The sequence below is a fragment of the Diaporthe batatas genome, assembly GCF_019321695.1.
Source record: "Diaporthe batatas strain CRI 302-4 chromosome Unknown Contig00019, whole genome shotgun sequence".
NCBI lineage: Eukaryota > Fungi > Ascomycota > Sordariomycetes > Diaporthales > Diaporthaceae > Diaporthe > Diaporthe batatas.
Genome location: NW_025408566.1, coordinates 1 through 51838, shown reverse-complemented (window position 1 = coordinate 51838; position 51838 = coordinate 1). Strand labels below are relative to the sequence as shown.

General features: G+C 43.7%; 13 protein-coding genes across 13 annotated transcripts; 6 read left to right on the top strand and 7 right to left on the bottom strand.

Moving 5' to 3' along the window:
- The first annotated feature begins 425 nt into the window (after positions 1–425).
- On the top strand, positions 426–8609 carry KVR01_012377 (uncharacterized protein). Its single transcript, XM_044792982.1, has 2 exons — positions 426–2003; positions 2239–8609. Exons 1-2 carry the CDS (start codon positions 1990–1992, stop codon positions 5174–5176), a joined length of 2952 nt encoding a protein of 983 aa, XP_044638565.1. The 5' UTR covers positions 426–1989; the 3' UTR covers positions 5177–8609.
- A 690-nt stretch (positions 8610–9299) lies between these two features.
- On the bottom strand, positions 9300–9815 carry KVR01_012513 (uncharacterized protein; the record flags this gene model as incomplete). Its single annotated transcript, XM_044781798.1, has 2 exons — positions 9300–9674; positions 9744–9815. The coding sequence occupies 2 exons, from the start codon at positions 9813–9815 to the stop codon at positions 9300–9302; spliced, it is 447 nt and encodes a 148-aa protein (XP_044638701.1).
- Positions 9816–9970: 155 nt separating this feature from the next.
- KVR01_012381 (uncharacterized protein) lies at positions 9971–12073 on the top strand (the record flags this gene model as incomplete). Its single annotated transcript, XM_044790846.1, has 6 exons — positions 9971–10032; positions 10102–10358; positions 10431–10808; positions 11046–11183; positions 11265–11792; positions 11841–12073. 6 exons carry the CDS (start codon positions 9971–9973, stop codon positions 12071–12073), a joined length of 1596 nt encoding a protein of 531 aa, XP_044638569.1.
- A 159-nt stretch (positions 12074–12232) lies between these two features.
- Positions 12233–15195, bottom strand: KVR01_012442 (uncharacterized protein; the record flags this gene model as incomplete). The annotated part of the gene is made up of 11 exons (XM_044789232.1): positions 12233–12355; positions 12406–12504; positions 12570–12639; positions 12703–12993; positions 13144–13205; positions 13260–13352; positions 13673–13732; positions 13829–14008; positions 14098–14134; positions 14184–15000; positions 15060–15195. The coding sequence occupies 11 exons, from the start codon at positions 15193–15195 to the stop codon at positions 12233–12235; spliced, it is 1968 nt and encodes a 655-aa protein (XP_044638630.1).
- Positions 15196–17250: 2055 nt separating this feature from the next.
- On the bottom strand, positions 17251–17831 carry KVR01_012427 (uncharacterized protein; the record flags this gene model as incomplete). The annotated part of the gene is made up of 4 exons (XM_044782749.1): positions 17251–17368; positions 17491–17530; positions 17594–17674; positions 17741–17831. 4 exons carry the CDS (start codon positions 17829–17831, stop codon positions 17251–17253), a joined length of 330 nt encoding a protein of 109 aa, XP_044638615.1.
- A 551-nt stretch (positions 17832–18382) lies between these two features.
- Positions 18383–19480, top strand: KVR01_012388 (uncharacterized protein; the record flags this gene model as incomplete). Its single annotated transcript, XM_044794473.1, has 3 exons — positions 18383–18456; positions 18546–18739; positions 18816–19480. The coding sequence occupies 3 exons, from the start codon at positions 18383–18385 to the stop codon at positions 19478–19480; spliced, it is 933 nt and encodes a 310-aa protein (XP_044638576.1).
- Positions 19481–19759: 279 nt separating this feature from the next.
- Positions 19760–20712, bottom strand: KVR01_012376 (uncharacterized protein; the record flags this gene model as incomplete). The annotated part of the gene is made up of 2 exons (XM_044791111.1): positions 19760–20134; positions 20206–20712. The coding sequence occupies 2 exons, from the start codon at positions 20710–20712 to the stop codon at positions 19760–19762; spliced, it is 882 nt and encodes a 293-aa protein (XP_044638564.1).
- Positions 20713–21017: 305 nt separating this feature from the next.
- On the top strand, positions 21018–23400 carry KVR01_012373 (uncharacterized protein). The gene is made up of 2 exons (XM_044786290.1): positions 21018–21882; positions 21993–23400. The coding sequence occupies exons 1-2, from the start codon at positions 21209–21211 to the stop codon at positions 22060–22062; spliced, it is 744 nt and encodes a 247-aa protein (XP_044638561.1). The 5' UTR covers positions 21018–21208; the 3' UTR covers positions 22063–23400.
- KVR01_012464 (SKI complex subunit tetratricopeptide repeat protein SKI3) lies at positions 22175–26786 on the bottom strand (the record flags this gene model as incomplete). Its single annotated transcript, XM_044783738.1, has 2 exons — positions 26393–26786; positions 22175–26327 (listed from the first exon to the last, which is right to left on the bottom strand). The coding sequence occupies exons 1-2, from the start codon at positions 26509–26511 to the stop codon at positions 22175–22177; spliced, it is 4272 nt and encodes a 1423-aa protein (XP_044638652.1). The 5' UTR covers positions 26512–26786.
- Positions 26787–26991: 205 nt separating this feature from the next.
- Positions 26992–30661, top strand: KVR01_012434 (rRNA-processing protein UTP22). The gene is made up of 2 exons (XM_044784440.1): positions 26992–27407; positions 27468–30661. The coding sequence occupies exons 1-2, from the start codon at positions 27156–27158 to the stop codon at positions 30477–30479; spliced, it is 3264 nt and encodes a 1087-aa protein (XP_044638622.1). The 5' UTR covers positions 26992–27155; the 3' UTR covers positions 30480–30661.
- On the bottom strand, positions 30638–32759 carry KVR01_012515 (thiamine thiazole synthase). The gene is made up of 6 exons (XM_044792854.1): positions 32491–32759; positions 32418–32433; positions 31773–32136; positions 31621–31653; positions 31019–31511; positions 30638–30963 (listed from the first exon to the last, which is right to left on the bottom strand). The coding sequence occupies exons 3-6, from the start codon at positions 32127–32129 to the stop codon at positions 30869–30871; spliced, it is 978 nt and encodes a 325-aa protein (XP_044638703.1). The 5' UTR covers positions 32130–32136; positions 32418–32433; positions 32491–32759; the 3' UTR covers positions 30638–30868.
- A 4395-nt stretch (positions 32760–37154) lies between these two features.
- On the bottom strand, positions 37155–39026 carry KVR01_012357 (uncharacterized protein; the record flags this gene model as incomplete). The annotated part of the gene is made up of 5 exons (XM_044785447.1): positions 37155–37374; positions 37452–37614; positions 37681–37977; positions 38077–38565; positions 38624–39026. The coding sequence occupies 5 exons, from the start codon at positions 39024–39026 to the stop codon at positions 37155–37157; spliced, it is 1572 nt and encodes a 523-aa protein (XP_044638545.1).
- A 768-nt stretch (positions 39027–39794) lies between these two features.
- KVR01_012359 (uncharacterized protein) lies at positions 39795–41018 on the top strand (the record flags this gene model as incomplete). Its single annotated transcript, XM_044788133.1, has 3 exons — positions 39795–40162; positions 40237–40825; positions 40896–41018. The coding sequence occupies 3 exons, from the start codon at positions 39795–39797 to the stop codon at positions 41016–41018; spliced, it is 1080 nt and encodes a 359-aa protein (XP_044638547.1).
- Between the last annotated feature and the right edge of the window lie 10820 nt (positions 41019–51838).

Genomic DNA, 51838 nt, shown 5'->3' with positions numbered 1-51838 from the left:
ACCTGTCTGGTAGCCGGTACCCACGCAGCAGCAGGTGGGCGCAACACAGCCGTTGCCGTTATTGCTTGCTGGCCCTCCTTGTAGCTGCTCCCTCCTCCTCCTTGGTCCCCCTGGCCCTGGGTAACTGGTACTCGGTGGCCTGTCTACCGCCCTGCCGCTCCTGCGCTCCAGGGTCGAGGACCCAAACTTCTCAGGTTCAGAGTCCCAAGCTCAGTGTCGATCGCGCGCACACTGGTCTTTTTATGTCTGTTCTGCTGTCACTTGCAAAGCACTAAAGGACTGGCTGGACAGCATCGGTCTGGACAGGCTTGTGCCTCCCGTTCTCGTCGACTTATTAGATAGACCTCACGCTGTGGGGAGCAGTCACTTTGTCGACAACCACCCGCACACCTCGTGCTCGTGCTTACACCTCCTGCCACAGCAATCTGCTGCTGCTGCTGCTGCTGCTGCTGCGTACTTCTACCTCTCTGCACCCCTCCCCCCTCCGACCCGGCTAAGCCTGACCTTTTCTGTCCTGCCTGTTTATCTACCTGTCTTGCTGGCTGTTGCTGTTCTCCTCCGTACCTACCTAGGCCGCCTACCTATATCTGAGGACGGCTCCACCTTCCCGCCTGTCGGTATTGGCCGGTCCTTCTATCCTATATTTCGCGCCACGCTTCGTCCACCTTGAGATTCCCACTTGCAAGCCCGACTTGGCTCGAACTACCTGGCTGGGCTTATATACCACTCACACATCCACACACACTCTTGCACAGGCGCGCGCGCGTGCAGTACATATGGTGCCTTGCTTCCCGCCGCCTGCTCTCATCCCTTCCAGCTCCCCCTCTGGCTTCATTTGGTCTTGCCATTTTCTTTCGGGCCTTTTTTTTTTTGCGAAGAGCCAGCCTGCCTGTTCGAACCTTTTCCCTCCTGGCCAACCTACCCTTGTCCGGCCTGCGCCCAACCTGGTGCCCTGCCCTTCCCTGCCCTGGCCCTGTTAGTCTGGCGCATCTTCTCTCTGCGTCCTCCTGCCTTTTCCACCTCTTCTGTCTCCTGCTCCCACACCTGCACCGGATCTGTCTCTACACTTGCATTTGTATCGACGGCCGCATCCACGCGCGTCTGTGCCCTTCCCTCGCGCCTCCGCGCCGCAGGCCTGCGAATACTTTGTCCCCAGTACCGAGGACTTCGATTGGGAACCTGCCTGCCACCCAACGCTCGCTCGCTCGCTCGCTCGATCAATCATTCAATCAATCAATCAATCACCAACCAGCTCGCTCGCTTGATTGCTTGCTCCCTCAGTCCAAGCTTACGGGCGCTGTCTCTCGTTTTTATCGCACACCCGCGACCCGCAGGCAAAGACAACTCCCGAGAAGGAACAACACGAAGGGGGAACCCCTTGCAAGGAAAAGAAGAAAACCAGAAGAAGAGAGTTGTCAACCTGTCCAGGCTCACCGTCGCCGACCGCCTCAGTCACCTTCAACAAGACGTGCTTGCTTGCTGGTTTTATTCGACCCCGTGCAGAGTGGACTGCAATACAAGGCACACCCGCAGCTCAAGTACTCCAGAGGTCCGAGGCCAAGGTCATCGACCGGAGACCAGCACGACACTACTGAGGCTCACCAACTGCGATCAAGTCCACCCGGCCAGGCTCGAATGCGATTCGACCCAACGGCTCGTTCCAAGCTAAGGGGCGCATGACCCTTCACCATACCTCTCACATCACTCAGTCCTGCTTAACGCGCGACCCCGCGTGCTCTATGAAGTCGCAGCCTCGCCATCTCCCCAGGCAGCCTTCCCCACACGAGACCGAGACACTACCGTCACCGCCACCATTACCACCTGGCCGCCTCTCTTCCCAGCCTCCTTGGTCTGAATCTGCAACCTGTTTAGCGGTCCCGCTGATCCTGCCATTGCGATTTCCTCTCCGCGATCCCCATCCGCGATAGCCCACCTACGCTTTAGCTGGGAACCATCCCTGGCACCGCGTCGACCGTGGTCACAAGCCAAATGTTCCGTCAACGGTAAGTAAAGAACAACATTTTTTGGCTCCTGATTCGTATTTTCTTACCTAACTGCCCGCCCATCTCTTGCGTCTTGCTGTTGCGCTGGGCGACGGTTAGCGCGTACAAGCGCCCTTCGTGCCTAATCGGCGAGAGTGCCTGTGCGAGCCGAGCACGAGGCTGGATACGAGCTGGCGTCGTCTGTTGAGGTCAGGCTCGAAAGTGTACGCTAACGGTTGCTCTCCGCCACCTACAGGACAAGCTCACAAAAACCGGGCGACGACCTGATCGCCAACTTCAGGCAGCATTTCCCTGAGGTGGCAGCAGGCTCGTCTGCCGCCCCCTCGTCATCCCAGACAACTACAGCCGGAGTTCCAGGAGCCGCACATAATGCGCAAGACAGGTACGTGTGTTCGGGGCCTCTACGTGTTATGCTTGTTTGGTTTTGCATGGTGTGGATACATGTGCGCGCCCGCGCGCCCGAGAAGGGGAGTGAGAGAAAGCATTTCTCCTGTTGGAGCTATATAATGCACGGGGTGCAGGCCGACGAGAAAGGAGCAATTACTTTCTTAACGACCTCAGCGATCATCTCACGTTACGCCGGGCCCGGCTTGGCAAGATTTCTCCAAATCTCTCAGTGTGTTGCCGCGGGATTGCGAGGAAGGCGGGGTACAGGCGGGCGCAGCACCTCAGTTGTCGAGGCTCCTGTGGCTCTTGGGGATTTGGGGGAATCGGGGCTTCCGAGTCGTGCCCTGAGGGGCATCTTGGACCACCTAAACCCAGCCTTTTTGGTCCTCTTGTTTCTGTTTTGTCACGGGTTTAGCCTTCGTGCACACTTTTCTGTCGTCCCTGGATTGCTGTGGACAGTCGTGTGGACCAGACTTCGACTTACTGACTGCCAACTTTGTCTTTATAGATCGCACGGTTTGGGTCATGATGCCTTCCATGACCAGGATCCCACCCCCAGGGCCTCCAATGAGCCCTGGAGGTTCACGCCGTCACTGATGGATCCCAACTCATTCGCCTTCGCCAGCTTCGCCAACGCCCCGCCAGGCTACTATACTCCAACGCCTGGCGGCACGAACACTCTGTATCATCCCCAGGCCGGCGACCTGCACACCCCTACCCTATTTGGCATGGGCCTGGGCACACCGCTTTCGATGCCCACGACAGAAGCTGCCATGCAGTCTGGCCCCGCCCCGGTCCCAGGTCCTAATCCTGGTCCTGCGATGATGGATATCTCTGGCTTCCATCACGGCCCTACGAACCTGCATGCGGCCCAGTTCCACCAGCAACCGCAATTCAACCCGTTCGTCCAGCCTCACCCACAGCAGCAGTCCTTCGCGCCCTCGACTTTTGTCCACCAAGACACTGGATACGAGACGATGGACCAGGATGGCTCCCCCATGGGTTCTGACCAAGGTGACGAGCGCATGGGTTCAATTGATAGCGCCTTCCATGGCCAGTCACCTATGATGGGCTTCCAGACCAGGCAGCAGTATGGCATGTCCATGCCCATGCCCATGCACCCTTCGGCTGAGAAATACCGGTTCCACGTCACCCTCAACGCGCCGACCGCAATGATTAAGCACGCAGATGAGATTCCGGTCACCTACCTCAACAAGGGTCAGGCTTACTCTCTGTCCATAGTGGACACACGGCCCACCCTACCTATCGCACCAGGGACTCGCCTCAGGACCTTTGTCCGTGTTTCGTTCGAGGATGAGCAACAGCGCCAAAAGCCTGGGGTGTGTTGGAGCCTGTGGAAAGAGGGCCGGGGCACGAATGAGGCCCACCAGCGTGGTGGGAAACTGCAGGCCGTTGAGTACGTCGAGGCCGGCCAGCCAGCGGAGGGGGACGACAAGCGCACGAGGGTGGAGCTGGAAAGCGCTTCATTTGATGGCTTCTCTGTGATTTGGACACCTGGCATAAATGGTGCCGTCGAGTGTAATGTCGCCGTACGCTTCAATTTCCTCTCCACCGACTTCAGCCACTCGAAGGGTGTCAAGGGCATACCAGTGCGGCTCTGCGCAAAAACTAGCACCTTGGAATCCGAGGGTCAACCTTCAACCGACACCACCCCGGAGATTTGCTACTGCAAGGTCAAACTCTTCCGCGACCATGGCGCTGAGCGAAAGCTGTCCAATGATGTCGCTCACGTCAAGAAGACGATCGACAAGCTCAAACAACAAATCGCGCAAGCCGAGAGCGGCCTCAAGGACTTTGGCAAGCGCAAGCGGGCTGGAGGGTCACAGATGAAGGGCACCGACGGCAGCCAGAGGCCTGGCAAGGTCCAGAAGCACAAGCGCACTTGGTCAATGTCGTCAGCCAGCTCGGCTGGCGGCGGCGGCGGCAGCGCTCGGAACGCGCTCGAGGACGATCTTCACTTCAAGCTGCAGACCTTGCAAGATATGTTTACGAGCACCCGGCCGGTGAGCGTTCTCTACCTGAAGGGCGACGACCTCGATGACCCGGACGCGCATCCAGTGTCGCTGCCGGGCGATGCTTCCCTCGACCTGGTCAAGGTCGAGTCCCGGGACAGCACCGCCTGGAGAGACCGCAGCACGCACAGCTCCGTAACGGGGTCGCTTGTCTCGCCGTCTCCTAGCTCACTATCGCTGCACTCGGCAGCGTCTGTCACCGTGCCGGGCGTGCCATGGCAGGAACGTGCGGCTGTGGGGTCCGACCCGTCGTCGCGACAGGGTTCCCTCCAGCCCACCCGGGTCCCGAAGTCAGCGGACGCGGGAGGCCTTAGCGGTTGGATCGAGGCGTTGGGTGTTGATCCATCCTACCGGCCACCGCCCGAGCGATCGGCCAAGCCGATCGCGTGCTTCTACGTGCTAAAGAAGAACGGTGCCGAAAGTGACGCGCGCGAGTACCACAGGGCCATCTACCTGATGCAGCGCACGCTGGCCGAATTTGTAGCACGGATCGCGTCGAAATGGAACATTGACGTCAAGCGAGTATCCCGGGTCGTGCATACCCTGCAGAGCGGGCTGGAGGTCGAAATGGATGACGACGTCATCAAAGAGCTCTCAGAGGGGCAGGACATGATCCTGGACATTATCGAGCAGAAACAGCCAGTCAAACGCGAGTGGGAAATGTCACTGGACGACGCTCCCGGAGAAGAAGACGACGCTTCAGGGACACAAACACTTCAACAACCTAATTACGAGTTCCGGCTTGCCTTCTGAAACACGACTTCTGGGAGCGGAGAGGTCGGGGAGGGGAGTGGAGGATAAAGAGAGGACTTTTTTCTGTGGTTTTCATGGGGCCAAGAGGCACCTAGACTCTTGGGCCTTGTAATCATTAGCAGGTCGGCTCCTCAAAAAGAGTGCATCAGCGAACACGAACACGGCCACAACTAACTATACATTGGGTTGGGTGAAGATGTGTTTTTACGGCGTTGGCAAAACACTTCTCGAGATACCAAGCCCCTCATAAGGGGGGCAGTTTTTTGTTGTTCTTCTTGGGATGCGCTTCCCCCGGCTCAGTAATCTGGCGCGAACATTTACATCATTTTTGTCCACGGGTGTGGTATGCCGGTGTTGCAGCCCGCGTGTGAGGATCAATTATTGGGGTAGGGGTAAGGACAAGGACGGGATGCGTGGTGGACCATCATAGGCGCACATAGGTTGGAAATATTCTGGCCGAGAAAGACCAGACCAATATAGGAGCGATGAAGTTGGTGTCATGGTAGTAGCTGAGCCCACACAGGATCGTGAAACCTGTCCATGCCACCCGGTAGATTGGATTTGGGTGCTGCACACAAGGGCGAGGAGCTCTCGCCCCCCCCCCCCCGGCCGGCCTCCCCTCGGCGTAACGCTCTTCAAGATGCCGGGAGCTGCCCGGGGAAGGGTGAGAGTGACTGAATGAATGATGCCTGGCTGCAGCAGGTGTTGATTGTGGTACAAGGGGCAGATAGATGGTGGCGCCCAAAGGGTATGCTCATCTCCGGCAACGCCATGTCGTCTCGTCAGGTGCAGCCGTTGTTCCTGGCGGCATACCTCAATCTGCACCTCAGGGGGGCTATAATGTTGTGGACTGTACATCTTATCCACCGTGGGCCAGAGTCACAGGTCTGGCGCGTGGTGCAACTCGGTTGTGCTGACGGGCTGCTGATTCAACCAGAGCCCTGGTTATTCACTCACGGGTTGACGCATACCAGTCTACCCAAGTACCTAGATATGTACTTGAGTACTTAGGAACGCCATCTTAGTGCCCACAACTGGCTACTACACAGTACTACTACCTATTACTGCCATCACCACCACCAGTGCCACCATTTGCTTGTGCACTGCCGGGGCACATGTAGTCCTTTCTTCCTTGAGTGGCGCCATCAACGGCCATCGGGACCTAAGGAAGAAACAGACAGCGAGGAGGGGGCTGTCTACATTCTCTGGCCTTGAAGTGTACACAAGCAACAGATCTCTCACCTCTATCACCTCTCTCGCGCTCTGCACTCTACACTCTCACACTCTACACCTACACACACGCACGCGCGCACACACAAACCTAGATAGAGACAAAGGTTGAGAGCGAGCTGATCAACCTACACAGTACCTCCCCGGGGCGGGGTTGCCATTCTCGCTCGGAGATTCCATGCCGGGCGGACGGACTATTTGAAGTTTGATGAGGCCGGGCGGACCAGCCTAGCCAAGATGGCTGGATGCCTGCTCTGGGCCGTGTGCGAGTGGTGATTGGGAGGAAAGCCACGAGGCGCTAGGCACGGGTAATTTCGCCTGTCAGTCTCCTTATTTCATTCTAGGGTGGTGTTTTAGTGGCCCAGCAGCCCCGGGCGCTGGACTGACAGACTGACTGATGTCGTCGGCGCGGCAGCGTGAAACTAGACTAATATAGCTGCACACCGTCACCGGCTGTCACGACTGACCGGGGTAAGCCGGCCGGCGGGTGTTCCTGACGATGCTAAAGTGCACTGAAAGGTGACCTATAAAATAAGCTCATATATGGTGCGTGTTGCTTGCAGGACAGGGCTGTCGGACGAGACGCTTTGGGACAAAGTCCCGCGCCAAGTTGAGGCCAGGTCGCTGTGATGGCCCGCCGTACTGTGAGATACAAGGTTGCGGCCGTCCCTGGGGATCCTTGCGAGCAATGTTGTGAAGCAGACACCCAACACTCAGACACATTGACGTTTATGTGAGCCCCCAACCGCCACCCGCAGGCAACAAACAGTGGAGTGCTTGAAGGTCGGCACTGCTTGTCTCTCGGTTCGTCGGCACAGAGTAGCATCGATGGGCCAGGGCGGCAAGGCGGATGGACACGTCGGCCACGTACCAATCACCTGCCCGAAGGGTCGCCCCAAAACGACAAACACCAGCCAGCAGCGCCTTTGCTCTCACGGACTGAGGCCGCCGGTCATGGCCCGTCATTTCGAACACCCGAGCTGCCGAGCAAACTGGCCACACGGCACTACGGAAGCGAAGCAACAGCGAGGACCGGCGCGTCTGGACCCGGACGGATTGTGGGAAAGGAACGTGCAGAGGGCCTGGCAGTATGACGGGCCTGCGGGCCATGACGGGGTGACGTCGAATGGCCGGTCAAGCCACAGTGATCGACACTCTGGGCTCCCGTCCCCAGATGTGGCGAAGGTTGCGCGTCCAGGGAAAAGGATCTGGCTGCCATGCTGCCATGGTCGGTCGGTTGATATCTGTATGGCTCTCGCGTGGCCACACACCGCCAGCGACTGGGCGACCGGGTGACAAGGTGAGTGAGACAGGACCCCCAATGACGGCCCGTCGACGTGGACGTGTGTTTGGGGGACTCGCAAAGCTCACGTGTGGCAGACTAGACTGCTGGGAGACTGCTGGGTACTCGGTACTCGGTACATGGCAGCACCGGGTGCGGGCACTCGCCACACTCGCTCTGGACCACCAGTGGCTTGCACCCAGACAGCCAGACAGCCAGACAGCCAGACAGCCCAGATTGGAGGGGGCGTGTAGGGCAGCGGGTCAAGGAGAGGCTCGAGAGGGTGCGAGCGCAGTGAACCGACAGGATCGCCCTGATCGCCCTCAACCACAGGCCGCGAACCGGTGGTAGCAGCAGATTGGCGGCAGACGGGCAGACGGCTGGACGGGTCTGCTGGTACGCCAGTTGGCCAGCTAGCTTGCCTGCTTGCTAGCAGGCCAGCCAGTCACGCTTCAGGCCCCCCCGGCTCCCGTCACGTCGGGGCAGCATGACGCTCCCAGATGTGGGTGGCCGTCTGCCGATCAGAGGAGGCACATGGGCCCGGCCGAGGGCAGCAGGACCGGGGGCAGCAGCACCGGGGGGCCCTCAGCCACAGCAAGCATCGAGCATGCCACAGACAGGTACTTGGATCCCTCGTACCCGACCAGCCAGGCCAGCCCGACGTGCCAGGTGCTCAGGGTTGTCAGGCTGCCTGGCTGCTCGACGCAAGGCCGTGGCAGCGTGGGCGTGGGACGACATGTCTTGGCGTCACCAGCCACACTTGTGGTCTCCTCGTTGGGGATCGTCAGTACTAGGCGAAATACGGAGTACAGCTCTGTCCATCTGCATCTGCAGCCGCGCAGCCCATGCCGAAGCCTATGCTGCATGTTTCAGCTGCCCATGCCGTGGCCTTGTCCTCTCCGGTCGTGCAGATACGCTGCCCACTGCCACACAGTCAGAAAGTTCCCTCTTTGCCACATGCGCAAACACGGCGCCGTCAAGCCACAACAAGGGGCCCCATCTGGGAGGCCAATGGCGGCGTCGCCTTGGGCCTCTGCCGTTTCCCCAACGGGTAATCGTTCAACGTGCGGCAGACTACTTCTGACTACCCAGGTACCTAGATACCTAGGTACCTAGCACAAAGCACTCTAGTGCTCTAGTACTCCGTACCTCCCTCCCACCTTGTTCGCCACAGTTGGGGCTGGAGGCCGCCCATCCTTCGTGTCCTCGGCGTGGACATCTCACAGCTGCACAGACAAGACAGGTCAGGTGACAGTGAGCAACGACCGTCAGCAGTTGCGACGGTTTCCGGCCTGCGTCCATGAACCGAGCCCTCCCAGGATAACCTTGGACGCATGGCCTGTTGGTGCAGCGTCTTGAGACAATTTCTTCTTTTCGTTCCTTTTTGCCCCCTCTTTTCTTTTCGGCGGGGTGGTTTCATGAGTGAAATTGATGATTTAATACAGCTAGTCTTACCGGATGGGCAATGAGAACTAAATGAGCAACAACAAACAGTATTATAGGACGGCAATGAAATAGACAATTCATGCTCGCACCAAGAAACCCGATTGGACCGTCATCTAAAATGGACCAGGTTAAATCTGCGCAACGACAAGACCCTGCCATCGGCTATCACGCAACCAGCATTAGGCCGGCCAGCACTCCGACCACCCCGGCCTGTACAGTGTTCCGAGACGCCCCTGCAGTGAGGTATGTCGGCGACGCAGACGGCGGGGCCAGCGGCGTGTTCTCTGCTGGCGTTGAGCCACCACCCCCCGCCACCTCGTCCAGGGCAGGCCCCCCCACAAGGGATATCGTCTCGTGCTCCTGGTTCCCCACCGTCATGCTGGCCACGCCGGCATCCTCTGTGCCCGACGGCTGGCACCCGTGGCAACGCGCACCCGGTGTGAACCCGAGAACAGACGTCTTGAACACCGACGTCTCGCAGGTAGAACATGCCTGGACAGTGACGGCGGGCGTGGGGTCTGGGGACGCCGTGTTGGACGTCTGTCTCGCTGTCAGCATGTCTTGTCCGTCGGGTGGGAGCCAGCGGTGGACGCGTGGGTCTGCTCTTACCGTTGAGACCGTCATCAGGTGCACGCCCGTCGGCAGCCCAAATTCGCACACGTAGCACGGTAGGCTCGGCATGGATGTGTGACAGATGGATCGCGTCATGACCTCGTACGTCTCGGTGGACGTCGTCGTTGCTGTGCGGGGCTGGTCAGCATGCATCTGTGCATCCGCTCGGATGGCTGCGTCACTCACAAGTCTGTCCATCCGGGCAGATCTCTACAACGTCAACCATGACGATCACCTCGACTCCAACCCATTTGCCGCAGTCGTCTGTCGGCGATGGCCCGCCAGGGTAGGACTGGATCAAGGTGTTGGACGTCGGTGCTGTCAGAGACCCTGGCCAACTGTACCCACCAGGCAGAGATTCTGTGCTGACGGTCACCGAGACCGTGCTTGTTGATACCGTACTTACCGACACAGTCTCACTGGTCACCGGCGAGAAAGACCCCGACCAAGATCCCGAGGATCTCACACTCGACGGGTTCGCACTGTCTGAGGCGGATGAAGTCTGCATCGACAGGGTGCTCGAGCTGGCTGATGGCGACGGTACAACAGAAGGCCCGGAAGGCCCGGAAGGCCCGGGGCTCGTGGGAGCCCAGGAGATCAGTGTGCTACCAGGTGAGCTCGTCGACCCCGAGGGGACGGGATTGCTCGCTGGAGGGGCGCCGTAGCTTGGGAATGCGACAGAAGACGATGCCGTCGGTACCGGTTCCGGTTCCGATAAGCTGCTCGCACTGCTAGATGAAGGCACGCTAGAGATCTCAGTCGTAGCTGACGATGGCGTCCCCGTAGAGCCACTCAAGACCGGCCCAGAAGGCGAAGAGGAGCTGAGGTCTGAGGTGCCACTTGGAACTGGAATTGAAGACTCCACCGAGCTGCTTGGGCCGCCTCCAGATGTCGTTACAGAGCTGGAGGCCAGTGGGGTTGTCACGCTGCTCGGGGGCCCAGTGCTGTTCGAACTTGTCAGTCCGGGGGGGCTGGGTGCTGGCGGTGATGCGGTGCCCAATGTTGAGCTCGGACTGGTTGTGCCCGAGGGTGAAGGATTCGTGGTGGTTGGCTGTGCGTTGGGTCAGTCTGGAACAAGTGGTTACCAATAGTGGCGCAGAATACTCACAGACACCGATGTTAGCTCAGAGAAGGGGGATGACGCTGGATTTGACGTGCTAGGGGCACCATTCGAATCCCCTGGCACGGTTGACACACCGGATGACGAAGCACCCTCGGTGGAGACCTCGGAGGATGTAGAAGCGGTGATGGAAGGAGAGAAGCTCGAACTTGTCATGTCTCCAGCGGATGAGCTCGAAGCTCCCTCACTGCCCCCACTCGAGGCGGAACTGGCTGGCGGACTGCCGATGTTACTACTTGGTGCTGAGCTCGGCGGCTCGGTCATGGGGACGCTCGGGCTTTCGCTGTTCGATGGGTTGGAGGGTCTAGGCGAGGAGTGTGACCCCGTACCCTCGGGTGAAGTCGGCAAGGTCGGGGTAGTCGTGCCAGACATTGAGCTTCCGGATGCTGTGATGGAAGCATTTGGGCTGATACTTGTGCTTGAGCCCGGCATGCTCGCGGACCCGGACGTCGGAACAGTTCCCGACAGTGAGGTTGATGCTGTATTAGCATCGGAGGATAGAGACTCGGTCCTACTCTCGCTTCTGGAGGCGCTCGTCTCGACGGCGGAGCTGACCGTGCCACTCACCGATCCCGAAGACTCGGAGGACGTCCCACTAGATGCTGGATTTGAACTTGCAAGAGAAGATGGTGCAGAGGTATCAGTTGGCCCTGAGGGCGGCCCTGTGCTGGGAGCTGGGGGGCTTGACACGGCAGCACTCGAGGTTGGACCGCTCGGCGACGAAGACTCGGTGTATGGCCCCCCGGTCGACGACCCACTTGACACCGTGGGCAGTGAGCTGACTGTCCATGTCTCGACCTCTGTCGTGGTGAGGTCCGTGATCTGGGAGGTTGACGCATTTGTTGCGATTGTGGTGGCACGGCCCGTTGTGATCGTTATGGGCAGACTCGAGGACCAACTCACAGTTTCCGAACTCTCAACCGACAGTGATGAGCTCGGGTTAGAGGGTGAGGGCAGCACTGGACTCGTGTGAGAGGACGATGGTGACGCCGAGCCTTCTGGTGTCGAAGGCGCCGACTCGGACGACGATGTCTGGGCGGTGGAGGCACTGGAGGAACTTTCTGATGTTTCCGCCGAGGATGGAACAGTCGACAGCGCTGTTCCTGAAGATGAAACCGCGGAGGAAGAGGTCTCGCTTGAGCTATGGCAAAAATTATCAGCAGGATGCCATTTGAGGGGGAGGGGGGAAGCGTTTAGTCCTACCTGAGACTGGGAACTGAAGTATCCATTGATGTAAGTGGCGGTGGGAATGTCCTTCAGAAGTCAGCGCCATATCCTCCCATGGATATCGATTTATCACTAATCTTGAAGCCGCCGACGTGCTTCGGAAGATACATACATCGTCGTAGTTTCAGTGGTAACTAGGTCAGTTATTTGTGAGGTGGACGAGTTTGTGGCGATGGTAGTGACAAAGCTGCTTGTTACCGTTGTCGAGATCACCGGTTCTGATACGGAAGCCGATGGCGCCGTTGTGGGTACCGAAGACGACCTTGGATAACATCAGCACTCCTCCTGTTCCATGAGGTCCCAGCTACCTACACAGAGCCTGCACTCGTCGCTGGTGGTTCCCCTATGCTTGACGGCAGCAAAGACGAAGACACAGATGACACCATCGTAGTGGCCGAATCCGTGACGCCGCTTTGGATTGTCAGCTGCCACTCGACGGAGGCACGAAGCTATGGGGTTCCCTACCTAGAGCTCACTGACGGTGGAGGTGGGACAGCAGTAGAGACACCCGTGTAGGTGCTGTTGGTTGATGCGGCGGTTTCCGAGCTAAGGCATGAATGCTGAGCTAGGCGCAGGTAACGCCGGGGCAACAATACGATGAAGACTCACCTCGGAGGCACAGGCGATGATGATTCTGTGGTTGGAGTAACCCCAATGCTGGACGCTGGAGCAGAAGCTGTCGCCGATGACACATTGAATGCGGACGAGGGAGACACCTCAGTGGAAACTGTCGATACTGCCACAGAACTTGAAATGAGTACCGGGGACGATAGTGTAGTCACTGCGGTGGTGGCTCCTGCTCCCGCAGGCGTAGACGAACTCGGACCTGGAGATATCGTCCCGGTAGGCACCGAGACCGTGGGGAACACCGGTGGAAGTTCTGATGTGGCGGCAGTGGTACTGAGTATTCCAAACCATAAGCATGTCGCCGTCATTTCTTTACAATATCCAAGAATAACACGCACCTGGAATTCGCATACGGGACCGACGAGGATGCCGACGATCCCGGAATAGAAGTCCCGTTGATCGCCGAACTGCTGGTACCGGAACTTCCAGCAGACAGGCTGCTCGGCGATGGCACAGGTGGCGTGGACGTCACCAACAGCGTTGACCTATCGCCCGTTTAGCCAGCAAATCAGTGAGCCAACCTATATCTTGCAACATACTCTGAGCTTGCCGCCGAGGAAGAACCGACCCCCCCAGTGCCAGAAGTCAACACGCTCGAAGACGGAGCAGTTGGCGTTCCAGATGCAGAAAGACTGCCAGCGAGTTAGCAAAGAATTGTAAGCGCAGATAATTGGCCTCGTCACCTCGGGCTTGCTGTGGTCGACGGCGCTTCGCCAGTAGGCGCCACACTCCTGGCAGCATTAGCACAAAGAAATGGGAGTTTGACTTGCGTAGCTTACGTCGAATTGCCCAGTATGAAGGAAGAGGACGGCCCAGATGACCCTGTACTGCCTGAAGCGGCAGATGCCGAGCTATTCAGGCCTGGCACGGTTGGCATGGACGATAATGTCGTGGGGAGACTACCTTTAGAGTCAGCCCTTTAGCTGCCAGAGTTTGTAGGATGGATACTCACCTCGTGCTTCCCGGAGCCGTGGGAGCAGAGCCCGTCGGAATAGGGACGACAGGGCTGCACCTGTGTCAAATTTGTACCGCAGAACCGCAAGGAGGGCAGAGTATTTCTTACGTCTCAGCCATGGATGTAGACGCGGCCTCACTGGATAGGACAGACGAGGTCCAAGCAATGCCGGAAGGCGAAGAAGCTACCGTTGGTGTGGGAAAGGGGGCGGAGCTGCCAACGTATCAGCCAATAGCCGAGCACATCCAGGAGTCCGAGACAGACCTTGAGTTCGCGAATGAAGCCGAAGAGGGGGTCGGGGCAAAGGACGAGGCCGTCGCCGCGGTTGACGAGCTACTGGCCGATGCCGGCAAACTTGATTGCAGTTGATTAGCTCTCTACGGTGATTGCAATTCCAGCGGAAAGTCTCACCTGGAGTTCGCAGATATCGGGGAGGAGGCAGAGGATGCCACCACCGAACTGCTGCGTGTTAGTCGCAACGCTGCGTCTAGCGTTGATTCTGGCATACCTTGAATTTGTTAGGGCAGGCAGTGAAGTGGAGGAAGGAGTGGACAGAGTCGTGCTGAAGGTCGAATTCGGGCCCGGCGGCCGACACACGCCCGGAACGACAGCCCCGTTGAGACATTTGCAGGATGAGGAGCAGGAGCTTTCTGGCGTCCCATTCAGGGGCCCATCGTCACACTCCTCCTCCAGACTCGCATCCCAGACGCCATCACCACAGCCATCCGGAGTAGCGCCTTTGACAATAATATAGGGAACTCCGTTTGAGCCATCTGCAAAGTCCTTCTGTCCGTCCCCGGTAGCACCCTGTGCGATTGCAAGTGGCACAAACCCAAAGAGGCCCGTGGTGGGATAAGATGAGAAGACTTCGTGCACGCTGCAGGACCAGTCGCTCAGGGCGGAATCGTCAAGAGTGCCCAGGGCAGTGGAGTCGGCAACCAAGTGTGCGTCGTTATAACATGCCAGCCTCCCGCGAACGGTGATTGTGCCAAAGTAGGACAGCGAGTCTACAGTAGCCGCGTCGACAGAGTCGTAGTAACAAGACAGGGCAAAGTACAAGCCAGTACCATTGCCAGAGGCAGAAAACCGAACGGCGTCGTCAATCAGAGTCAGGGCGCCAGGCTGGCTTGAGGAGTGAAAGGTAGGGTCCGTGCCGATGAGGATGATGTTGCCCTTCACGGCAGGACTCCAAACAGCCTTGGTCAAGTCGAAGAAGTCGATCGTGTTGACGGCACCACAAGTGGGATCTGGGATCACGATAGCCTTGTAGTTCTCAAAATCAGCTGTGGTATAGCTGTCCCATTCTTCAGGGCTTGCAACGTGGACTGAGGAGGTCAATCCGTCAGCAAGGAACACATTATTGTACTTTCCGGTGCTACTCTACCTGATAAGCCGAGAACGGACGTTGCTCGCTCGTATTCCTGAGTGTCAATCATGGAACTATGGAAGAGGAGATCCTGGGCCGCGACAAGGCTTCCCAGCCCGGCCGAAGCCAGCCCGGCCAACGAGCCGAATCGCATGACGGCTCTCAAAATCTGGTGAAGAGGACAATGGGAGACAACAATATCGCAGGAAATATAGAGGAAGAGACCGGTCAAGAGAAAGAGAGACACAAGTTGGATGATGTTCAGGACAAGTGATGTTACCAAGGGTCTCTAAAGAGACGGCCAACTCTACTTTATATGATGCAAACCACGACGATGCGAGATATCAGAATCATATGTCTCGGGCAACACGAACCTGGCCACATAGCTCGCTGCGCCATAACAAGAACCGCTCGCCAGAGAGCGCTATGTGGCGTTGAGAAGGCTTCATCGTGAGCAGAGAAGGACTCAGGTTTTGATTGCGAAGAATCAAGCTGACGGGAGACAAGAGTCATACTGAGTGAATCAACGCAATGATCGTTCCAGAGCCCAAGGTGGCCTGGTCTCGCGCTCGTCTTGGGACTGCACTGACGCGGAGAGCGAGCGCCGGGCGCTTAGGAGCGAAGTTGAGCCGTAATCAGACTGTCTGGGATATGCACCCGAGACGGACTGACTGGGCACTGAAGTAACCCTCGACCGTCGGACGGCAGCCGTTGAGTGGTCTGGTCGGCGATTGATATCGTATTGAAAGCCCAGGCGCGGGCGTGCTTCGTTTATGAGCACCAACTTGAAGTCGCATATGTATGGCGCACCACGTCCTCTGTGGGCGCATTCCATCGCCGACATTTGCTTCCAATGGGAAGCGTAACGGTGCCTGGCGATCGGTCACAATGCCGAGTTGGCGGGCTCCGGGACAGAACACAAGCCATCAACGGGGGGCTGTCAAAACGGGCAGACAGGTGACACAGCATCGAAGCCACGAGGCAGACGCAGGCAGACAAGATCAGGTCCAGGTGTGGGTGGGACAAAGCGAGGGCGAAATTAATGCACAAGACAGAGAGCGGTAACATGTCTTGAGACGTGGGCAGGGCAGGTACCGGATCGTTGCACCATTGCGATGGAGTAACCCTAGGTGGTGTATGAGTGCTCATGTTCGAGGCCGAACCGAGACGATAGGACGGCTCCATCTTTGAAAGAGCATGACCAATGTCCCCTGGATTGACCCGAAAAGCAGGTTAGCCTGGAGCTCTCAGCTGAGCCCTTGTGCCTGCACGTGTCTCGGTATTGATCCAAGCCATCGTGAAGGCCAGTTGCATGGCCGATCCAGACCATAAGCGGCAGTTTGTTGACTTCCCGCCTCGTCCTTTCAAGGCAGCGCCAGCAATTCCCGGATTGCCGTTCGGCAGGCATGGCAAGTAGTCGTGGCACAACCGCACAAGGAATGACCAAGCGGCTGTGGACGCCAGGTCCTCGATCCGAAAGCGCTGTGGATCAGTTCGAGGCTGCGCAGAAAGGTGTATACGAAATTAGCTTGCGGGTGTGGATCTCGATAAAGGCTACTTTGGTGGGTTGTTGTGGCCGCATTGAATCGTTCAAATCCCATGATGTGTGAATCCAAAGTTGATTGGTCTCTTGTTTCCAAAGGTAGGGCCGGAGTGATGCTTGCGTCGCCGACGACTATCTTGGAGGCCAGGGGCATGACCAACCAGTAGCTGCTCGCTGGGATGCCGGAGGAAAAGAAACGGGCTCGCTAGGGCTAAATGCAATCGAGTCTAGTTACATAACAGGACGAAGGCTCAGACATGCCTGTCAGACATGTCATAAAATATGTGTAACGACGCCTCAGACCCTGGGCTCAGACGGCAGTTCTAGTCTTTAGCCACGGCACTGCACCATACAGTAGAGTCCGTCTGCTGTCAACACCACCGGAGGCTCGGCTGCCTTGGCCGCAGCGATAATTGCGAGCAAAAGGCGGGATGCCGGGACACCGCCCCGGGAGCCCCCACAACTGGTTGACCGGGCTGGTTAGAGACTTGATGGCGGCGATGGGTGCCCCTTAGGATGGGCTGCGTACTGCTTTTGCTTCGAGAGCCTGTGCCGTGGTTCCACGTGCTCTGTCTTCCAGGCTGCCTTACAAAGCATGGCACGAGCGGCAGACCCATGAAGGAATCGCGCCCTCGTGGCGGCCGACACAAGTGTCGGAGAAGATTTTCAAGCGGCACTGCCCTGGACTTTCCCATCCACAGTACCGTCGAGACGGGGGGCATCGTCACCAGGGATGGATTTTGCCTTTTGCCACTCCTCGGGGGTCTGGCATTTTGCAGTCCACCTGTGTGTGGGCGGAGATAAGTCAGCAGTGGGCCGTGACAGAACCAAGGCAGGCACTGGGACACAATAAATGAAGATGCCGGCGATGTGTTCACAGGCTCGACGGGGTATGACTTGACCTACGCATGAATGGCGGCAATCTCCTCTTTAAGGGCAGCGTTGACTGTGACAGGTGCGTGTCAGCAAGGACTGAGCGCGGAGATGCATATATCAGACCGTGACGGACCCAGGCGGTGTCTCTTGAGTGAGTTCTTCCCAGCAAAGTCGGGCGAGACAATCAAGGTCGAGAATGCCTGGCCACAGCCGCCTGTGAGGGTGTCAGGACCAGTTACAGCTGGGTTCAGCAAGACGAGCGCATGCCTGGGGAACGAACCAGACATGTCGGTGATTTCCACGTGGACGGCGTTGAGCCGCTCTACGATGGAGGCCCTTAGCGCGGCCTCCGATACTGCACTGTTGTCCATGGCTGGCGAGAAGTGGTTGTGACTGCTCTGATAATTACCACGAGCTTCGGGTGGCCTTGTGTCGTCGGGTGGTGAATGACAAAAGATGTCCGTTTGGGGGGGCGGTGGAGAAGGCTGTCGGCAACTTATCATGTGGTGTGTTAGTGAGTGAGCGCGGTAGGTACACAGGACACAGCCTGTTGACACGCGGAAACTAAAGTACCACCAGCAGCTGGCGGAGGATCAAACTTACCTTGAACCTAGGTGGACTACCTACCTACCTAGGTAGGTACCTAGGTACACAGCAATAATCCCCACGAGCTGTCGACGTCGGTGTCTACTGCTTCCTTTCTGGCCGGCTTCCAATGACTTCTTCCATGACACGGCTTCGCCTTGCCAGCACCCCTTCTGCCGTCCGCCTCGCAACCACAGGTCCAGCCTCGCCTCCCACAAGCAGCTGCTCAGCTGCAGTGGCGATTCGAACCAGGCTCAAGGCCAAGGGCAGCCCCTCCCCCACCTCTGCCAGCACCTTTTTCCTCCCGCGAGTGACCCCACCGTCACCAGCAAGAGGAATGGCATCCCTCGCAGCACAAACGGCACAGAATACCCCCTTCACCCGGGGGGTCGTGCAAGCCCTGAGGTCACTGTACATACTACCGGCCCTGCCTCCAACCCAGCCGCCGTCAACCGCGCCGCCTGCAATCCGGACGTGTCGAGCTGACACCACCACTCCAGGTACCCGGAAGAGGTCGCCGACAGGGCTTGGGACAACGTCGGCCTGCTCCTGGGCAACATCGACTCCTCCAGCCAGCAGCAGCTGGGTCTGGAGCCCACCCCTGAGCACAAGACCGTCCTCCTCACCAACGACCTGAGCCCAGCTGTTGCACAAGAGGCTGTCGACAAGAAGGCATCTGTGGTTGTGAGCTACCGTGCGTCCGCGCCGCACTCCTCTTCGCGCCCCTCGTGTCTCCCTCCCTCACTGACCCTTTGACCCGGCTGCTGAAGATCCCTTCATCTTCAGAGGGCTCAAGTCAGTCGACATCGTCGACCCGCAGCAGAGGATCCTGCTGCAATTGGCCCAAAGAAACATCGCTGTTTACTGCCCCCACACCGCCGTAGACGCCGTTCCTGGCGGCTTGAATGACTGGCTGGTCGACATCATCTGCGGCTCGCAGCAGCCCCTGAGCCGATCCGCCGTCCAGCCCACCTCGGCGCCTGCTCCCCCCGGCTTCGAAGGAGCTGGATATGGCCGAAAGGTGGACTTCTCCCAGCCAGTCGCCCTGACTGACCTGGTCCGCCGCCTTGCCGCCGGCCTCGGCGGCCTGAAGCATGTTATGGTGGCCGTGCCAAGGCACTTTGATGTGTCGGCAGCCGCACTCCAGTCCGCCGCCGTGTGTGCGGGCTCGGGCTGGGACGTCCTCAAGAGCTGCAACGTCGACGTCCTCGTGACGGGCGAGATGAGCCACCACAACGCGCTCAGGGCCACCATGGAGGGCAAGCTGGTCATCACCGTGTTTCACAGCAATTCAGAGAGGGCATACCTCCGGCAAAGAATGCAGCCGGCCCTGGAGGCGGAGCTTCGCAACATCGGCACAGAAGCACGGGTCTTGGTGAGCGAGGAGGACAGGGATCCATTCGAGGTCTGGGATGTGGAACGCCTCGGTGCATAACTCGTGCAACGACAGGCCGACGGGTTGGAACAGGAGCAAGAGGATAGACATGCGTACCAGATGACCTCGTTTGCAAAGCAGCGGGGTTGGGAAGGCTTCTATGGAGATGTACACGTGGATGTACGCACTCTCGATCCACCGCCGCCACCGCCGAGTTGAGTGGTCGGGGGACTCGGTTCGAGGTCAAGACTTGTCCTCGTAAACGTCAGGGGTGTCTTGCTATCGGGCGGGCTTGGGTCCCGGGGTATCATTTTTAAGGACATGAACCAATCTACATTCTCACGAGGGCGAATCCGCGCCTTTGACGGCTGCGTCCCCTTCTGCCAGACATGCATCAACATCACGGCCCCCAATACCCTTCTGTTTCCAGGCCAGGAGCAGCCGACGAGGAAGCGCCCAGGCCTCTCTGGCTTCCTCCAGCCTGCCCTCTTGGGCCAAAGCCCGTATCCTGTCCGGCGTGTCCAGCACCCCAGCGACAAGCTCCCTGGCCCTTTTCTCCCTCGCCTGCGCCTCCTGTTGGCTCTTGGTGTCTTCCGGCTTCGGGGCGGACTCCCTGAGTGTGTCCCTAATGGACGATGCTTGTGAGTAGATGTGGGCAACGGCTGGGTCGAGCGTGGCAGCCATGGGGTTTAGTGGATCCATGTTGGAGCGCATCTGCCAGAGAAGTGGTTAGTCGCTATATTCCCAATGCGCGGGGAATTCCCGGGACTTTGTGAATCATGTACCTTGCGTATCGTCTCGGTGGCGGTGATAAGCTTGCTGTAGTTGTCGTAGACCAGTGCTTTTTTCTCGGCGTCGAGTGCACGTATCTCGCCGAGGACCCTGGTGTAGGTCTTGAGCAGCTCCTCGAGGCTGCTGTCCTTCAGCTTGGACTTGACGTAGGCGTCGGCGTCGAAGCCATCAGCATCGATCTCGGATGTCGGGACGTCTGAGTGGGGGAAGTCGGCGGCATCGGCCAAGGAGGCGGAATCGGTGTCGGTGACCTCAAGCAGCGGGGGCGTGGCGGAAGCAGACGTCTTTTTGAGGTTGTAGTACTCGCGGAGGGCAGCACGGTTATTGCGCTTGTTGGGCGCGGTTGCGGAGGCGGGTGCAGACGGGTTGGGAGAGCTGGTCGCAGACCTTGGGATGTCGAGACTGGGGCGCGTGGACGAGGTGGGAGTTACGATGGCCTGGGAGGAAGGTGTTCGCCGAAAGGTGGAATGGGGGTCTCTGGGCGACGCTATGGTGGACATGTTGGCGCACGCAGCAGGTGGGATCAGTCTCTGGGCTGCTCGGGTTGAAGGGGGATGGATGATGTTCCCGCGGAGCCGAACGCTTCGTTACATTAGACTATGTCGTCGATGCGGTTGTCCAGACATTAATGGTAGTAGTAGGTTGTACAAGACATGCTGGAGGTACGTACCGTTGTGCCGATGTACAGTACATACCTAAGTACACTATGTGCCTCCCAGCAGCTCGCTCCGTGCAAGGGTTGGAGTGCCAACCCCTGCTACACATGTGGTCGCATGTGGGCGGGCATGGCACCCTGGCGAATTGTTCTTCACCAAATACATGACGCCTCCTGGCAGGCCAGTAAATTCGAAAGAAGAACCTTGGAACTGTGAGAAGCCCAGACAGTGCGCTTTGCGAGTGCTCGGTGGTCTTCGTCGTCGACCAAACCGCCCAAACACATCTCCAAAGGCCGCACCGTAAACCAAAAACAATGAGGAGCAGTCTAAACTACCCACCATGAGCCTAGCAGCCCAGATCAACACCCAGCTCCGGGCCCTCAACCTCCCACCTCCATCTCAACCATGGCTGCAGGCGCTCATCTCGGCCCGAGACCCTCCTCCTCCTCTCCCTTCGCTGGTCATGACCGCCAAGACACGCCTTCTGGCCTCGGATCTCACCACACCTGGTCTACTGGACCCCGACTCCATGCCAGCCATATCGCTGCCGAGCGGGATCACCAACTCAGCCGTAAAGGAAACTCGGCTGAGTCGTCATGTCTACGTGCAGGTTGCCGATATTGAGGACCTCGCCAAGAGCAGGTGGGAGCAGGTCGAGGAACTCGAGGCCATCGAGAGAGGCGAACAGACCCGGGGTAGAGAGGTGGTCCGCCTCCCCGCGAACGGTGGGGTTGTGGATGAAGCTCAGGATGGAACCGCCAGCGGGCCAGCACTGGCTAGAGCGCAGCCTGGACCTGCAGGAGCCGCTTCGAACAAGCCCACCCACCGCCTGATCTTGCAGGACTGCAAAGGCCAGAAGATTTATGGGCTTGAGCTGACACGAATCCCCAGGATAGCCATCGGGAAGCTCAACCTAGGCGAGAAAATCTTGCTGAAAAAGGGCGCTGTTGTCGCCAGGGGATCTGTTCTGCTGGAGCCCGAGACCTGTCATATTTTGGGCGGCAAGGTCGATGCGTGGTGAGTCCTCCCGAACTAGGCCCTTTTCCACCAGCAGCCGAGATGAGATGCCGTGCTGTCGCCTCCACAATATGATGAGAACCGTGGAATCGGCTGACATCGTGAAGGCAACGCGCTTGGGTGACCACTAGGCTCGCCCGGTTGAGGGAAACGGTCAGACCGGCTCAGCAAGGCTGAATGGACACATGATTTGTTTTCTTACAATCATGGACTCGAGCAGATCCTACAATGTACTGCACACACCTGTCCTGTGGACTGCTACAAGGGCCAAGGCCCTCCATGAATTTGGCTACTTCTTGCCTACAACACCCGCAAGATCTTGCCACCCCGCCTTCATCCACGGCGCCAGCACGATTGAGATCTGCGAGTTGAGAGCTCTCCCAGTCGAGCCGTATGTCTTTGCCAGATCCTCTGCACTGACTTCTCCCTTGGGTGGTATGCTCTGAGACGCCACACGCACCGCCATTTCTCTAGGAAAGTCTTCGCGATCGCCTGCAAAATCCCCGAGACTTGACCAGCCGTGTGCCAAATGAGGGTACAGAAGGACGTCAGTCTGTGCTTGAACCAGCACTCCCTGCTCCGTGCCGGCCTCCACCAGGAGCGCAGCCGCTTGTAGAACCTCCCCTATGTGAAACTGCTCTGCCGATGTAGTGCGTTCGTTCGTCCGGAGCCTCTCCAACTCGATGCGTACCGCGTCAACGCTTTCTTCGTCATCATCCAGGATTCCCACGACACCCAGCAGGACAACTGATTGCACGTGGTCAGGTCTGTCGCCAATAACATCGAATAGCGAGCTGCGGGCCTTCTCCCGAGCAGACTCGGATCCAGTTGCCCACAAGACCTGCGCAAGAAGACAAACGGCGTCGGGATTGTTGTCTGATTCCTGCAAGGCAGAATCAAAGTATACCACGGCCTCATCTACGGTATTCTGGTGGTAATGGGCGAGACCCACCGTCAAGTGTGCAGAGAGCCTCGCCTTCTTTCGCTCTTCTGGAGTCAGCTCGTTGTCAGACTCATCGCTGCTGAGCTGCAGCGCTGTCTCGCCGCAATCAGCAGCCTGGTCATAAGAGCCAATAGCGAGATAAGCCCTGGCGAGGTCCGCTTTCGCCAGTGCAAACCTCTTCAGAGACTGCGCAGACTCGGTCACCTCGTAGTCTGCTTCTAGCACCGAGCACATCTCTTCCAGGGCTTGTGCCGACAGTCGATGCTCATGCGTTCGTTCTTGCAGCAAGGCGCACAGATGCCCCAGGGCAAGTTTCTGCGGCCGCAGCGTTCGAACCTGGCCCAGTGCAAAGATTGACTGGATAAGGATTGTTGTGTCGGTATTCGCCACGTCCGTCAAGATCTGATCGAACACCGACGTGGAGAACTGCTGCCTTGAGATCAACGAGGACGCTTCGGCGATCTCCGTGGCATGGGCAAAAAGACTTCGTGCTTCTTTTACGTCTCCATAGATCAAGGCGACAAGACCCTGGCCAAGCCATGCGTGAGCATAGTCGGGATCCGTTGATTGTGCTCTGGTGAAGGCCTCGTTTGCCAGCTCGAGGTCGTTCTGTAGAAGGCCAAGAGTGCCCAAATTTGTCCATGCCTGGACGTTTCGTTCATTCAGGTACAAGCTGCGGACAAAGGCGTGCTGCGAAACAGCCGCATTGACCTGGCTCGTCACCACACCGAGTGCGTTCCAGAATTCCGGGTTGCCGGCCTCCAACTCTATGGCCCGTTTGAAGCATTTGATGGCGGCTTTCAAGTACCGACTAGACCTCCTCTTGAACTCTTCAGGAAGATTGACATGCGCGCGATGCTCCGCCCAACCGAGATTGTAGTACGCCACACTTTGTGCGTGCGTGTCGTGGGCTGAAGCGTCAATGGCACGCTTGTGGGCAAGGATTGTAGCATGGAGTGCGCGGGTTAAGTCGACACCAAGTTTCTCGTCATCGGCGAAAATGCCTTTGGCGAATATGACACTGGCTCCGACCCCATCAACTTCTTTCATGGCTTCGAGTCCCGGCTTATCTTCATCAGCCCCGAGCAGGCTCCGGATGATGTCGATGGGAAGTTCCGTGACATGTCCCTGTATGCTGGTAAAGATTGAACAAGCGTCTGCGACCGCCTTCCAGAAATTGAATGTATCTTTGATGCCCTGCGGAGCCTTAGTGGCGAACTCTAAGGCGCGCTTTGCCATTGTAACCGACTTGCCAAGAAGGCCCCTTCCAAGACAGTCTGCCGCATTATCGGTAAGTGTCTGCATGAGGGCAATGGCCACGCCTTCTTCGTTCGGCCGACGCAGCATAACGTCATGATACAGCTTGATAGATTCATCAAACTCACCAAGCTGGCGTTTGATGTTAGCGAGCATGAACTTGGTGAACCAATTATCCGTAGGACTAGTACCATCCGCCGTTTCTTCTAGCTTTTGTGCATTCTGAATGGCCTTGGTGGCCGAGACATAGCGCCCAGAGCTGTAGTAACTTTCTCCAAGGCCCACCCAGGAATGATAATCGTCGGGAGATATCCGTAGGGCGGATTGAAAAGATACAATTGCTTTGTGGAAATCTTGCTTGTGTAATTCTGCGACACCGAGGGCGGCGAAAGGCCAACTGATCCCCTTTCGTTTGGACCCCGGAGGCGGCTTGACTTTGCCAGAGTCGACAATCCGCTGAGCAACAAGTTCGACACGATCCCAATCTGCCTCGTCTGCAAAGGAACGTGCGAGCCTTTCCGCCGAGACAGTCTCAGATGGTGACAGCTCAACCGCCTTCTGGAAGCATTTTCGGGCCCTCTTCTGGTCCTTGGCGTAGTCGGCGTAGTACACACCCAGGCTAGTGTAAGCCGGCGCAAAGTTCAAATTACTCTTCAGGGAGCTCAAAAAACACGAGTAAGCACTGCCAGGCGCACGATTCTTTCTGGCAGCCTTCGAAGGGTCCAATGCCCATATGCAGCTACCCAGCCGGTGTAATGTCCGCGCCAAGAGTTCATGAGCAGTATCGCCTTTAGCCGCGATCAGAGGTATGCATTTCTCGAGCTCAGCTGCGCTGGTCGCATAATCGCCCTTAAGGGCTTTCACCCAGGCTGCCTCAGACTTGACACGGAGGTTGTCAGGATCCCTCTGCAGGGCCCGGTCCAGGAAGTCAACGGCTTCGGTGTATTCCTCTTCCTCCTCGTAGATCAAGCCGACTCCGATCAGGGCGGGTGTTGAAACGGGGTCCCGCGTCAAAACATTCTCGAACAATGTTTTCGCCTCTTCGTGATGGCGTGGGGATTGATAGAACACTAGCGCCGTGGCGAGGTGCAAGTTGAACATGTCGCTGGTATCATTAAATGGCATGCCAGTCTTGTCCCGCTCGTCCCTCAGCAGGCGCAGGGCTTTGCGCGTCAACTCAACATTGCTCTCGTGCTCCTGCAGTGTTTCATAGTACTCGGCAACCAGGCGGTGGGCGAAGATAGACTTGGTTGTCAGAATGGCTTCCGACATCATAAGCAATCGATCCTCGTCCGTCAGCGGGATGACGGCTGTGGGTGCTCCACCATCGTCGTCGTCCTCGCTCTCGTCGCCGGAATGTACAGCAGCGTCGGGAATTTCAGCTTGCGGCTCAAGCTTTGGAAATGGCGAGATGTCGCTGCTAAGGTAGCCCGTAATGGCCCTGGACAAGTCGCTATCCGGGAAGAATGTACAATAGTCTCGGAGAACGGTGACATCCCAAGATTTCGTCTCCTTGGCATCCTTCCAATCGATACTTATCTCCCAAGCGAGCCTGTATGGATGCTTGATGATGACCATGTCGTTGGCCAGCTTGAGGACGACCTGCAGCTCGTGGGCCTTCTCTTGACCGTGGGGGAATGCGAGGAGGCGGTCATGGCAGTGTTGCAGGAGGCGTTCCTCATACTGGCGACGAACTTCGTCGTCATTGGACCAGTTGATGAGTTCGCGATAGACGTGACCCAGGCGGCTACGGCCGAGCACCTCCCGTTTAACCTCGATGGTGACCTCGCTGACTTTTGCGCCCAGCCTGGTCCTTCGCTCGCCGATCAGAGTATTGATTTGCTTCTTCTCGTCTACCTCGAGGAGCTTGGCGATGGTCTCGTACGTCTCCGCGGGGCGGGTACGACCCTCCACGGCCGAATAGACGGGGCTGTCTGGGAGTGTGATGCCCAGTGCGTCGACGTACTGCTGAGTTGTCCCGTGAGCACGAGCAAAGGCGATGAAATCATCGACAGTCTTCTGACACTTGTAGGTCTGCTCAGAGTCCCGAAATATTTCGGCCAGGCGGACAGTGGCAGACTGGAAAGATGATAGCTTCTTTGAGCCCTGCCTTTCATACAGCTTGACGAGGCCCTGCCAGGCCTGAGCATCGCCGGGTTTCAGCCTCGTGGCCGCCTCGTACGTGGCCTCTGCCTCATCCAGCCTGTTGGTCTTGTCCAACGCGAGAGCCAGGAGAACGAGACTATATCGCTGTCAATGATTGAGGTAAGGATAGACGGCAGGGCAGACGATGTGGTATGGTCTTACGCTTGGTAGTTTTTAGGTTCCCGCTGAGTGAAGTCCCGAGCCTGCTGAAGGGCATCGTCGTATTTCTGCTGCTTGACAGCATCTGCGATGGCCTTCAGGGCCGCCTTGGAAGACGACATGGCCGGAAATTTGAAGAGGGTGTTGGTTGGAAGTCTCGCGGCGACGGTGGCAGTGACGGCGAAGTGGCAGGGGCAGAGTCGCAGTCGGGCTCGGTATCATTTTCTCCAGATCCAAACACGCCTGCGTCACGCTGTCGGGCTGCAAAGGGTGGTCAGAAAGGAAGTGTCAGACAAGCAAAACACATCAATGTCAACAAATGCTGCTTCTTTCTATCTGCTGGCAGGCCTACAGAAGTAGACGACGCGCTGCCGCAGAGGGGCCACGCACCGGCATGCTATTCGATGACGTGAGGCTGGGTGGTGTTAAAGCTTTACCAGCGTGCGGGACCTGCCCGCTACAACAGCCCGTCCAGGTACCTGGGTTTCGCAGGTACTCGAGTACTCCGTACCTAGGTACCTAGGCAGGTATTAGCACAACGGTGGGGCACACTACGCGTCCCCTGGACGCAAGCGCCAATCTATCTAATCTACCATCCATCTAATCGATAAAGAATAAATTTCCATGCCTGCGCCCGACTTGCTTCGAATCGCCTCGCCACGCCGAACGCGAACTTGTCTGCCTGTGTCCTGCCGATATCCTTTTGGCCTGTGTGGGCAACTGAGCACGAGTGGAGCGCCCGCCATCCCGCCACCCCGCCATCGAAATGGACACGAACCCGGCGAAACGAAGAAAAATAGACCATGGCGAGTCCCATGGGCATGTCGTGGATGGCAACGCCGCTCTGGACGCTGCCGCCCAGGCTGGCACCCCCCGACCGAGCACCTTTGCTCTGCAGACACAGGAACTCCTCCGCGAGGTCAGGCTGGACTACAACAAGACTTTCGCCGGTGCCGATGACCTCCTGCATCGCATCAAGTCCACCCTGGAGGCTACAAAGCCTCATGACCCTACTCCTGTGAGCTCCCTGCCCGTCAAGCCCTGATGCTCCGTGACTGACCATATCCCTCACCTTCAGATACATCAAGCCTCCAAGAGCCTCGAAACTACACACGGTCTGGTCGTGCCCTTTCCCGACCCCAAACCGCCCAGCGACTCGCACTACAAGGTCTCCTTCGCAGCCCCGGCCCAGTTCAATGTCGTCGGGAGCTACGTCTCCAAGACAATGGTCAAGTCGCAAAGTCGCCATGCAGTCGACATGATAGTCGAGATGCCCAATGAAATCTTCCAGGACAAGGACTATCTCGATCTCAGGTACTTTTACAAGAGGGCGTATTACCTGACCGTCCTGGCCGCCTCCATTCGAAGCGGGCTCGCTTCCTCGGTTTCGCTTGCTTATGAGCACTCCGATGGGAATCGCCTGCTTCCTGTTCTCAACCTGACCCCCAAGGAATCCTCCAGCAACTACAGCATACGCATCATACCGTGTGCCCCACAAGGCTGGTGCCCCACCAGGAAGCTGCTGCCTACAGCCTGCTGCATTCGATCTGCCACGGACGCTGGCGAGAGCCCGAGAACCCCAACGCCCCACTACAACTCAACGTTGAAGGCCGAGGGCTGCTATTCTTCTTATCTCAAGGTCCTCCGCCAGGCGGAGAAAGCCTGCCCGGCATTCAAGGATGCATGTATCCTTGGGCGTGTCTGGCTGCTCCAACGCGGCTTTGGGGGCTCGCTCTCCAGGGGCGGGTTCGGCCACTTTGAATGGGCCGTCCTGACCGCGCTTCTCTTGAAAAGTGGAGGTCGCAAGGGCGGGGCGGCCCTGTCTGCCTCGTTCAGTTCTACCCAGGTCTTCAAGGCCGTGGTGCAGTATCTCGCCGCCGTCGACCTCTGCCGAAAGCCTCCTGTCCTCGGGTCATCCAGTGACGGCTTGGACGCCTTGAACGAGCCTGGGCCGGTCATCCTCGACGCCGCGCGACAGCTCAACCTGGCTTACAAGATGAGTACTTGCTCTGCCTCCGCATTGAAGCAATACGCCAGGTGGACCCAAGCATCGCTGGCAGATCAAGATGCAGACCAGTTCAACCCAACCTTCATCATCAAGGCCGACCTGCCGCTTCACAGCTATGATGCTCTCGTCCAGATCAAGCAGCCAACAAACACGGATCCACACAACGTTGGCGAATTTGGAAGTGCCGCTGCCCAGTTTGGGGGGAAGGCTGCCAAAGTCCTGAGGAGGGCGCTCGGCGACAGGGTCCAGCTCATACATGTAAACAGTGCCAACGACTCAGACGAGGCTACCTGGGAGCCCACGTCCACGCATCCTTTGCGGCCTTCGACTTTGCTTGTGGGAGTGCTATTCAATGCAGCCAACATGGCTCGCCAGGTCGATCAAGGTCCATCGGTCGAAGATAAACAAGCGGCCAAGGACTTCCGGAAATTTTGGGGTCAAAAGGCTGAGTTAAGACGCTTCAAGGATGGTAGCATTCTGGAGAGCTTAATCTGGACGCAGGCTTCGCCGCTTGGTCTCTGGGAGGAGATTACCCGTTACGCCCTCAAATTGCACTTGAACATACAGGATGAGAGTCTTGATTTCTATGGGGCCGGGTTTCCAGCCATCATACCCATCAAATCATCAGATGCGCCCGCGTTCCAAGCTGCCAGGGAGGCCTTCGCCGGGTTTGAGGCAGACCTTCGTAATTTGAGCCACCTTCCCTTGCAAATCAGGCAGGTTGCCGCTGCAGCACCCGAATTGCGCTCCGCATCGGTGCGGCCCCCATCTTTCAGCAATCCCAAGGCTTCAACACTGCCAATGGACACCGTGGTCTACTTCGAGGCGTCGGGAAAGTGGCCTGATAACTTAGCCGCTATACAGCGCACAAAGGTTGCCTTTCTTCTCAAAATCGGCGAGCTCTTAAGTGAGTCGAAGTCCGGTGTGGTATGCCGCGTCGGGCTGGAGGAGGCAGGAACAGAAGTAGAGAACCTGGTGTTCTTGGACGTAACATACGAAGGCGGTGCCTCCTTCCGCCTCAGGATCCATAGTGATCTCGAGGAGAGCCTGCTGGAGAGACGAATCGCGGATAAAAGTCTTGATCAGCGCGTGCGTACCCAGGGCGCTCAGCTGCAGGCCTCCTTCAAGCGCCTTTACTCACACCTGCCCCGCCACACGCAGACGATGTCAATCCTCTGTACTCGCTTTCCTGCCTTGTCCCCTACGATCAGGTTGGTCAAACAATGGTTCAACTCCCACAAACTCTCGTGTCACTTCTTGGACGAACTGGTGGAGATGTTCGCTTTGCGGGTCTTCCTGGAGCCATACCCGTGGCAAGCCCCGTCAAGCGCGATGACAGGATTTCTGCGGACGCTGCAATTCCTGTCCAGGTGGGACTGGCGTATGGAGCCGCTGGTTCTCGATTCCACCGGGGAGCTGACAGGTTCTGAGCGATCCGCTGTTGCTACCAGGCTTGAGGCCTGGCGGAAGATCGACCCTGGCATGAGCCACACCACGTTGGTTGTAGCCACGTCCAATGAGACATCGGGCACCGCCTACACCATTCACAACGGACGTCCTATGCCGTCAAGAGTCGTTGCCACCCGTATGACCACGTTAGCCAGGGCAGCGTGCAAGCTTGTCAAGAACAAAGGGATCGAGTTGGATGCGAGATCACTCTTTCAACCCTCACTGAAGGAGTACGATGTCCTGATCCGCTTGAATGGCAAGGCGATGAAGAAAGCGACTGACCCCGACGATGTGAAACAATCCCAGTTTAAAAACTTGGACGGCCGGACCGGGCGGACAACACAGCCTGCGCTTTCGCATCCCGCCAGGACTCTTGTGGCACAACTCAACAACCTCTTTTCTGGGCCGCTTCTCTTCTTCCACGGGCCACCGGAAGACACAGTCGTGGCTGCAATTTGGAACCCTCAGATACAAAGGCGCAAATTCAGGGTTAATTTGCCCTGTTCATACCAGCCGGTTGCAATCGAGGAGAAGGAGCTCGGTGACGAGCACGTTGATGTCAACAAGGGAGCGATTCTTGCCGAAATCGCCAGGATAGGTGGCGAGCTCGTTGAAGAAATTGAGCAGGCGTAGCATTTGAGCATTTGTTGCTGTCACGGTATCAAAGAACCAGTTAGGCCACCCATCAGTTCGATATCAGGCACTCCCTATGGAAGCTTCACGGTTCCGCTTCAGAATCACCGGATGAGTATATCAAGCAAACATGTGTTGTGCACAAGAATACAAAGATGCGTCGTTAAAAGAGTGTATTGGTCAGGCCATAGCAATATGTTTGTCATCCCGCCCATCGGAAATAAGTACCTAAAAAGGGCCTCATCATACAGGACATTTTTCTTTAGTTGACTACATGTGTTTATGATGAGTATACCCGCATGGCCTGCTCAGTGCCGAAAGAGAAAGAATGACAGATAGGCGTAATGCCACTTCTCCAGTGACTGAAACTCGAAATCGGTACCCAGGGCTTACTGCGCGCTCTCGGCCTTCCTGACTTCGAAGATCTTTAGTGCTTCTTCGGCCGCCTTGACGCCACTCAGGGCCATGGCGCCGAACGTAGGTCCTGTTACGAGTCAGTCTTCTTGCCTCTGCCACGGGTCGAACACAAGACGGCTTACCCATCCGGTTGGCTCCATCAACTTCGGACAGCTCCATGCCACCCACGATGAGTCCTGGCACGATCTCCCTGGTGCGTTTGACAATAGCATCCTCCGCTGTCTGCATATCAAGGCCACGCATGCCGCCAAGTTGCTCGAGCTGCTTCATGCTCACAAGGCGCTTGACCGAGAAGGCGCCAAAGGGACCGTCGTGTCCAGTGGTGCTAATGATGAGCGGTGCGTTGATGGTGTTGGGGTCCATGCAGGACTGATCGTCATGGTGCATGGAGACCAGGGTCCAGTTGGTGACAACACCTGCAATGCGAACGTCCTCAGACCCGTCGACATGACGACGGGTAATGAGATCCTCAACAGTGGTGGCGTTGAATAGCTTGACGTTGGGGAATTGCAGCACCTTGGACAGGATGGTGGACGTGAAGAGAGCTGCGTGCTTAACGACGACAAAGTTGCCCTCGTCCTCAAATGGAACGCCAACCTCGGTCAGAAAGGCATCCTGTAACCCGGTTGACTGTCAGAACGGCCGCACCGCGCAGCAGACAGGAGCAGATGCCGCGGACATCGCGACGGGTGGAACTGGTAGAATTCTTGAAGAGTTCACTTACAGCTGGCTTGCGCATAACCATTGCCGAGAAAAGCTATTTTGGGGCTCTGGGTTAGCATCTACCAACTGGCCAACAGTGTGTCGAGCGAGGCCACTCGTCATACCACCAGAGGGTGGATCTAAGGGTTCTCAGAGTCATTGTTGGCAACCCACCTGACCGCCCAGCCAGGCACCCCCGCCGGGCGCCACGCCGGCTTCGATGATTGCAATTTTGAGGTCTGGGCGCAGCTTCCCGAGCGTGTAGGCGGCTGACAAGCCGCAGGAGCCGGCGCCGATGATGACAATGTCAGACTCGGCGTACGAGTCCAGGTCCGAGAAGTACCGGCTCGTCATGGCGCGAGACACTTGGCTCTCGCGAATCGGCGAGAAGGTGAAGGAGTCCCACTGGCCCATCATGCCTTCGATGGCCTTGGAGTCAACGCCAGCCTTGGCAACAGGCTTGATGATACCCTTGGCGGCCAGGCTGGCCGTCTCGGCGTCGGGCGCGGTCACAAGGGCAGAGGGAGCCATTATATGTCTGCGGTGACTTTGTTAGCATCGTCTGTTCTCGCACGAGCAGGGGAGGAAAACGCATGATCCTTTCGCTGGTATTATCCAAGATCAAGTTCCGAAGCCGTATAATCTCAGCCGCTCCGCCGACATGCCGAAATCACTTGAGTGCTGCTGCAGCAGGACTCTCGGACCTAGCACGGGCGGATTGGCACCGGCTCATGCGTGTTGACTTTACCTGGATACCGATCATCTTGGATGACCTGACCAATGAAAGACCTCATGGCTTAAGCTGAGGGGCGGTAGTACCGTGCAGTACGTATGCCTTGCTCAAGGTTAGTCACAGCTGTATTATCACGTCATATTCAGCTGGGTGAGATACTTTGCTATGTCTCGACTGGTTCTGAGAGGAAGCGGGCAGGGGGGGGGGGATCGCAGAGCTTGGGTAGGAAGATGAGGATGATTTTGCAAACAAACTTGGTTGAAGGTGAGGGGCCGCTGCTTAACCTTTTATAATTGTAATGACGACAGCACCGGACGGTCCTCGGCAAGAAGAATTGATAAGATATAGTTTAGTTACTCAAGCTTTTCATTAGACATGACGACACGATGCAGCTAATAAAGAGGGGAAAGGTAATATAGATAGTCGAGATAATCCCTAAGTATAATTATTACTTCTAATAAATTTTAACTAATTTTACTTCTATTAAAAAGTTATTAATTTATAACTTTATTAATTTATAATTAAATTAATTTTAATTTTAATTTTTTTTAAAAAAAAAATTAAAATTCTTTTAAAAATTATTAAAGTTTTTATAATTTACTTTTAATTAATTTTATAATTATTTTATATAATAATAGTTTTTAAAAAATTAAATTATAATTATTAATAAGAATTTATTTATTTATATATAAATTATTAAACTTATAAACTTATATAATAATATATATATAAACTATTTATATTTTTTAATTTTATTATTAAATTAATAATAAATAATTAAAGTTTTAAAAAATAAAATATAATATATCTTTTAAAGATTAATTTAGTTAAGTTTATTATATAAGATTTTTATAATAACTTTATAATTATTTATAATATTATTTATTATTAGAAGATACCTTTTTATATTAATATACTAAGCTATACCTAGTTTATTTAGGCTAGTGTATTAAAAGTTAAAGCTATTATAGATTATAGGCTACCTAGTTTTAATATTATTAAGTATTATATATAAGATCGCTATATAATTTAGGTAAATATAAGTTAGTTAAAATAAATAAAAATAAAGCTATTATTCCTTTAAAGGTTCTAACTTTATTTAAGTAAATATTTATTTATTAGCTCTATAAGTAAAACTATTTAAAAGTAGTTACTTAATTTATTATATAACCTATTAAACTAAAAGATAATCTTTAAATAAAGTAACTATATTTTATTATTTAAGTTTATAGTTCTAATAACTTTATTATAAATAGAAAAGAAATAACTATTAATAATTAAATTTATAACTATATAAAATAAATTTTATTTTTAAAAAAGTTATTAATATTTAAAATAATTAATATATTTTTAAAAAATTAAAGGATTATAAATTTAATTTAAAGTATATTAAAATCTATAAGAATCTTAAACTTAAAATTAAGGAATATAAAGTTTTAACTTTTTAAAAATATTAAAGTTAAAAGTTTTAAAAAACTTAAATAAAGTTAAATAAAGTTATAATAATATAATATAATTAAATAAAAATTAATTATAAAATTATAATTATAAATTTTTAACTTTATATTTAAAAGAATAATAATATATATAATATTTTTAAAAGTATATATAAATAAATTTTAATTTATTTATTAATTTAATTAATAAATTATTAAATTTAATATTAAAACTTTTTATTTATTTATTTATAATTTAATTTATTAATTTATTAATTAATTTAATATATTTTTAAAATTTAATTATTTATTTATTATTTTTATTATAATATAATTTTTATTTATATATATTTTAATTTATTAATTTTAAATAATAATAATAATAATAATAATAATAATAATAATAATAATAATAATAATAATAATAATAATAATAATAATAATAATAATAATAATAATAATAATAATAATAATAATAATAATAATAATAATAATAATAATAATAATAATAATAATACTAATAATAAATATAAAATTATTAAACCCTTTTAAATATAAAATTAAAAAACTTATAATTATAATTTTATAATTAGTTTTTTATTTAACTATTATTAGTTAGCTTAGCTTACATATAAGAAGTAGTTGGTTAAAATAGTGTAGATTGGTAATAGTTAGAAGGTCTATCTAGTTAGGCGGTAAAGCGCCTAGTTAGGTTAGCTAGACCTATTAACTAATAGTAGTCCGTGTATATATATAGGCCTACTAACCTTACAGTAACTAATCTACTATAGCCTACTATTCCTATACTAATAACTTTTTAGTCTTTTAAAATCAAGGTCTAATATCCCTTCCTTTTAGCTAATTAAAGAGCTCTATTTACTAATAAAATAGTTTCTAATTAAATTACTAAATTACTTAGAATTACTATTAAACATATAATTATAAATTAGTTAATTTAAGTAGTTTAAAAACACTCTAAATTAACGTTTTATAAATTACTTAAATCACTTAAATTTAAATTACTTTAATAGGTAAAATTAAGTTTAAATTATTAATTAATTACTTATTAGGTTGTTTATTAAGTAGTTACTAACTATTAATATCTAGTTAATTAGCTAGTAGTTGCTTAGTTAGCCCTTTTAGTAGTTTCTTCTTTTATAGTAAACTATTGCTTACTTTATTAGTCCTTTATCTTATATTTAATTGAGGGTCTCATCTTTAGCTTAGTTAGCTATATAGGTAGTTATAGTATCTCCTCCTTATTTAGGTAGGGCATTTAAATGAGGGTGAGTAGGGTGTTAAGTGGTAATTTATTTAGCTTAGTGTAAATACTATTTAAATAGAGGTTGTTATAAAGGTCCTTAAGAAGTTTTAACTTAATTTATTTAAGGTAGTTATTCTAGTATTTAAAGATCTTATAAAAATATTAAAAATAATTATTAGGGTTATTTTAAAATAAGTTACTAATAAGGTTACTAATAAACTATTAAACTTTATTATTATTAGACTTAATAGCTATATATTCCTTCTTATAAGTATTATTAATATACTTCTTTAACTTATTTTTTAACTTAAATATCTTTTTTTTATTAGGGTAATATAGGTAGATATACTATTAGTATATATTTATAATAGCTATAGATAATTTTATTTTTAGAGATTTAAGACTATAATAGCTATAATGTTAGAGTGTTTTATTAGTAGTTATAAGAAAGAGAGAGAAAGAGAGAGAAGTTAAGAGAGTGTTTACTTATTTAGTTAATTATTTAGGTGATATAAGGTAGGTAGATAGATAAATAGGTTATAAAAAAAGTTAAGTGAGTTATAAGACTTACCTAATAAAGGGGTTTTACTTAATAGTTAAATTTACGTTTAGGTAGTTTAGATAACTTACCTTTTAAAAAGGTTATAATAGTGATAGTAATATTACTAATTTATCTTTTTTAGACTATAATAGTAAAGTAGCCTTACTAATTTATTCTCTAAGAGGACTTAATATTTAAATAGTTTAAATAATTTATCTTACTATTAGAAGTTAGTTAGTAAAGTTAGTTAGTAACTAATTAATATTAGTTAGCTTAGTTTATATATAAGAAGTAGTTAGTTAAAGTAGTGTAGATTAATAATAGTTAAAAAGTCTGCCTAGCTAGGTGGTGAAGCGCTTAATTAGGTTAGCTAGACCTATTAACTAATAGTAGTTCATATATATATATAGACCTACTAGCCTTATAGTAGTTAATCTATTATAACCTACTATTTCTATAACTATATTATATTATTATAATTTTATTTAATTTTTAATTTTATTTAAATCTTTTTTTAAACTTTTTTAACTTTAATATTTTTAAAAAAGTTAAAACTTTATATTCTTTAATTTTAAGTTTAAAATTTTTATAAATTTTAATATACTTTAAATTAAACTTATAATCCTTTAGTTTCTTTAAAAATATATTAACTATTTTAAATATTAATAACTTCTTTTTAAAGTAGAAATCTATCTTTATATAGTTATAAACTTAATTATTAATAGCTATTTTCTTTTCTATTTATATAATATTTAAATAAAGCTATTAAAACTATAAACTTAAAATAGTAATAAAGTATAGTTACCTTATTTAATTATCTTTTAATTTAATAAATTATATAGTAGGCTAAGTAACTACTTTTAAGTAGTTTTACTTATAATATAGTAGAGCTAATAGTCTTTTAGGTTTGCTAGATAGGTGTTTACTTAAGTAGAGCTAGAACCCGTGTATATCTCTAGTTAGGGGAATGGTAGCTTTTATCTTTATTTATTTTAACTAACTTATATTTATATCTAAGTTATATAGTAATATTATATATAGTATTTAATAGTATTAAGATTAGCTTATAGTTTATAATAGCTTTAACTTTTAATAAATTAATTTATATTAAGGCTAATAGTACTAACTTAAACTAATTAAGTATAACTTAATATATTAATATAAGAAGGTATCTTTTAATAATAAATAGTATTATAAATATAATAAATTATAAAGTTATTATAAAAAATCTTATATAGTAAACTTAATTAAGTTAATTTTTAAAAGATATATTATATTTTATCCTTTTAAAACATTAACTATTTATTTTTAATTTAATAATAAAACTAAAAAAATATAAATAATCTATAAAATTATTAAAAAGTTTATATATAATTATTAAGTTAGAAAGTAAATAAATATTTATCTCTATATATAATATAGAAGAAAATATAGCTTTTAAATTTACTAAGAATAATAATACCTTTAGTAGTTATTAATTCTAGGTGTGGTGGTATCTTCCTAGTCATTGCAGGAGGCTTGACCTTGTGACGGCTTTTTGCATGGCAATGAGCCACCTGTGCGTCCACTGGTCTCCGGCGTGTTATGGAGTGTTGACCTCCTCGGCATGTGCCACACGCTCCTTTTCAATTACCCTAGTGGCCATGGCTTGTGTTTCTGCACAGATATACCCTTTGAACTTCCTAGACGCAACCTTTTCCTCGAACATTTCATGGATCTCTTCCAAAGTGCGACCCCTTGTCTCTGGTAGAAAGGAGTATATGAACAGAAACACGAGAGTGTTTGATGCAAACCAGATGTAGCTGTAAACCTACTTGTTAGGAGACCTCCTTAAGTATAGCGTCACAAGGGAGATGTCAAGAGACTGAGGTACACATACCCGTACTTTGCACTCCACCCTAGGCTAGCCGGGTTAATGAAGTATGGAGCAGTGAAAATTCCAACCCAGTTACCCAAGAAGTTCAAGGCCGTCGCGAGCCCGAAGGTATGAGCACGAAGGTGGTTGTTGGGATACTCCGCGCCGACCATCCACGCGTACGGACCTGGCAGCAGCATGAAAGGGTTAGCGGTCTCACATGTTGCGTTGAGAATTGCCCGGATAGACCTACCAAAGGCAGTGTAGAAGAAAGTAAACACCGCAATAAGACCAACCACGGCCTTGCCAGCGGTCTCGGTTCCCGGTGTCACCGTCCAAGCCACGGCAAAACCCAACTGCGTGAGTCCGCAGACAGCAACCCCAATCATGAAAATGGCTCGCCGGTCCACCTTGTCCGCCCAAAAAAAGCTGGACAGAATCCCTAGTAGCCCCGTGCAAGTTATCATGGTAGAAAATTCAAAAGACCGGTCTGACGCAATGCCAGCCGTTGTGAGGAAATACGTCGTGTATATTGTCAGGTAGGAGGACCCTATGCAGCAATTAGCCCACGTTGGGGCGTATGGTGAAACGGAGGAACAAGGCACCGAGACGCTGAGAGCACTTGGGGGACAGTTCGGATAGAACCCACCTGCTGCACAATGAAAGCACACCACCGCGATTGAGAGCATTGTCCTTCTCCGATTGCTCTTGTTCCATATCTCGAGCCAGAGATGCTTGTTCCTGTGTTTGCTATGTTCCACCTGCTGCCTTGTAGAAACTCGTATCTCGTTCAGCTCTGCCTGGAACGTCGCCTCTTCAATAGCATGGCCACGCAGTCTTCTCAGCGCTAATTCAGCGCTGTCTTCTCTGCCATGCGCCATGAGCCACCGCGGACTCTCTGGGAAGAATATCAACGAGATCGACTGGACTGTTGGTGCGATGAAGAAGAGGGCCAAAGGGATTCTGTAGGCGTTCTTGTCCTGCATGTTGTGTGTTCCATAGTCCACAGCCGCACCTACAACCGAACCCACGCTGAGCTGGGTCTGGTAGACAGCGAAGACGATGCCACGCAGGTGTGCAGGTGCTGCCTCGTTTATGTAGACCTGGCCAAAGGTAAGGAACCAGCCCACGGATATGCCTTTTCAACTCACATTTGTCAGAGGGACGTCAGTTGCGAGCAGGGTGTGGTTTCGTACCAAGCAAGAAACGGGCAAAGTAAAGCGGTCCCACGCTGGTAGTTCCCATCATGATTGCCGTCGAGATGGCATTCAGCGCCGAGGCTGTCCAGAGGCCGTTCTTACGCCCAAAACGCTGGCTGAAGGGACCGATGAGCAATGAACCTACAAAGGTACCAACGGTCATGAGAGACGATATAAGCTGCTGGACTGTGGTGTCAATGGCCCACTTCTGAGTCGTCTCATCGAAATACCCAAAGACTCGTAGGAAGCCCGGCATGGCCATAAACCCTCCGACAAGTGCGTAGTCTAGTCCATACTGGAAGCTCGAGACAGTGATGACCGCGCAAATCGCAAGGCACTTGCTGTGGCTCCGATAATCGAGCTTGAGCGGGTTGCTTGAGATGACTGCGCCGGTACCCATGGTGTATTATTGCACGCCGCGACTCTGATGAACCGGGAGAAATGCAACCTTGTGTCCCAAGAATAATCTTTGGATCCAGTGACCACGGCGACTGGAGATTGTATCCACAGAGCAAAGGGAGCGCAAAGGGTTCCACTGTCACAGAGAACACGATGGACCCGGCAAAAGGTATGCTTATTTCCCTTCTTGCTGGGCTTGCCATGCTGACCACTGCCGGTTGATAGGCGACACTGATCGACTGAATCGGATTCGTTCATAAAATTCCCCGCACACCCAGTGTCCTTGATCCCTGGAGTGGCACGATTTGATAGGGCCCTAGGGCTTTACGGGTTTTCATCCCATGTGCTTCGGCCTGACGAAATGGCAGATACCTACAGGTACCTCTGCCACACCCCATGCCCCTAGTTTGCGAGGCGGTGGAGGAGAGTATGTCATGTACCAAGGGGTATATAGCCCACCCTCCGCCTATAGCGGCGACTATTCAATACAATACAATATAATACACCTAGTATACTATATAGTGGCTAAATATAAATATAAAATTATCTATTATTACTAATTTTAAGTTAAAATAGTTAGAGGATGATGGAGGTAATAATATATTTGAAAGGTAGGGGTATTTAGGAACCTTATAATATAAAATATAAAGTATATTACTACCCCTACCTTGCCTTGTTAAACGGGTTGTTGGCCGGTCGTTTCGAGGACCCCCGCTCCCCAACTCGGCAATACCAGCACACAAGACTGAAGAGTGAATACTTCTACACGATGGATTCTTTACCACCTGCGAAGTTGCGGCGCGCGCCTTTGTCCAAGGGGCAATCGATTGATCATCTGGAATTTGTCGATGTAACTCCGATTATCGGCCGCGAGTATCCCGCCGCGAAGATCAGAGACATACTCACAGCAGAGAATGCCGAAGAGCAACTTCGAGACTTGGCCATCACAATCTGCGAGCGCGGGGTGGTCTTCTTCCGAGCACCCCAGGACGACCTGTCCATTGACGAACAGAAACGCGTCACTGACTTGCTCGGCAAGCTTACTGGGAGACCCGCCGAAAATGGCCTTCATGTCCATCCTTTGTACAACGATAAGAACAACGTACCCATGGCCGACGGAACCACGGACAAGAACATGTAAGTCTCCCTGTCCAAAGAGGCGGGATCAGTGAACTCTATCGACAGTGGATAACCATTCTCAAAATTCAAAGATATGTGATAAATTCAGAGGCTCAGAAGAAAATGTATGCGACCATGAAGAACCCTCCCGGACGCGTGCCCGGTGAGCCGTGGGACCTGGGACGTGAGTGGCACAGCGATAGTCTTTTCGAGACCTGTCCCTCCGACTTTTCGTTCCTCCGGATGCAGGTGACGCCGCCCGCCGGGGGTGACACGCTCTGGGTGTCCGGCTACGAGCTTTACGACCGTCTCTCGCCACCCTTCCAGCAATTCCTCGAGACCCTGACGGCCGAGTGTGCGCAGCCCGTCTTCAAGTCGGCGTGCGAGGCTGGCGGGTACGAGGTCATGTCGCCCCGTGGCTCACCCCTGAACGTAGACTTTGCATTCGAGCCCCACCATCCTGTGGTCCGCACGCATCCGGTGACAGGATGGAAGAGTGTCTTTGCCGGCGTGGGCCTGCATGTGTCCAAGATCGATGGGGTATGGCCATACGAGGACCAGATGATCAGGGACTACCTCATGAGGATAATCACGCGAAATCACGACTGTGTTGCCAGGATGCACTGGACTCAGGGTGCCTGTGCTATTTGGAGTAACGTTTGCACGCTACACGCGGCCACGGTAAGCTCTTGATGGGGAGATAATGCCATGGAGTCCTAGGTCACCTTGGATACTGACCTGTTTTTCTCAGCCAGACACACACCTCGCTGATGGGGTCAGGTTGGGCGTGCGAGCGACCGGTATTGGAGAGGTGCCCTATTTGGATGCTGCAAGCACAGGGCGCCGAGAGGCCCTGGCGATACCTCGCTTCTGAGCGATACTGGTAACTATATATGGGTTCACTTCTATTCCGTATGTAGTGTCGCTTCTATTCTATATACATCCAAGGATATATTAAACTAGAGCGTAATTAAGCTAGTTAAGCGCCCAACTACAGGCCTAAGGAAGCGCCTACATAGGGTAAAGGGAGATAGTAAAAATCTCTTAATTTAAATATACTTAAAAAAGAAATAAAAAAGGATTAAATTTCTCTAACTATTTAAATAAAAAGTAGATAAATATTTTTATATAAAATATTTATAAATATAAAAATTTTATTAATTTATATTTTTATTAATATATATATATTTAAATATATAAATAATAATATAAGTTTAAAATTTATATAAATAAAGATTATTAAAAAAGTATAAAATAATATTATAATATAAATGTAAAAATAAATAAAGTTAAGTTTTAAAATAAAATTAATATATTAAAAGTTTTATATATATTTATATTTTTCCTTTTAAATATAAAGTTAAAAATTTATAATTATACTTTTATAATTAGTTTTTATTTAATTATATTATATTATTATAATTTTATTTAATTTTTAATTTTATTTAAACCTTTTAAACCTTTTTAATATTTTTCTTTAAAAGAGTTAAATTTAAAAGAGTTTTTAAGTTTAAGTTTAAAATTTTATAAATTTTAATTTCTTTTAAATTAAACTTATAATTTTTAACTTTTAAAAATATATTCATTATTTTAAATATTAATAACTTCTTTTAAAGTAAAAATTTATTTTATATAATTATAAACTTAATTATTAATAATTATTTCTTTTTTATTTATAAACTATTAAAATTATAAATTTAAATATTATATAGAGTAATAAAGTATAATTACCTTATTTAATTATCTTTTAATTTAATAAATTATATAATAAATTAAGTAACTATTTTTAAATAGTTTTATTTATAATATAATAAAGCTAATAAATAAATATTTATTTAAATAAAGTTAAAATCTATATATATCCTTAATTAAAAAATAATAACTTTATTTTTATTTATTTTAATTAACTTAAAAGCTAAAATTATATAGTAATATTATATATAATACTTAATAATATTAAAATTAAATAATTTATAATTTATAATAATTTTAACTTTTAATATATTAATTTAAATAAATTAAGTATAACTTAATATATTAATATAAAAAAGTATTTTTAATAATAAATAATATTATAAATATAAATTATAAAGTTATTATAAAAGTTTTATATAATAAATTTAATTATATTAATTTTAAAAATATATTATATTTTATTTTTTAAAACTTTAATTATTTACTTTTAATTTAATAATAAAACTAAAAAATATAAATAATTTATATTTTTATTTTTATTTATTTTTATTTTATAAAGTTATTATAAAAAGTTCTATATAGTAAACTTAGTTAAATTAATTTTTAAAAGATATATTATATTTTATCCCTTTAAAACTCTAATTATTTACTTTTAATTTAATAATAAAACTAAAATAATATAAATAGTTTATAATCTATATATTTTTATTTTAATTATTTAAATTATATTTTATATTTTTAATTTTTTAATTTTTATATAAATTTATTTTTAAAATTAATATTATAATTTATTTATTAATAAATATTATATTTTTATTTTAATTATAAATAAAATTAAAATATTTAAATAAAGAAAATATTTATAATTTTATAATTAAAATAAATAAATAATAAAATAATTAAATTAATAATAAATTAATATTAATTATAATAATAAAATAGTATTAATTAATATAAAATTATAAAATTATATAAGTTTATTATTATTATTATTATTATTATTATTATTATTATTATTATTATTATTATTATTATTATTATTATTATTATTATTATTATTATTATTATTATTATTATTATATTATTATTATTATTATTATTATTATTATTATTATTATTATTATTATTATTATTATTATTATTATTATTATTATTATTATTAATAAAAATATTTTTATATTTTAAAAGTATATAATAAGTTTTTATTTTTATATAAAGTTTTTATAAAAGTTATTTAATTTAAAAATATTTATATATATATAAATAATATTTAAAACTATTAATCTTTTATTTTTATTATAAAAATTTATATAAATATAATTAATAATAAAGTTAAAAATTTAATTTAAAATAAAAAAGATTAATAAATTTAATATTTATATAAATTAAAGTATTAATATTTTAAACTTTTAATAAAATTAAGGTTATTAATTAATTATAAAATAATATATAATTAAAATTAAAATTAAATACTTTTATAATTAAATAAATTAATTTTATTTTTAATAAAAGTTTAAAAATAAGTAAGTTAAATTAAGGAATTAATTTATAATTAAATTTAAAAATAGTTTTTATTTTAAAAGTATTTTTATAATATTTATTTTATTTAAATATTTATAGTCTTTTAAGTTAATAAAATTAATAACTTTTACTATTAAGTTTTATTTAAATAATTATAATAATTATATTTTTATTATATTTTTTTAATTTTTATATTTTAAATAAAGTTTATTATAAATAAAAGGTTTTTATATAATTTATATATTTATAAAAGCTTTAAATAAAATAACTTTTAATTTTTAAAAAATAAATATAAATTAAATAAAAGCTTTTTATTTATAATAAACTTTATTTAAAATATAAAAATAAAATAATATATAAACTATTATTAAATATTTTTAAGGATTATATAATATTTAATAAGTATATTATATTATAAATAAATACTTTATAATTTTTTTATTTAAATATATATAAATAAAATTATTTAATTATATATAATAGTTTTTAAAAGGTTTTTATAGTTTTATAATTTAAATTAATTAAAATTTCTTTTTAAGTTTATAATTAATTTAATAAAGTATATAATATTTATTAATAATTATATAAGTTATAAAAGTAATTAATTATTTATTATTTAAATTAAATATTATATTTTTAATTATTATATTATTTTTATTAATAGATTTAATTATAATATTAATAATATAAGTTATATTTATAAATATTAATTAAAAATATATTTTAATTTAAATATAAATATTATTTAGTTTTTAATTATTTAAAATAAATCCTTTAACTTATAAAGAAATATAAAATATTTTATTCAATAGATATTATAAATTTTATTTTTATATTTATTTTTATTAATAAATTAAAAGTAATTAATAATAGATTTTATTTAAGGTTTTAAAATTATATTTATATAAAAAAGAAAATATTTTTAATTAGTTTAATTAAATATAGAATTTTATTAAATTAATTATATAATATTTAACTTTTAAAAATTATATTATTATTTAAATAAATATAAAATATATAAGTTATTCTATTTTACTTTTAAAGGTATTATATTAAAATATATAGTTTTAAAAAGTTAAAAAGTATATTTAATAATAATATATTAAATAATAAAATAAATAAATTTAAATAGAAAAAAGGTTTATATATAAAAGGAAGTTTATAACTTTAGGGAATATTATATAGTTAATTAAAAAAGAAGGGAAAGAAGAGGAGTATTATAAAGGTTATTAAGTGTAAGAATAAGCTTATAAGTCTCTCCACTCTAAACCTAGTGAAGATTTTTGTTTCTTATAGGTTATGAGCCCGGTTATTTATAACAACTTATATACTATCGACTTATATTTAATTTATACAACTATTTCAACTAATTAAATCAACTTTTACACTACTTAATATTAAATCTTAATCTTTTAACTATATAACACTAATTAAGCGTTATTAACCAATTTTCTTAATAAATTATATTATTTTTTAACTATATATAAATTAATAAATATATATTTATATATATAAACTTATATATATATTTATATATTTATTATATATTATACTTAAATTTATATATTACTTATAAATTTAAATTACCTAAACTTATTTAATTTAACTTTTAAAGTTATACTTTTAATATATATATATAAATAACTTATATATATATTAAAAATAACTAGTCTTAATAAGGTTATAATTTCTAAGCTAAAAGGGACTAAGAATTATGTAATCTAGTCTTTTAGGGCTGAAGCTTATCTTATTAAAAAAGGGTATTTTTTAACTATTAATAATAATAAAGAAGAAATAGCTAACTACCTATTTAATAATAAAGTGCTAGTAGTAATTAAATTACTATATAAAGACGAACCTTTATTACAATTAAGGGGTATAAATAGCGCTAAATAGGCCTAAGAGAAGCTAGAATCCTTATATAACCCTAAAGGGTTTATTATAGATTATTTAATTCTCTAAGAGTTTTTTAATATTAATCCCTTAAAATTTAATAATAATATTAAGGGGTATTTAAATAAAATTAAAGAACTTATTAATAACCTAAATACTAAAAAGATAAAATTACCCAATAAAGTAATTATTAGTTGGGTTTTATTTAATTTAAGTGATAATTATAAAAATTTTATCTTTAAGGTTATTTAGGTTTTAAGGAATAACCTAAGGTTTATACTCTTAAATTACTATTTTTAGCTATTATTAATAAATATAGGGGTAAAGAGAGTAATAATAAGGTTTATTATATTAAAGGGTTATTTTAAAATAATAAAAATAAGGTTAAGGGTTTTAAAACTAATAATAATAGTTTTAAAATTAATAAAAAGCCTTATAAAAAGATTAAAGGTATTTATTATATATACTATAAGATTAATAATTATATAATTAATAAGTATTAGTTTTTATATTCTTTTAAGGCCTTTAATAACTAGAAATTACCTAATAACCCTAATTATTCATTTAATAAAATAATAGAGATAATAAAGCTTTAAAAAATATATTAAAACTAAAAGGCTTTATTAACTAATTTTAATAATAAAAATAATAATATCTTTAATATTAATTTTAATTTAATAGAATTAAATAATAATAATAATTTAAATAAAAATAACTTTAATATAGAGAATAAAAATAAATAATAACCCTTTATATAATAATAATAATAATAACCTAATATAATATTATATATTAATAATAATTTAGAAAATAATTTAAAATTAAATAATAAGATTAAAAATAATAATTTTAATAAATATAAAAATATAAATAAAATAATTAAGTTAAATAGTTTAGTTATTAATAATACTATTAATATAAATATAGTTTTATAAAAAATACTTATTATATTATAAACTATTAAATAATAAAACTATAAATTAGGGTAATATTAAAGAATTAAAAATAAAAGTATAAGTAATTTATTTATTAAATTTAAAAATAATAAAGAAAAATAACTAATTAAAGATATTTATTATATACTTAAATTAAGTATTAATTTACTATTTATAAATAAATTAAAAGATATATATAATATTAATTTTTAATAATAATATTATACTAATTAATAAGTATAAAAATAAAATAGTAATTAAAAGGAAAGCTATTAATAGAATTTATTATATTCTCTTTAAGTTTATTTTAAATTATCTTAAATATACTTATTTAACCTTTTCTATTAATATTAATAAAATATAAATATAAATAATAATATAATATATAAATAGTATATTTATTATAGGTATATAAATATAATTCCTTTAATAAAATTATTAAATACTAATAATATTACTTATAATAAAATTAATATAAGGAATTTAATAAATACTTATATAAAGTATATATTAAGGTTAAATTTACTAATAAAGTAAATAAAAGCTTTTAAATAATATTAAATATAATAAATTTAAGAGAATTTATAGTAATATAAATAGTTTTAGCTTTATTTATAATAAATATAAGTACTATATAATATTTTTAAATAAAAACTTATTATTTAAATATATATTATTAATATAAAGATAAGGTATTTAATACCTTTAATATATATAGAGTTAAAATAAATAATAATAATAAAGGATTAAAATTAAAGAGTTATTTATAAATAATAGGGGAGATATAAGATATTACATAAGCAATATGCTTACATAATAGTATATAAAATAAGGTTTATAAATATATATAATTTACCTATATAAATAAAATCCCCGTAATAATAAAATAAAATAAAAGCCTTTAAGTTATATAAAATAAATAAATAAAATCATTAATAAATCTCTAACTATAAGGGCTTATTAGCTATAAGCTATATTTTTCATATACTAATAACTTATACTATTATATAACCCTATAATATATGCTTACGTAATCAGCTTACGTAAGCGGGTTTCTAGAACCTTCTATGTGGAAGGTATCTAAGTTTATATATACGACTAGTGTATTCACGATCAACACTAGTTACTTCGATTCACTTCGAATAAGTTCTTTATTAGCTAACTATTAGCTAATTATTTAATAATAATAATTAAGTAATTACTAGTCCTAAATTAGTAATTAATTAATTCTAGAATATTCTAATTAGTGTAGAATATAACTATAAATAAGAGGGTCTTCCCTCGAAATAAATCGACTAGCTAGTTAACTAAGCAAGCAAGCAAGCAAGCAACAACAACTATTAATATATTCACTATTCTACTATATACTAATTATTCCCCTATTCGACCTAGTAACCTCCAAGAGGAGAATATATAAATAAATATTTTAAAATAATATTAGAAAATACTAATATTATATATTAAAATTTACCCTTATATATTAAAAAGTTTAATAAATTAATAAAAAAAATTAATTATATTTTATTTAATAAAGTTAAAGCTTTATTATTTATTAATAATTTATTTAAATATTTATAGGAGTAAAGTTTTATTAGTTACTATTTATATATATAATTAAACTTTATATAAAGCCTTAAATTACAAAACTCTTTTAAAATTATTAAATAATAAAAATAATTATAATAATATTAAAACTTAGGAGTTTATAGTTTATTATAAAGATTATAATTTTAATAAAATAAATTAAACTTTAAAATTTAAAAGGTATTAATAGACTATAAAGAAAATAATAAAATTTATAAAGTATAGGATTCCTTAAATAAATAAATAATTTAATTTTATAATATAAAAATAATTAAAAATTAATTTTATTTTTAAAAATAATAATTATAACTTTAATAATTAATAATTAATAATAAAACTATAAATATGATAATAATAACTCTATAAAAATAATATTAATATTATAATTAATAAAAATACTAATATTAATATTTTAATTAATATAAATATTATAATTTAATTATTAAAAATAATTATAATAATAATAATAAATTATTTAATAAAAATATTAATATTTTAAATAAAAATAACTTTAATAATAATAATATTAATATTATTAATAATAATAATTAATTAAAATTAGAAATAACTTTCTATAATTAATAAGATAAAAAATAATAAAATAATAAATATAATAAATTATTCTTAGATTATAAAATACTTTATTATATATATATAATTTTAATATTAGTAGGTTTATTTTAATTATTAATATTTTAAATAAACTTAATATTTATAAATAGGTTATAAATAGCTTTAATATTAAATAATAGTTATTAATTATATAAAAGAAGTAAATACTTTAAATAATAAAAATATTTAATATAATTAATTTACTATTTAATAAAATAGTTATAAAGGTAGATAGGTTTTAAGAAAAGTTTATAAATAATAATTATATTAACTTTAATTAAATAACTAATAATAATAAAACCTTAAATATAAAGTTTAATAGGTTATTTAAGGTTTAATTAAATATTAAGGGTAAATTATTTAAAGACTTTTTATAATTTATTATATTAAGATTTAATATATATTATTAATATTATTATAAATAAAGGGTAGATTATAATAATATAATATAGAAAATATATTTATTATATTAATATTAATATTAATATATATATATAATTTTATTTATAGGATTATATTAATAAAAATATAAAAATAAGGTAGTTAAATTAAAAAAACTTTATATAGCTTAAAATAAGCTTTATACTTATAGAATAAATATTTAACTAATATTTTAATTAGTTTAAAGTTTAAAATATATCCTTATAATAAAGGTATATATATAAATAAGAAGTTAAAAATAATAATTATATATTATATTAATAATATATTAATTATTAATATAAATAATATTAAATTATTAATATAAATAATATTAAATTATTTATATTAAAGAATAAAATAAATAAATATATTAAAATAGAAAAAATAGAGCTATTTAAGTTATTTTAATAATAATATATAAATTAATTATAAAAATAAGTTATATAAATTAAATTATATATATTAATAAGTTTTTAAATAAATTTAATATTAGTATAAATAATAACTATAAGTTTATTTTAATATTTAGAGTTTTAAGGTTAAAATTAAATAAAAATAATAATATAAGTTTTAAGAAATAATTAAATTTTAAAATAAATAAAGTTTTATTATATTTAGTATTAAAACTAAATGTAATATAATATATAGTATTAATTATAGCTAAGATTTATATTAACTTTAATAAAAGTATTTTAACTATAAATTATATATTTAAATATTTATTAAAATTCTAATTTAAGATTAATATATAATTACTTAGATAATAATTTTATAATAAAAGTTTATAGATACTAATTAAATAAATAACTTACTTAATAGGTATAATATTATAGTTATATATTTAGTTTATTTAATTTTAATATTAAAAATAATAATATTTTTAATAATAATATTATTAGTTAGAACTTTAACTATAAAAACTATAGTATTAAATAGTTATAAGGCTAAATATATAGTATTAAAGAGAGTATTAAAAGCTATTTATTTAAATAATTTATATATATATTTTAATAATATATTAAAATTAAGTATAATATTTCTATTTTTATTATATTTTAATAATTAATTATTAAATTAGTAAATAACCCTAAATTTTATAAATAGTTTAAATATATAGACTTAATATATTACTATATTAGATAGTTATAAATAAAAATAAGGTTAATTTATTATATATATTTATTAAAGAGTAAATAGCTGATTTTTAACTAAAAATCTACTTAATCCCTAATGAAAAAATTAATTAAAATAGTTAATATATTTAATAATATAGTAGATTTATATAATTATATATATGATTTAAACTCTAATAAATAATTAATTAATAAGTTTAAAATAAATAAATAAAAATATAAAGGCTTAAATAATATACTATAAGTTATTTATATATATAAGTATATAAATTAATTATAATCTATACTATATAAATAAAAATAGGATATTACTAGTAAATTAATATATATATATATATATATATAATAACCTAGGTTAAAAAATAAAAATAAAATAAGTTAATATACCCTATATAAAAAATATATGTAATATATAAATAAATAAAAATAAATAATAATAATAATAAATACAGCTAAAAAATAAATAAATAAATAAATAAATAAATAAATAAATAAATAAATAACTATAAGGTTAATTTTATATAAATATAAGAATTATAAGAAATATAAGATATTATATAAGTAATATATTTATATAATATATAAAAGGTTTATAAATATATATAATTTATTTATAAATAAAATTTCTATAATAATAAAATAAAATAAAAGCCTTTAACTTATATAAATAAATAAATAAAATTATTAATAAATCTCTAACTATAAGGGCTTATTAGTTATAAGCTATATTTTATATTAATAACTTATATTATTATATAACCCTATAATATATGCTTATATAATTAGCTTATGTAAGTGGGTTTTAGAACCTTTATATAGAAGGTATTTAAGTTTATATATATAATTAATATTTTTATAATTAATATTAATTACTTTAATCTACTTTAAATAAGTTTTATTAGTTAACTATTAGTTAATTATTTAATAATAATTAAGTAATTATTAGTTTTAAATTAATAATTAATTAATTCTAAAATATTTTAATTAATATAGAATATAATTATAAATAAGAGGTCTTTTCTTAAAATAAATTAATTAGTTAGTTAATTAATTAAGTAAGTAAGTAAGTAAGTAATAATAATTATTAATATATTTATTATTAATATATAATTATTCCCCTATTTAATTTAGTAACCTTTAAAGGTTATAAATCTAGATATTTATAATAATTTATATACTATTAATTTATATTTAATTTATATTATTATTTTAACTTATTAAATTAAACTTTAAACTATTTTAATATTAAATTTTAACTTTTTAATTATATAATGTAATTAAGTATTATTTAATAATTTTTTAATAAATTATATTATTTTTAAATATATAATTTAATAAATATATATTTATATATATAAATTTATATACTTATATATTTATATATATATTTAAATTTATAATTATTTATAAATTTAAATTACTTTAAATTATTTAATTTAATTTTAAGTTATATTTTTAATATATATATATAAATAATTTATATATATTAAAATAATTAATCTTAATAAAATTATAATTTTAAATTAAAAGAATTAAAATTATATAATTTAATCTTTAAGTTAAAAGCTTATTTTATTGAAAAGGTATTTTTAGTTATTAATAATAATAAAGAAGAAATAGTTAACTACCTATTTAATAATAAAGTGCTAATAGTAATTAAATTATTATATAAAGATAGACTTTTATTATATTTAAGGGTATAAATAATATTAAATAGGTTTAGGAGAAGTTAGAATTTTTATTATATAACCTTAAAGGGTTTATTATAAATTATTTTAATTTTTAAGAATTTTTAATATTAATTCTTAAAAATTTAATAATAATATAAAGGGTATTTAAATAAAATTAAAGAACTTATTAATAATTTAAATATTAAAGAGATAAAATTATTTAATAAG

Coding starts and splice junctions, on each gene's coding strand:
- KVR01_012373 (XM_044786290.1), top strand. CDS start 21,209: ATGAGCCTAGCAGCCCAGATCAACACCCAGCTCCGGGCCCTCAACCTC. Junction 21,883..21,992: donor TTGGGCGGCAAGGTCGATGC/GTGGTGAGTCCT, acceptor GACATCGTGAAG/GCAACGCGCTTGGGTGACCA.
- KVR01_012515 (XM_044792854.1), bottom strand. CDS start 32,129: ATGGCTCCCTCTGCCCTTGTGACCGCGCCCGACGCCGAGACGGCCAGC. Junction 31,654..31,772: donor GTGCCTGGCTGGGCGGTCAG/GTGGGTTGCCAA, acceptor GCCCCAAAATAG/CTTTTCTCGGCAATGGTTAT. Junction 30,964..31,018: donor TGATGGAGCCAACCGGATGG/GTAAGCCGTCTT, acceptor GACTCGTAACAG/GACCTACGTTCGGCGCCATG.
- KVR01_012434 (XM_044784440.1), top strand. CDS start 27,156: ATGGACACGAACCCGGCGAAACGAAGAAAAATAGACCATGGCGAGTCC. Junction 27,408..27,467: donor AGCCTCATGACCCTACTCCT/GTGAGCTCCCTG, acceptor CCTCACCTTCAG/ATACATCAAGCCTCCAAGAG.